This window comes from Electrona antarctica, assembly GCF_951216825.1.
Source record: "Electrona antarctica genome assembly, chromosome: 21".
Taxonomy (NCBI): domain Eukaryota; kingdom Metazoa; phylum Chordata; class Actinopteri; order Myctophiformes; family Myctophidae; genus Electrona; species Electrona antarctica.
Genome location: NC_136802.1, coordinates 24,651,919 through 24,724,007, shown reverse-complemented (window position 1 = coordinate 24,724,007; position 72,089 = coordinate 24,651,919). Strand labels below are relative to the sequence as shown.

The following is a 72,089-nucleotide window of genomic DNA, read 5'->3' as shown; positions in this document are numbered from 1 at the left end:
TGGATCAAATGGTCAAAGGTCAAGGTCACAATCACGGTCAAGGTAAGAACTGAGAAGGCATCGGTAGATTTTCATGAAACTTTCATGAAGTTTTTCGGTGAAGAGGTGACCACTGTTTTACTAACAAGTAACAACACCGCTTTACTAACCACCGTTTCGGTCGTTAGTAAAGCGGTGTGTGAGCGGTGACCACCGCAGCGTGACGTCATGTTGTAGTTTTAGTTTAGTTAGTAAAGCGGTGTTGTGTGACAGAACTATGAATAGGCCTTTAGTGTACGCTCTACAAAATCACAATGCTTGCATCTTTGTACATTTTTTAAAACATTTGCATGTAATATAATAATGGCATGTATAATGGCATGTATAATAGAATTCAGCTGCTCTGTTCTCCCAGAGTGCAGCAAACTCGGTGGCTAGGCTAGCTAGTTTCTTGGGACATTTGTGGTCGTAGTGACTACATCTGCCATTAAAGAAATATGCTTTTTCAGCGATTTTCTTAGTTTTAAAGGGTAAGTGTTGTATAATTGCAATATTACACTCGAGGGGGTGGTGTTCGGAACTCGCCCTGCGGGCTCGTTCCTGCAGCATCGCAGGCGTGCATTAATGACGTTAAACCACCCCCTCTCGTGTAATATTGCTTAAAGGGATAGTTCAGATTTTTTTAACTTAAGTTGTATGAAATACTTGCCATTAATATAGTGGTTGCAACTGTATTAATTGATTGCCCGAGTCCCGTGGTGGGAGTTCTGCTCTGGTTTTGGTCAATATTAAGTAGTTCCGGTCATTTTGTGGGGGGCACTGGGGCCACGCAGTAAAAGTAGATGAATCCACAAAACGTAATTTGTATTGTTGACCTATTTCTAAAATATTAGCGCGACTTTCGTTCAACTTTGACCCCTCTATCACATGGAACTATTTTTTGGGCGTAGTGATATGGACACAAAAAACATAGTTCTGTGTGATAGAGGGGTAAAAAAAGAACGAAAGTTGCACTAATATTTTAGAAATAGGTCAACAATACAAATTACGTTAGTTTTGTGGATTAATTAACTTTTACTGCGTGGCCCCCAGTGCCCCCCACAAAATGACCGGAACTACTTGATATTTCACCAAAACCAGAGCAGAACTCCCACCACGGGACTCGGGCAATCAATTAATAGAGTTGAAATGGGAAGTATTTCATACAACTTAAGTTCAAAAAATCTGAACTATCCCTTTAAGTATTTTGCCATCCCTGAAGATGAGGCAAGAAAGAGTCTTAAACGCACAGATAAATGTTGTGAAAGTGAAAGAGAGGGTGACATGAAGAGAGGCCGAGAAAGGGAGAAGGGAGAGAGAGAAGCGGTAAGTAACGCAGCATGAGTTACAGTATTTTCGATCGTCAACCATCTCTAGTGGCTGCAGAGCATCACTCTTCTCTTCTCTGCTGTGCTCCATACACCAATCAGAGCATCACTCTTCTCTTCTCTGCTGTGCTCCATACACCAATCAGAGCATCACTCTTCTCTTCTCTGCTGTGCTCCATACACCAATCAGAGCATCACTCTTCTCTTCTCTGCTGTGCTCCATACACCAATCAGAGCATCACTCTTCTCTTCTCTGCTGTGCTCCATACACCAATCTATCCATGCAGTCTCATCTCCTCCTTTGAGGAGCATCACTCTTCTCTTCTCTGCTGTGCTCCATACACCAATCTATCCATGCAGTCTCATCTCCTCCTTTGAGGAGCATCACTCTTCTCTTCTCTGCTGTGCTCCATACACCAATCTGTCCATGCAGTCTCATCTCCTCCTTTGTGAGAAGTTTTATGTTTCTTCTCTGGGAAGCCATTTCTACATCCTACTTGTCTTGTTACACCAGAGTTCCTCCTTTGTGTACGTCCTTCTGGGGCCACAGCCAAGTTGTGGATGAAGTACTAAGTAGGCAACTCTAAAAATGTTTACTTGAGTAAAAGTAACAATACCACATAAAATGCTCGTCTAATAGACCCCCAGGTGTGGTTCTAATATTCAAATATGTCTTCCCTGTGTATTTTTGGTTTCTTCCTGAAAATCAAAAGGCCAACAGCTGTGTGTGAGGCTTAAGTTCAGGTGGGTGGTGCTACGGTTAAAACCAGACAATGAACTGGTGGGTGTGGCCACATAAAAACACTTTCTGTACAGCTTTTTGAAAAATAAATAAAATATATATAGTACCTGATCATGTTTTAGGGAGGGGGGGGGGGATCACGGCACTCTATCATTAACCCATTTTGGGCGGGAACCCCTTTTGGTGTTAGCATTATGTTATGCTTTAGCTATTGAAAAATAGCAGATCTACAAGCTCATAGCGCGCCAAGGTGGCGCGCTATGAACTTGTAGGTCTGCTATTTTTGAAAAATCGAAGAACGACTGACATAGAAACATAGCTTTTTCAGAAAAGTGTCAGGATGTAGAAGACATTTTTAGAATCTGATCTCAGGTCAAAATGGGTTAAAGAATTGACATACTGTACTCAAGTAAAGTAAAAGTAACTCAAAATTGTGCAGTAAATGCACTTAGTTACTTTCCACCAATGGAAAGAAGCAAAGAAAACATGAGGCAGAAGACAAGCGCTCAGCGCTGCATCAGCACCAGGCCTCTCCTCTCCTGAGGATAACAGAACCACCGGCCAGCGGCTAATGGACGCTAGGCTACCAGAGACAAGGGCTGGAAAGAGAGACGTTGCACTTGGTCTGTCATTACAGGGAGAGACCACCATGGTTTTCAACATTATCTACTATTATGGATTCTATGCTTCATTTCATACCGATACAGTGAACAGAGAGACAGGAAGGGCAGGAGAGAGAGAGAGGGGGGGGGGGGTTGAGATGCAGTATAATGTGCCTGAGTCAAACCAGGGTCAGCTGCACTTATTGGCTTATTTATATGGTACGTGCTCTTACTCCGTGTTTGGTGTGACACAAATTCAGTCAGACAGTCCCGAATTACAAATACGAGCGGTTATCCAGAAACCCCCGAATCCCATCCTGTCCTGACATACTTTGAAGCAGTGGTTCTCAAACTTTTTAATGCCAAGGTCGGAGCCCCCCAGTGGAAACCCCCCAAGGAACCCTGAGAGTCCCTAGACCCCAATTTGAGAACCATTGCTCTAAACATTGGGCTGGTGCCAACTTCTTAAAGACATGGAAGGAGGTTGGGCCCGCAAACCATTCTTTTGGTAAATAATTACTTTATTGAACAAACGACAACGTCTCGATCTTGATAGATCTTCGTCAGGTCAGTATAACTTCTTAAAGACAAAAACCATCCCCTGCCATTGATGAAAAAAAACATTCTAATATTCTCTGAGACATGGTAGGTAGTTTGTCTTAGAACCCTGAACCTCCCCTTTAGCTATAAGCCAACATGATACATCAACTAATTACGGTGAGAAAATAAAAGCTGTCATGCTGGATACACAATGATGATGAATCCTTGCATCCATAAATAACCTGCACCTTTTTCAATAAAAATTGGCTTTGTGTCAGCACCATTTCCTGCAGTGTCATGCATCTCTCTACGCTCAACAGGTGCACCGCGCACACGCACGCACGCACACACTCCAGGGCGTAGGATGGTCAGCCTGCCAAGGTGCACAAGCACTGCCCTTGAGCACAGCCAATCAAAACATGAGTTTGAGTACAACCATCACGAGCCATCAAGAATTCAAACATTCAGAAGACCATCCTGTATAGAGCGTCGCAGTCCCGCCCCCTACCAGGGCCCAGGAAATGATTCTCCGTTCATTTTCCTCAGACATTTCAAAAGGTATTTATTTAAAGACGTTTCCGCCCCGGACAAAGCCAACTCTTGTCGTGACAAATCATGACAACAATTAAACACAATTTTTCGGGCTGAACAAATAATTAGAAAGAAGAAGAAAACGACAGGTTACAACTCTTTTTGTTGTTGTTTTGCTTCTTTGTAATTATTTGTTTGGTCCAAAATATTGTGTTTGTTGTCATGATTTGTCACGACAGGAGTTGGCTTTGTACGACGCTTATAAGGTCTTTAAATAAATACGTTTTGAAATGTCTATGGGAAAAATGCACTGGGAACTATTTCCTGGGCCTGGGGTCACCATGAAAGGGGGCGAGACTGCGACGCTCTATAGAAGCCCAAGGCTGTTGTGACTCTTGTCATGTCACAAGTTTGCATTTTGTTTTCGCAAACCATATAGATACGTGGAGCCATGACAAGGGCTGCAACTGTTGATTTTCTTCCTAGCGATTATTCTAACAATTACTTTTTAAATTAATCGAATAATCAGGAAGCATTGTTGTTTTCTACGAATCGCCCCCCCAAAATATTATATATATATAATATTTATATATTTATATATATTAGACCCTATTTCATCTGTTTGTTGTACAACGGTGTCATGCAAAAGTTGGAAAAATAGACAACGTACAAACACACAACACATCACACACACGTTGTGAGCTTAATAATAGATATGTTATTTTCTGAATTTTGGAAAATAGATTTGATTCAAATCCTTTTATTTTTTATAATCGATTAAATCAATCAGCCGTTGCACCCCTGGCCTCAACGTTTCTGAATAATGCAGACTGGACGACAACAAAAAACAAAGGTTTTGAGAACAAGGCAGGCATGCCACAGACACACACACAATAAGCCAGATAATGATACTTACACAACATATAATAAAAGAACATGACTCTCTATATCTCTCTCATAAAAACATAGGCTACTGAAAGAGTACGCATGCACGTATACTGTAGCACGTACACACACACGTGCACACGCACACGCGAACGCACACACACACACCCACTGTCCCTCCTCCTACACAACATAACGCATGCAGTTGCACACATACACACACGCAAGGGAAGAAACCTTGTATATCCATATTTCACCATAAAACTAACCCTATTTATTTTTTTCCATAAATGAATCTACTACATCATCGTATGTCAAACAAAAGTAGAGAAAATAGACGGGCTACAAGCGAGTCCATTTCCTGAAAAGTTACAATTTTGGACATGCAAGGTTTTCACCCAACAGCGACAAAATGCAGTGAAGCAGCAGAGCAGCCATATTACAGCGAATGTGATGACAGGTCTAAACTAATCACACCAACCACCACAGCAGAACAAGTGCTTGTGTCAAGAGGAGCAACACATGGAACCTCTGACCAGCGGGGGAAGACATTGTTAGCATGACCACTCCAGGGGTCTTCTTTCCCTAGAGCTTACAGAATAGCACTGGGCCGCATGCCCCCATGAGTCAAAGACACAAAAACTGCTTTACCGCTACGTCGGACAAATAAAAGTCCAGAATCAGATACAGTGTTGTTTTAGTTGTGAATTTATACAGGGCTGTATAGCAGTCAGGGCTCCAGCATGCGACCTATTAGGTCGCATATGCTACTTAATTTCTTAACGTGCGAGTTAAAATATAACGAGATTGCTTTCACTGCAACGTGCATTAGTGCGATAATAAAATATTACTTTCTTCTGGCTCATTCCGCCGAGTCTCGCCTCTCTCTCTCTCTCTCTCTCTCTCGCTCCCTCTCTGCCTGCCTGCCTGTCTGCATACGCGAGTCACGTACAACGCGCTTAACCTGATCCTGGCACTGAAAATCTCCAAAAGTTGATTATTACTTATTTATATACTAGAGCAGTGCTCGTTGGGCACTGGCCAGCCTACTTGGAACGATGCAAGTTGGAAATGCATGCCCCACCCATATGTCTGTGTCCTTTTTATGCCCATATATGGAGTTATTTGTCAGGCATGCCCAAATATATGTCAGAACAAACCAGCTCCATATATGGAGATCTAGGGGTGATCAGGTGTGATCAATTGGCTAATTTAGGCCCTGTCCAGGGGCTTTTGTGCTGGTTCTGGACAACCGGCTATCCGACGGACTCGACACCGGGCCCCCAAATAATTGTCACAAAACCATGACAAAATGTAATTTTTAAAATCTTGAAAAATACATTTTCATTGTCGTACAGACAAATGGGAACTTAAAGGAGCCTATAGTATGTTTACTAAATCATGAATTGTTGATCATTCATTATTTTTGCCGCTAGGGGACGTTATTTGCTAGGTCTGTATATACGGGCCCCAACGTATAGAGCGTCTCAGTCCCGCCCCCTACGCGGACCAAGAAATAATTTCCCGTTCATAGACTTTTCAAAAAGTATTTATTTAAAGATGGTTACGCCGCGGACAAAGCCAACTCGGATCGTGACAAATCATAACAATAAACACAATGTTTTGTGCAGATCAAATAATTAGAAAGAAGAAAAAAGGCAGGGTACAACACTTTTGTTTTGTTTTTCTTCTTACTAATTATTTGATCGGCCCAAAACATTGTGTTTGTTGTCATGATTTATCACAATTCGAGTTGGCTTTGTAGGAGGCTTAAAAGGTCTTTAAATAAATACTTTTTGAAATGTCTATGGGGAAAATGAATGGGGAATTATTTCCTGGGCCCTCATCACTCTGAAACCTCAATTCAAAGCAGGATTTTCAAACCTCCATAAGTCAGAATTTTGGAGAGCTGTCCTTGGTGGATCTTCTGCCATTCAAAGTTCGGATGTAATTTGTGACTTTGTACTGCATCGCTCCCGACATGTAAACGTTTCTGACGACAGCTAAACAGTGTGTGCTTGTGCTAATGATAGCAAAGTGTGTGTGTTGAGTGTGTGTGTGGCGTGGGTGGGGGCGGGAAAACTCCTTCTCTTAAAGTGGATGCTGATGGTGGCACTGGGAACTGGGATTAAACAGCTAGCCGCAATAAAAAATCTGGGAATTATGAACAGCTACTCTACACCACAGAGACGCCCTGTGTCACAACAATTTTGCTATGGTTTGCTTAAAGCAAACAAAAAAATGTGCACAGAAGTGCCTCTTCAGACTCCACCATGGCCCGTAGCACTTGCCCTAGCCTAGCCCCTTAGATAGCACATTATGTAGACTTAGATAGTATTTTAAACAGACTTATAGCTTGTTATGTAGACAGCTCTAGAATTGCACTTTATGTAGTCATAGCACTTTATAGTACACATGTATAATATATTATATAGTATAGTATGTATAGTTTACATAGATACTCCACTGTTACGTTCTTAGTTTACGCATGATTCATGATAACTACTTTTTATACATGTGATGTATGCCATGCTTTTTGTTATTGCTTAATGTAAATCGCTCTGGATTAAGAGCGTCTGCTAAATGCCTAAATTGTAAATTGTAAATTGTAATGTATTTTTCTCCTGCGAGGGAGGTACAGAAGTTAGAACACACTGTTATTTGTGTATTCTCGGGTAAAAGGTTGTAGTAGTTTCTGCATGGCTGGGCAGTAACAGTCCAAACACAGAGTAAATGGTGCGTGCGTGCGTGCGTGCGTGCGTGCGTACGTGCGTGCGTGTGCCTGCGTGCGCAACTGTACATAATGAGGGCCAAATGTCCCAAAAAGTAAAGCAGAATTTGAGAAATAGACAATATCCTCATAAAATAAGTGATTGTTTTTATGGTTAAAAAGAAAAGTTGGTTCCCAACTTGCGTGGTCCCGACCCCGGGTAGCCCAAAAGGACACCGGTCCGGTCTAGTAGTAATACAAACGTGTGCACACTGCAGATTCTCTCTGGCCCACTTCTCTTACAATCCCCCTTCCTCTCTCTGCCCATTCTCTTACTATATCCCTCCTTTCTCCTCCTCTCTCATCCAGTATCTCTCCTCCTAATGCAGCAATGGAGATGAATCCACACAGGCATGTGTGAACAAGTTATCACTTAAAGAGACAGAGGGAGAGAGTAACCAACAGTGTTTGTTTGTTTATTGGAGGGGGGGGGGGGGGGGGGGGGGGTAATGGACAGAGTCAGCATTGGCATAAACAGGGATCTACTCAGTGTTTGTCCCTGCCTGGGGCAAATCACGGTGCTGCATATGCATACACGCACGCACAGTCGCACAAACACATACACACACACATGGGAACGCACAATTGCCCACATGCAGTATTACAGTTAGGCCTAACAACTTCACATTGTCACATCTCCTTTTTACCCAAACATCTGAGCAGAAAAAACTAATCACACCCGTGTGAAGTGAGGGGCGTTAATATATTAAAGTCTAACTCATGTTGATTACGTGATGTAATGCAAACATTAAATGTCATTAACAATAAAGAGACAATATGACGTAATGAGAAACAATATGACGTAATGAGGGACAATATGACATACATTTTCCCTTCATTGTCAATGGTGTTTTTAAACTAAAAACAAACATTAAACCTGTATATAGGAGAGGCTAGCGCCCCTCAAAAACAGTGGATAATATTAAAAATCACACTCGTGTGAAGTGAGTGGCGCTCTTATCATCATACATCATCACATTCCGAACAATCATTTTCGCCGTCCTCACTTTTCTGTCCTCACTTTTTATCCTCAATTTTTAAGCCCTCAGCCAATCATATCATCGCTGATTTGCTATGGAGTACACACAGATGCACAAAACTGGCATAGGAAGGGCTATATCTCCCCTCAAAAAAGGGCCTGAATTATGGGGGCTTCGTTCTTGCAAAATGAACATAACTAATTTCCTCTCCCATCATGAGGAATAGTTCCATAGTGTGTAGCTCAGTGGTTCTCAAACTGGGGTCCGGGGACCCCCAGAGATCTTTGAGGAGTTACTGGTCTGTTCTGTAACTCTTACAATGTACAAATCGAACCTGGGCTCCCAGAGATAGAAAATTGTATCAAATAGGGGTCTTTGGCCTCAAACATATCAAACACCCGTTTAATTTAAACATTTATAGCTAAATAACAATACAACACAAGGATAACACACACACACACACACACACACACACACACACACGTCAATTACGTCTGAACTCGAGTGTCCAATGCTTGAAATTAAAAAGTTGTAGGATATAACCACACTGAGCTGTATAGTAGGCGGCCTATGGTGTTTTGATAATGATTTGCGTTCCACTCACGTCCAAACTCCCTGCTGCTGTTAGCCTAATTAGTAGACATTGGTGACATCTGTGTTCTTTTAAAAATATTGTCTGCTTTGAAAAAAGTCTGTAAATCAAATATAATGAAAACCAGCAAAAAAGCAAAATGTCTTACCTTTAGGCTTGTCATCTTCTTCCTTCCTTGGCTAATAAGTTCTCCATTAGGCCTACTTCATGAAAGAGGAGCTTGACTTCCACAACAAGCTTAACAAGGGGACGCTCGCGTGATGTCTTTGATGTTTTTGTATCCTTTCAAGAACTGCGTCAAGCCGGTGGTGACATGTCTCCACTTTTTTTTTAATTCGCGGCGAGTGCTCCCCACTTTTCGCTGCGGCGAGATAGTAAACTGGCGAGTTCTCCGGATACCGTTTCCATCACCTCCACCTGCGTGCGTGCGTGCGTGTGTGTGCGTGCGTGCGAGAGAGAATGAGGCCAGGCTGTAATAGCCCTCGGCTAGCTGTCAATGAGAAAATGGGGCTGAATGGGGACAGACATGCCATGTGTTCACGTGTATGGTTCAACCCCCCCCCCACATACACACACACACACACACACGGAAATACACACAGACACCCTTCCCGAGGGCTGAGGACGGTTAACGTGGCGGCGTGGCTCGTGGTACATGGTCCCCATGGTAGTTTAGGTTACAATTATTGGTAGGGGATGGTGGTGTGGAGAGCAGACCATGGCTTCCTAGCTTCCCTGGTAGACACAGAAATAACACGTTTGTGTCTGCCTGAAAAGTTTGGGAACCTTAGTATAAACACTATTGTCTAGCTGTCAGTGAGTTACCGCTAATGCGGTTGATTGATTGATTGATTGATTAATTGATTGATTGATTGATTGTATTTATCAACAGTTTGCAGAATTATAGTACATTTCAAACTCAATACAAAAACTGTTAACTGTGGACAACACCATAAAGCATTACACTTGTTTACAATAGGGTCCACCATTTTCAATTCATCAGAACATTTAGAGACGTACAAATACACTATAGGCTATAACCAAAAACAGAAAATCATCATAAAAGGAAGTAAACTGGGAAAAAACATAAACAGTGAGGGGAAGAGGGGTGGGGGGATTCAGATTTTACGGGGCCAGTTTCGAATTGCAGCCTTCCATATGTTCCTTCAAACGGTTTTGAAGGAGTCAAGGGATTCACATATCTTAGCGACTGTTGGTAGGGCGTTCCACTTTTTTTATATATATAATTTTTTATCCCACGATTTTGTAACCCATTTTTCACCCCTGTGTCAATTATCTAATGTGATCGTGGAAGGAACACGTTATTCCACGTTATTCCAACTAGTTCCTTTCCCCTCCATCAGGCGCCCCGGCTGGCCAGAGGGAGGCAGTTTAGAGACCAGGATTACTGCATGTTTTTTGTGAGGGTACCTACCCTAGGGGACACGGAGAGAACATGCAAACTCCACACAGAAAGGCCCTTTGGCCAACCCCGCCTCGGGTATGGGCACTGATGACGTGGAGGAGGAAACACGCCGCCAGCACCCACAGCGTCCCGAGCGGGAATCGAACCTAGGACCCAGGAACATTCCACATTTTGGTGGCATAGGAGTGAAATTAATTTAGTCCCTTGTTTGTGCTGAATCTGGGTTGCACATGGTTTGTTGAACTCCCTCTGGTGTTGTGGGTGTGGACTTCGTTAAGGAAGTATTTAGACAGTTACATGGGTATCTTGGTGGTGTATCGAATCTTGTGGACCAGACCCATTGCAAGATGCTGTACGCTGTCGTCAACCCAAAGCCATTCCAGGCTGTCAAAATGGGCAGGGGTGAGGTGGGTTTGGGGAGTGAGGCCAAGTAGTAGCCTGACCAGTTTATTTTGGGAAGTTGGAGAGCCTCACTGGGGCCTTGATTCAGCCCTGCAAGGCATTTAATCACCCCAGTGGCCCTATTCTGCATGGCCATGTATAACAGGCAAACATTTGGTGAAAATACCATATCTACAAGCTCACAGCGAGTTGTAACACGCTGTGAGCTTGTAGATAGGCTATTTTTATATATAATATAATATATAGGGAACAAAGAAGGGGGCCAAATACACAAACCTCTGGTCAATGAAGAATAATAGAGTTTAAGTGGTTAATGCCTTGACCGGTCCCTTTCCATTGTGTTAAGTGCCTCACCTAGTGTTCATTCCATTGCCTTGAGCTCATCATAGTACTGTAGACACTAATCTGGGAACCCATTTTGTTGTTTTTGCTGTTTTGTTTTAGTTTTTTACCTCTGAAGGCAAGCTTAATTTGTTTCAATGACTGAATAACAGGAAATAAGGTTCGCTTTTGCCACCTGTATTTGCATCCTGCTCAAGGGCCAGCCCCGTATGAGAGCTCCTATTCAACTAAACAACAATCCAGCTGACAGATTTTCATTGCAAATTGAAAATGTGTCCTGAGAGTATAGTATCACAATAGACCTACATTTCAGCATCAGTTCATTCAGTAACTGGGTTATTAGATCCTCTCTAATGCACAACTGTAATGATGTCAAATCTTGGTTGTTTATCAAATCAAGTAGTAACCCCAAATCTATGAATTCAATGAGTAGACTATTGTCAGGGCTGCCCACAGAAATAACTCCACAAGCTATACTGTAATAATAAAAAATGGTGCTCTCTTTTAGTTGTTGATGGGGTGTTTGCCAAGTACATTTGCACATACCTGAAATGAGCTCTGCATTATCCATCTCTCTCTCTCTGTCGCACGCACGCACGCACGCACGCACGCACGCACGCACGCACGCACGCACGCACGCACACACACACATACACACACACACACGCACACCAGGTCAACAAAAACATCCACATTTCTTGGTAGATATATTCTTTTAATTTGCCTTCATCTTCATCGCATCTTCCGTGTTTTCCTGGATGCAAACTTTGCGTTTTTTTCTTAATTTTCTTCTTTATTTCTGAAACAAAGTCAAAATGTCAGCATAAATCTGATTATAGTGTGAATAAGGCATCACCTAAATAAAAGTTTGATCACTTTTTCATATATTTCGTATATTTTTCGTATATATATATAAGTGAAAGGATGCTAGATAGAATGTAGGCGGTGCGGGGTGTGTGTGTGTGTGTGTGTGTGTGTGTGTGTGTGTGTGTGTGTGTGTCGGTCGGGCCGGTTCGATGCCTCTCGGTGCCCAATGCGAGATTAGTAGAGGTCGCCCCCGCACATTTTATTTCTTTTTATTTTATTTTATTATTTTGAGGGCTACACAACGCCCCTAGTGACCTGGCGCCCTAGGCGGGGAACTGTTTCGGCTGCCCCTTGGGCCCCTGTGTGTGTGTGTGTGTGTGTGTGTGTGTGTGTGTGTGTGTGTGTGTGTGTGTGTGTGTGTGTGTGTGTGTGTGAGAGAGAGAGAGAGAGAGGGAGAGGGAGAGAGAGAGAGAGAGAGAGAGAGAGAGAGAGAGAGAGAGAGAGACCTGTCTCCCTAGAGAAGACTATGCACCCAATGCACACACAAATGAAGTGGAAACTGAGCTACATTTCCTAATGGTATTTCCATTGTACCAAGACATCAGAGACACATACTTCCCACAGATTACAATCACCCAAGGAGAGTGTGAAAACATGACTAAAATGACAAAAATATCTTCTGCATGGGAGAAGTAACCTACAACAATGTGCAAACACAGCAGCAAGATTTGTGAGCTGCTGTGATAGGAGAAGAATATAAAATGGAACACGACCACCGTAAAGACTAGTAGACTACTATGTGTGTATCCCTGCACTATCTGCGTTCTGCATAGAGTGACCTCGGTACATAGAAGTTGATTAATTGGATATTCTGACTTGACTGAAATGTACATAAATTTTTTCCACTTTTGCTTTGGCAATGTAAACGTATGTTTTCTTATGCCAATACAACCAATTGAATTGAATTGAATTGAGAGAGAAAGAGGGAGAGATGGTTAGAGATGGAGTGCCGTGAATGTTTTCCACCCTAAACAAGTAAGACGCGCAAACGCGGGAAGCGAACGCAGCTCGTAAATTGCAATAACAACAATTAGAATAAATTACGTACTTTTTAAGGTTTTTTTTTATTAAATGTTTTTTCAAGTTATTTTTTTTAGTGTGTGTATGTGTGCGTGCGTGCGTGTTTATTTTTTTAGGTTTTTTTTTTAAAAAGTTTTTTCTTTAAGTTTTTTTTTAAGTTAAGTTTTTTTTAAGTTAAGTTTTTTGTGTGTGCGTTTTTCCTTTTTAAGTTTTTTTTTAAGTTAAGTTTTTTTTTAAGTTAAGTTTTTTGTGTGTGCGTTTTTCCTTTTTAAGTTTTTTTTTAAGTTAAGTTTTTTTTAAGTTAATTTTTTTTTTAAGTTAAGTTTTTCCTTTGTAAGTTTTTTTTTTAAGTTACGTTTTTTTTTACGTTAAGTTTTTTTTTAAGTTAAGTTTTTCCTTTGTAAGTTTTTTTTTTAAGTTACGTTTTTTTTTAAGTTAAGTTTTTTTTTTAGTTAAGTTTTTTGTGTGTGCGTTTTTCCTTTTTAATTTTTTTTTTTAAGTTAAGTTTTTTTTTAAGTAAAGTTTTTTTTAAAGTTAAGTTTTTTGTGTGTGTGTGTGCGTGCGTGCGTGCGTGCGTGTGTGTGTGTGTGTGTGTGTGTGCGTGCGTGCATGTGTGTGTGTGTTTTTGTGTGTGATACAGCTGCGCCCTCTGGTGGTGGGCGGGTGGTGTTACAGCGTGACACACAGACACACACACACACACACACACACACACACACACACAGACGTGATCTGCTGGGTCTCATAGTAAATGCTCACTGCGTTCGCAAACATGATCATCAGGTATTATTATTATATAAGGAGGAAGCTAAAATGTAGTTTTTATGTGAACATGCCCGTACCTGTTCATAAAGTATGCCCATGGGGCCTGGGCCATAGCTGAGCGGTCCAGGCACCTAGGCCGGTAATCCAGCCTGATGGCGTGCTGCGGGTTCGAGTCCCGAGCCCGTCTGCCTTTCTCTCTCCCCCTTTCCTGTCACATTACTGTACCCTATCAAATAAAGGCAAAAAAGCCATATAAAGTAGGCCTGGTTTGCCTGGTGGGTGGTGATCCTCTATCCTTATAAAAGGATAGAGGGAGGACCAGAGCGACAGCCCCGCCCCCCCGCTATTCATTTCAATGGAAGAAACCCTAAATACAAAGGGAAGACATCATTGCACATAACAACCATGCCTAGGGGTCTAATGAAGTACTATCACCTCATAAACACATGAAAAACTGGAAAAAATACAAAAATCACGGCACTCCATCTTCATTAACCATCACTTCTTACTCCTTTTAACAATACAATTATCTTTTATTATTATTATTATTATTATTATTAACATATACAAATGAATTGCAACTAAACTGAAATTCAAATTAAATTAAAAATAAAAACGAATGAAAAATGCAAAATTATAAGAACCTTAAGAGAAGCTTGCAGATTCACAAGAATCCTGCAGGGCTGCACATGCAGCATTGAAGGCTATGCTGACCTTGAGAGCCTCATCACCAACCAGTGACAGCTGGCAGACTACTGTAGGGACTTCCTGTCCAAGACAGATGCACTAATGCACAAAGTGCACGCAGTCCATGTCTTTTTCTTGTCTTTTCTTCTTTTTTTAAAACTGCAACTGGGACAAGGATATGTCGGCTCTCTGCGTGCCATGCTGCCATGGATGGTAGCGTACGACAACAATGGTATTGGGAGGTGGCTGCCTGACTTCTGGGCAACGCCATGACGTGTTGTGATGAATAGGTGGCCTTGATGTGGATGAGGTTGAGAACACTGCTTACAGCATGCATTCACAGCACATTCCATACCGTGCAACTACAGTACAATAGACATAGTTCATATAGGAATAATAATTTACGGAAATTGCCTTTTCACTCAAATAATGTACATTTCAATAACGGTATAATCAGTCAGTCTCAACAGGCCTACAGCACCCTTGTAATTTTCCACAGTAATATCTGGAGTGTTAATTTTAACTCTTACAGCATGTGACCAAATTTCCCACACATAATTAAATGAACACTCCAGTCTATATTTAGCCGTGTAAGTGAACGAGAAGCCATATAACCATTTTGATTGTTTTCCACTATATTGTCAAATGTCAATGTATAAGCAACCCTGCACAGCAGCAAATTAATTACACTTTACCTTCTGTTTGTTTTTGGATCGATGTATATAGAAGGCTACTGTGTATAGTTCAGCAACACTGTTGCCCTTCTGTGAGAGCTTACCCACTTTAAGCCCTATTTTGTAATTCATCGTATGATCACGGCATCTCATCACGTGGCGAGAGTAGCCAGTCTGCAAGCTCGCAACACGTTGCACTAGCTTGTACAGTAGATCTGCTATTTTCACTATACAAGTAAGACGCCTGAGGGCGAGAAGCGAGCACGCATCCGCCTGGGTGACAGCAGACTGCTGGGCGAGCGCTGGCACTTTGGCATGGCGGGTATGATCTTAATTTTCGCCGGGTGCCGAGTGCGCCTGCACTAATAACTTTGGGGCAGGCCCGTCTGGAGTTTGAATGGAGAGGTATCAGTCAAAAGGGAGACATCGAAGAGGAAGGATCAACATATGGAATGTCAGAACAGGTCAACTCCATATATGGAGATCTTAGGGTTTGAGCTTTGAGGTCAGATGTAGAGTTGCTGGCCAATATTGATGACATCAGGGATATCCATATATGGGCTTAATATTGATGACATCAGGGATCTCCATCCCTGATGATGTCACGTGAGGTCACGTGCTCCATCCCTGATGATGTCACGTGATGTCACGTGCCCGACACACAAACTGACAGGAAATGCGTGATTCCATAGTTAACTGCGACCTTATGTCGCAATCATTCCCAAAATAGATCTTGGCAAGCTGAAAGTGGAGTTCTCGAGCCTCATGTCCAAAACTGTTACTTTTAAGGATTCAAATTAAAAAGCAGCAAAAAATAGTTAGAATATGGAGATATGAGGTTTCTGGCCGACAGCAACGATATGCATCATCTGTAATGACGTTTTCCAATCTCCAGGAATCAGGTGCCATTAAACTACGGCTCATAGATTTTGTACTTCTCCCAACTCCAAATGACTCCAAATGACCTATAGATTTGAAAACTATACTGTTAAGTTGTCATGAGCTTAATATAACATTAAATGCCAATTAATGACTCATTCCCATCGTAATCCTAATAAACGTAGGAGGGGCCCGGACAGGAGACAACCCACAGAGCCTAGTCCTTCCATGGTAGACCCGAAACCCTGTTGACCTCAGGATACATCACTGAGGATACGTCCCAGGTGCATCCATGCGATGTATTTTTTTTTAGAGACACCATGTTGTGCATATGGCTCTCTTTTGAAACAGAACCGAACAGAACATCCATACACAATGTGGGGGCGGTGGTGGCAAACCCGGGCTCCCCCAGAGTTAGTGTCGAAGTGTCCTTGAGCAAGACTCTGAACCCCTAATTGCTCCTGATGTGCTGGTTGGTGCCTTGCATGGTTTCCGCAGCCATCAGTGTATGAATGTGTGTGTGAATGGGTGAATTTAATGCACAATCTATGTAAAGCGCCTTGGATAAAGGCGCTATATAAATGCACCATTTACCATTACAATGTGAAGGTGTACAATAGTAGATATTCAGTGCATGTCGTTGCTGTCGGGCAGAAACCTTGCATCTCCATAGTTCAACTTTAAAATAAATAAATGCCCTAGTTTGTTGTACAACGGTGTCACAATAGTGGAAATAGTGAGTCACAAGCTCATTATAGTTTCACTGGATTAGAAAAATGATTACATTTTAAAGGTATAGAGTAAGTGATACTTTTTGGTTAAAACTAAAAGTTATTTGTTAAAAGGTTAAATCACTATATTCTGATAGTAATCATTGCTATAGTGTTTGTTCAGTAACAGGTCTCCCTGTCTCTCCAGCTAGTTCGAAACAGAAAATACATTTTCAGGTCGGTGACAACTTTTCAGCCAAGCAGGAGACAGTAGCTATTTATGAGCTATAATTTTCATAGTGTCCCAGTTCTAATTTTGTCTGCTAATTTCTTTGTGTCCTCACAATTCCACTTGTTTAATCTGTATCCTGATCTTTCTATATCCTGAAAATTGCTATCCAAGTTTCAGTTTCTGAAAATGCATTTTCTGTTTAAAAAAAAGCTAGAGACATGGAGACAATATAGAGCTTTTTAACATACTTGAAAGAAAATCACTAACACCTTTAGTGGTTAAGTCTGTCTGTGGGTTTTATAAATATCTAACCAAGAGCGTGTGAATTAATAATAACTGACTGCATTGGAAGTTTTTTCTTTCTTTCCTTTTTTTTTACCCATTTCCTGAAAAGTAACAGTTTTGGACATGCAATGTTTCCATCTGACAGCAACCATGAATAATGCAGAATTGGAGCATCTGATCTGTGCTGCCAAGACACACACACACACACACACACACACACACACACACACACACACACACACACACACACACACACACACACACACACACACACACACACACACACACACACACACACACACACACACACACATGTGGAAAGTAACTAAGTACATTACAAGTACTGTACTACATTTTTTTAGGTTATTGTACTTTACTTGAGTATTTCTACTACTTTTACTTCTACTCCACTACATCTCAGAGGCAAATATTGTAACATAGGCTACATTAACCACTTTAGCCCTATACATTTCGGCCATTTGAAAATAGCAGATCTACAAGCTCACAATACTTCGCATTGCAGCGCGTTGTGTGCTTGTAGATTCTGCTATTTTAAAACATTTTATAATACTGCAATGTAGTTCTACATACATTGCAGTATTGATACTTTTACTTAAGTAACAAATATAAGTATACTTTTCTCCACCACTGTGGAATCACATTCTGACACTTGTGTGGAACCCTGCAGGAACAAAGCCTGTGTTGGAGCACCCTCTGTTGACATCAGACGGTATTGCGAGTCAAACCAACCTTGTCGAGAGGCCATTATAAAACCATAAACATGATTTACTGAGGGGAGAAAGCTATGGAATTTTTCCTTTTAATGATTCAATTTGCTAATATTTCATGTTAATCTAAAAAAATAAAACACTTTTGAACCATTAAAAATTATGTTATCACAATGATACAGAATACAGCTACAGGCCATTTGGATTTGAAATGTATAGTGATTTATTTCATGCTACTGCAGTACCCTTTGAGATGGATCAATATCAACTTAGCAAATAAAGATAAATACAGCAAAATCAATGATGAAATAATAATTATAATAATAATGCACTTATTTGAAAAAACGTACTGCAAGAACTCAAGTTAGAAAAGAGATATTAAAAGAACAGTATTCCATTACAGCAGAATGGCTGTAGGTCACACAACCTCAGCACTTATATAGGCTAGTCATTCTGTCGAGATAGTGTGACATTGATTGTTGAAACGACAGCTCGTGTCGTTTCAACCGGGCCAAATTGCCTGGGCAGGCAAACCAGAGTTACATTCATTGCATTTTGTTTGGTTGTGGTAATTAGAGAGATTAATGACATGTTCTTTAGGTAGTACAGTATAGGACCATCAGTAGTTTAAGCACAGACATGTAAGGCAGGGGTCTTCAACGTTATTCAGGTCAAGAACCCCTTAACTGAGACGGATGAAGTGGGGACCCCCACTACATTGTATGACATTGTGTTGCAGTCCTCATTGACCAGCTTCATCCATCAGTGTTGTGTGAATTCATGTTTTGTTTTTCTTTTCCCCCAGACATTTAACCACTTAAACCCTCAATACCAGCTAGTAAATTGACCTTTCACTATATGTACTTGGTTTGCTCCTTTTTTCCTTGGCTAAAGTTCTCCTCAGTATAAGGATGTTAGGGTTCAAGTGGTAAATATAAAACTCTGAGGACCCCCTAGGGGTCCCTGACCCCCTGATGAAGACCCCTGATGTAATAAAGATATCATTAGCAGTAGTCGTGGATACATTTTGACCGATCGTTGTGTGGACATGAAACGATAGCATAATGACGTATTGGTATTCAATGCAATCCCCTGGGCAGCATGTTCTTGATTCCCCCCCCACCTTTTCACAACATAAACAAATTATAACCATATATTGACTATAGTATAAATATGACAATACTGTAAATTCCATAGGATTTTCCATATATATATTTTTTTCTTCCTTTTTTTTGATTGCATACATGTCTAAAATTCAGTCAACGTGATATACAAGAGTAGATAATCTGCACTAAGGCCCCATTTACACTGGCAGCCAAATCCAGCATGAATCAGATCTGAGCCACATTCAGATTGGAATAGGATTTGTCATGTCATGTGACATGTTGGACCAAGCGGATGTCAATCTCGATGTGGCACAGATCTGAGTCAGGCTAGATTTGTGGGGCAAGATCTGATCTGATGTGTACATTTTGATTTCGGCCCAGACAAACAGATTGTTCCGGGTGTTTGGTTGATCTCCGCCTATAGGCCCGTTAAGGTACAAAGTGAACATGCACGTCCAAGACATTTGGAACTTCAATGACTTTGTCAAACTGTTGAAAAGGGGCAGTGGTCCGAAAATAATAGTCTCACCTTAAACAAATACAAAATAAAATAAATAATAATTAAACCCTATAATAGTCCTGTTGGGAAACCTCATATGTCCAAAACTGTTACTTTTCAGGATTCAAATTAGAAAATTAGCAAAAGCAGCAGATCTACAGGCTCAAAATGCCTCACAGTGGATCTGCTACTTGCTTTTGTGTGAAGTTGTAGTGTGATCAAGTAAGACTTTAATTTACCAAACAACACAAAAGGTTATGGAGAAGAATATGGAGATAGGCGGTCTAACAACAGCAACAATATACCGAGTTGTCCAGGGATACTACACCACATCTCTTCAGCGCAGTGTTGATCTTCACGGCATGTTTTGATTTTAGTTTTAGTCATAGTCTCTTGAATAGTTCTCATTTAGTTTTAGTCACATTTTAGTCACCTGGAATGTGTTTTAGTCGACTAAATATCATACGATTTTAGTCGACTAAATCAACTGTAGATTTAGTCGACTAAAATCGTATGATATTTAATTTAGTCGGCCTTGATGCCGTCATAATGACTGATTGTTGAAAATATTGAAAATAGCCGATCTACAAGCTCACAACACATCAGCATGCAAATGACTTGTCTTTTACTTATACTGGAACTCTTATCCACTAGTCCCTTCCTAACATTTTAGTCGTTTTTATTTGTTGACACAATTGTCAATATATTTAGTTTTAGTAATCATAGCTTAGTTTTCGTCAGTGAAGACATAGTATTAGTGGACGAAATCAACACTGCTACAAGCTCACAGAGCGTTGTGAGCTTATAGATTGGCTATTTTCGGCAAATGCTCGCCTGTTATTATGACATGCCCAGAAAAAGGACTAGGGTTCAAGTGGTTACAACATGCTGGAAAAAGGGACCAAGAAAAGTAAACGCACCGTCCTGTCTGATACTTGAACAGATACCTAAACTTAAAATGAGGATTCATATTCATAATTCTGTACCGATCTGCTTTGGTTTTCGAAAATTTGAACTTTGACCGAACACACACACACACACACACACACACACACACACACACACACACACACACACACACACACACACACACACACACACACACACACACACACACACACACACACACACACACACTTCTGAATTCAGTAGTAAGCACTCTAGCTTTTTAGAACCACAATCAAAGTGCCAGTATTGACCTACATCTACACCCACCCCATTGCACCACACTATATTGACTAAGCTGCAGTAATACATGTAGGGCTAATAAATTCTATGCAGTAAACGTGTGGCCAGCCTGTTAGCACCCATACAAACGGCTTCAGTCGGCGGTCACGGTGAATCCATCCGTTTCCACTATCAATGTTTCAGTCCAACAGAGGTGCAACATTGTTAGCCTGGCTAATAAGCCAGACCGAATCAGCCGTTGGCAAAAAAAAATTGCCTGCCGGCGGATTACGGTCTGGAGAGGCTCAATTGTACGCCCATTTCCTACACCAGAGAACTGGTGTGGCCAACCGGGACATGGTATGGGCAGGCTTTGGTACAGTGACTTTCAATGCTTGAGACCTTTGACTGACAGTAGCTCTGACCAATTGCGTCAAAGAGAAAATGTTTGAACCCGCCCCCCGGGAAACAAGATCCATACACAGCATCTCCAGACTCAAATACCACAGTGTGATTTGAGTCTGGCTTATTAGCCAGGCTACAACATTGTGACATTTAGAGTGATGCTACCAGCTGTTCTGGGGGGGGTCTTCTAATCAAGAACCTAAAGTGTGGACAAGCATCTGATATAATAGGGGTCCTCTTGTGGGTTCAAGTGGGACGACGAGAGAGAGAGAGGGGGGGAAAAAGAGAACATGGAACATGGAGACGAGAATCACGGATCGGAGGACAAGTAGAGAGAGAGTTCAGATATGTACGAGAGGTGGGATGAGAGAAAACAGATCAACAGAGCGAGAGAATCCAATACCACAGGACGCCCACCTTCTCCTTACTGAAAATCACTTCAAAGAGGCTATAGCCTGTCTCGCCATCAATCTGATGTGTACATTTTGATTTTCCATCCATCTCTCTCCATATGCCGTATATTATCCATCCACGTACCCATTCCTCTCTCCATATACACATCGATCCATCCTTCATACATCTCTCCACATATACCGTATATCCATCCATCTACCATATACTGTATATCAATCCATTCATCTATCACTATCCACCGTATGCTCCCCCCTCACAGTAGTATCACTCCATACAGACACCCTATGCCGCTCTCCTTCCATCCATCCCTCCATTCCCCCTGTGATTGCCTCACATCTGGCTAGACCAGATAGGGCGCAGCAACTGCCTGACATGCACCACAGGCATGATTCACTGGGCAGTCTGGATCCTGCACACTTAGCGTACACATGTACACAACCACGCACACACACACAGACGCTCATTAAAACGGACCAACCAAGCAGATGAGAGGGTGGACAATTATCGGAGCCAGTCAAGTCTCTCACAAATCGAATTTGAGTCACGCGAATGAGCCTTCCAACACAAACACACAGTTAAACAATTCGATTTTCCACATACTAGCCTGTGCACATAAAGTCGAGTACCAAATGGCATCACAAAGGCATCTTCGACAGTTGCTAAACGACGATGCTATTGAGCACCAGCCCCACCACTTGAGCCAATTAACCACTTAAGCCCTGTTAAAAAAAGCTGATCTACAAGCATCACGATATGTCACAAATCGATGCAACACGTGAACTTGTAGATCTATTTAGAAAAATCTAAATGTTTGAACATTTCGACCTTTAACGATATGTCCCAAATAGGGATACCAGGGTGAAGTGGTTAACTAGCCTATACCTCTCTGCTATTCAAACACACGCATTGTCTTCTTGACATCTCCTAAAAAGATGCTTCATTTCTCCACAAAGTCAACCAAAGAAAATCTGATCTTCAGGTTGTTTGTACAGCAGCTGAATATATTTCTGAATGGCTTTCGAGGGCTCACTATAATGTCAAGATCTCGCTAGATGCAAAGGACCGGACTTTTAGTTAAACTAAGGTACCCCCAAAAAATGGCAAACAAAATGTAAAAGATAAAAATAATAATAATAATTCACGAGAGCAGTTCCAAATCGTTCAGTAGTACTAGTATATATATATATATATATTTCTTTTTTAAAGACTGGCTTATATAAGTTCATTGCCACACCTTTTCAATCGGCTTCAAATTTTGAAGGGATAAAGAAGTTAAATCAATGATGCTGAGCACCTATCGGTTTGATGATCGAGAGAGATGGCGAATGGAACGTTAGGGTTGCGAAACCGATTCCAAATGCGGGGGGCTCTTTCTTTCAAAGCTCTTTGGTACATTCCGCCAACGCAACGAAATGCTGAAATGCAGGACCGATCAGGGGGCGGCGCCATCGAGATATGAAGGACGCCTAAACCCTTAGCAAAGATATGAAGTCATTTACATAGAAAAGAAACAACATTACAAATACCTGAGAAAGAGAATGAAAGAAAAGGAGTACAGTCAGGAGGAGGACAGGGCCAAAATATAAAAAAGGGAGGAATTCTGCATTCCAGGTGTTTTTCTTGAAACCGTTTATGTGTAAAGACTCTTAGGGATGAGTCTACACACCAACCCAGACTCCTTACCATGTCCTCTGAGGGCCTTGTTTCTAACATTTCTATGTTCTTGTTTTTGCAGTGCTAGCTGAAAAGTCTGGTTAAAAAACAACTTTGTCTTCACGGTCAACAGCTCAACGACTTGCATTTCTGAGGTACGACTATTGTTGGTTACTACGTCGCCATACGTGACTGTTGTTCGTTCCATTGGGGGACAGGCAGTAGGTCACCCTGTCATTAGGGATGTGTAGTTCTTTTGTTTTGGTTTTGAAGAGTCTGTGCAGCAACATAGCTCCGTAGAATTAACGTCGTTAGCGTTTAGCTTCTAGAAGGAAAGATCAAGGAAGAGTGTCAGTGCTTGGCCTGTAGTGTTCAGAGAACACGTATATGTTAAGTCTCTAAGCCTCCGGCTCTCTGTCGCCGTGTCTCAAGTACAGTGTGTTTTAGAAGGCATGTTAAGTATATAAAACAAACACACACACACACACACACACACGCACACACACACACACACGCACAAGCACACACACACAGAAACACACACTTCAAAGTTGCGGCACAATCAGTAGAACTTGTCGTCGATGCGGAAGTGAGGCCTGGTGACGTCGTCGGGATTGAGGAAGACGGAGATGGACTTCCCCGGGTTCTCTGTGACCAACTGCTGCAGCCGCTGGGCCAGCTTGTCCTCCGACGGCGAGATGATGCCGTTGGCCGGGTGGTGGTGGCCGGGCGAGCCACCGTGGCCGTTCATGCTGGCCGCCGCCGCCTCCTTCTTCAGCTGGCCGGCCTGCCGCGCCTGGTCCACGGCCGCGCGCAGGTGCTCGGCTGGATCCAAGCGCACGTGCCCCAGCTTCCGGGCGACCAGCAGCGCCTGGCTATCCGTCAGGTGCTCCAGCATGTTGCACTGGGGCAGGAAGTAGTTGGGGCAGCTCTTGCCCAGGATGCAGTGGGCCAGGTCGTCGAGCAGGCCCAGGAGCAGGCGGGCCGGCGTGTCGGCGTCGGGGCACGACAGGTAGGAGGAGGGCAGTCGGTCACAGGCCCAGAAGAGCAGCGTGCGCAGGTGGTAGGGGCTGAGGCCGGTCCGCGGGCGCGCCAGGACGCGGGACAGCACGGCCTTGGCTGCCTGAAAGGCCTGGGCCATGGGGTAGGGGATGCACTTCTTCAGCTGAACCTGAGGTGGACAGAGAGATGAACACTGTTGGATTACAGAGGAACAAGAGGAAGACAGGAGGAACAGAGAAAGGTGCAAAGGAAGGGGAAAATGGATTCTTGAATTCAATTAAGAAAATAAAACAAATACACCTGGGGGTGAAAACCCTGATCGCACGTCTCGTCTCATTCTCTGTATGGTGACTTTGACCTCGATCTTTAAAGGGTTAGTTCGGACTTTTGGACTTAACCCATTTTGACCTGAGATCAGATTCTAAAAATGTCTTCTATATCCTGTCAGTTTTCTGAAAATGGTAGGTACCCTCACAAAAAACATGCAGTAATCCTGGTCTCTAAACTACCGCCACATAGAATGCAGCACTCAGTGGCTGCAGCACATTATCAAAGCTAGGTGCGCTTCGGTCAGCTGTTTAGCTATGGGGTTTCAACGTGAACAGCGTTCATTTACTTGTAGACTTGAGTCTCGTTCCGGCTACTTTATACGTTTTGTGTAAGCTACAGTGTCAGCAGTAGCTCTCCACCACCTCTTTGGGCATATGGCTCCCACTCAGTACAATAACACCACCAGGTTACGTGCTCTCGTTGCAGCTGTTGCAACCAAACGGTTGCGAGGAGTTGAATCCCTTGGGTCAACTTGGGTCGACGTGCAACAGGACATAACACACCGCTGGGACGAATGCTAAAACCGTCTCGTCCCGGCTCAACCCTTTGGTGTGGTTTGGGCTTTAGTCAACAGAACACTTGGTGTGGCCTCACCTCGCTGCGTGAGAAGGCCAGTCTCCACTCCCTGTCGGGGCGTCCTCCCAGCGGCGAGCAGCACGGCAGCAGGTAGAAGCCAGAGATGGCCTCCTCCTCTGTGATCTTGCCGTCCCAGAAGTGGTTTGCAGTGAGCCAGCCCTGGGCCACGGCCGGCCAGCCCCTGAAGGACACCACAGGCAGCAGGTCGTACAGCACCCGGCTGGAGCCAGCCTGTAGGACAGACAGACAGACAGACAGACAGGGGACAACATGGGAAGACATCAGCACGTCCACAGTTATGGTTTTCGGCTCATTGGTTAGTTAATATAAATCTTTTAGATTTTTGGCAGGGCTGCCTTAGTTTGAATTGCAAAGATTACGATGCAGTTATTAGAGGAGCCTAAATAAAATGTATACTATCTTTTTTTAGTTGAAATGTGGGCCATCATAACAGTATAGTTATAGTATAGCCTTAGGCTGCTACGCCATTTTTTGTTCTCATTTAGAGTAGCCAATAATTTTTATCTCCTTTTATTCCCAGTACTTTCATTATGCCAATTCATCCTCTCCGCACATTTCTCTATTTCTACTACAATTAGCCAGTAGTACCCCTAGTCCCCACCGGTAGGACATGGTGCCCCCCAGATGCATCACGGCGGTTTCTGAACCCTAGACTCAAACCCTGTAATTGTGGACAGCTACTTTACCACACTGTACAGTGTACTGTACTGTACTGTACTGTACTGTACTGTACACTGTACAGTACTAGCTCAGTGGCCTTGTCGTTAAGAGTGTGTGGTCTGAGATTGGGAAGTCAGGGTTGGATTGCCCAGCTGCGTCATACCAAAGAATATAAAAAAGGGGCCCAATGCCTCCTTCAATGGCACTCGGCATCAAGGGTTGGATTGGGGTTTAGTCCCTGTGACATACTAGCGTCATGTCCAGGGGGTGTTAGTCCCTGTGACATACTAGCGTCATGTCCAGGGGGTGTTAGTCCCTGTGACATACTAGCGTCATGTCCAGGGGGTGTTAGTCCCTGTGACATACCAGCGTCATGTCCAGGGGGTGTTAGTCCCTGTGACATACCAGCGTCATGTCCAGGGGGTGTTAGTCCCTGTGACATACCAGCGTCATGTCCAGGGGGTGTTACTTTAGTCCCTGTGACATACTAGCGTCATGTCCAGGGGGTGTTACTTTAGTCCCTGTGACATACTAGCGTCATGTCCAGGGGGTGTTACTTTAGTCCCTGTGACATACTAGCGTCATGTCCAGGGGGTGTTACTTTAGTCCCTGTGACATACTAGCGTCATGTCCAGGGGGTGTTACTTTAGTCCCTGTGACATACTAGCGTCATGTCCAGGGGGTGTTACTGTTAGTCCCTGTGACATACCAGCGTCATGTCCAGGGGGTGTTACTGTTAGTCCCTGTGACATACTAGCGTCATGTCCAGGGGGTGTTGCTTGTACATCAAGCTGCCTCACGCTACAGAAACAGGAGATGAGCTCCTGCCCTATCGACCTCATGGCTCGGCAAAGCATACTTATTACTTTACCCCTGCACCCCCACCCGAGTGCCCTCTACACCAGTCAAAGTGGGGTCCAAGGGGTCCTTGAGGGAGTTCCAGGGGGTCCCCAGCTAAATGATAGTTTGGAACGAAATTGACCCTTATGGATCTGTAGCTTAAATTAACATAGATTTTACAATATGAATTGGGGTCTCAGAGATAGAAATGCCATTAAATGGGGGTCCGTAGACTAATGCATGTCAAACTGGGGGTCCTTGAAATTAAACATGTTGAGAATCACTGCTAGAGCCGTAAACATCTTCTCTTATGGGGGGTGCTTGGCATATCTCTTCAAATAGGGGTCCGTGGGCAAATACATTTGTGTCAATTTGGGGGTCCTTGACAAGGAAAAAGTGTGGGAACCACTGCTCTACACCGTTACATAACTAGAGGCCTGGTCTGAACCACTGCTCTACACCGTTACATAACTAGAGGCCTGGTCTGAACCACTGCTCTACACCGTTACATAACTAGAGGCCTGGTCTGAACCACTGCTCTACACCGTTACATAACTAGAGGCCTGGTCTGAACCACTGCTCTACACCGTTACATAACTAGAGGCCTGGTCTGAACCACTGCTCTACACCGTTACATAACTAGAGGCCTGGTCTGAACCACTGCTCTACACCGTTACATAACTAGAGGCCTGGTCTGAACCACTGCTCTACACCGTTACATAACTAGAGGCCTGGTCTGAACCACTGCTCTACACCGTTACATAACTAGAGGCCTGGTCTGAACCACTGCTCTACACCGTTACATAACTAGAGGCCTGGTCTGAACCACTGCTCTACACCGTTACATAACTAGAGGCCTGGTCTGAACCACTGCTCTACACCGTTACATAACTAGAGGCCTGGTCTGAACCACTGCTCTACACCGTTACATAACTAGAGGCCTGGTCTGAACCACTGCTCTACACCGTTACATAACTAGAGGCCTGGTCTGAACCACTGCTCTACACCGTTACATAACTAGAGGCCTGGTCTGAACCACTGCTCTACACCGTTACATAACTAGAGGCCTGGTCTGAACCACTGCTCTACACCGTTACATAACTAGAGGCCTGGTCTGAACCACTGCTCTACACCGTTACATAACTAGAGGCCTGGTCTGAACCACTGCTCTACACCGTTACATAACTAGAGGCCTGGTCTGAACCACTGCTCTACACCGTTACATAACTAGAGGCCTGGTTTCGGTGCATAAAGGTCCTTTCAAACTGGCAGCGATTAACGCAGACAACGTCACCTGGATCAACAACAGGTCTGCTCATGAGGGGCGCGACAACGCAAGCGTTAACCGAATCCAGGTCTGGTCAGTCGCGGGCGTGTGCCCGAAACGAGCACACGTGCGACAAAATACGCTTGCGTTGTCGCCCCCGCTCGACTTCTCCGCTCGTACAGGAAAAAGAAAACGCAGGTGTCTCATTGTAAATGAACTACTAGGCTGCCTTAATCGCGTCCCGTTTGAAAGGACCCTTATACCTGCAGGATGATGGTGGCCAGGGGTCCGTTCCTCTCCAGTCTCTCGGGGACGGGGATGCCTCTCTGGGGGCAGCGGCGCAGCTCGTCCACGGCCTCGCTCACCACGCCCCAGAACCAGTCGGCCACCAGGGACGGAGAGAAGTAGCAGCCGTCCAGAGACTGATGATGAGGAGAGCCCAGGGAGGACGGGCTGGAGCCTTTACCTGTGGTGGGACGGACGTGATGAAGCAGTGTTGAGTTTGACAGCAAGTTTAGACTTTTAGTTTTAGTCACATTTTAGTCACCTGGAATTATTTACTGTTGGTCTACTTTTAGTTGACTAAATGTCATACGATTTTAAACGACTAAATCGCCATTGATTTAGTCAACTAACATGTATTTTGGTGAGCCTTGATGCCGTCGTAATGACTGATTTTACACGTGTCACACGCGTTGTGAGCTTGTAGATTTTCAGCATGCAACCAAGTGTAAAATGCCTTGTATCTCTTACTTATACTGTATCTGTTGTCCACTAGTCCTTCCTAACATTTTAGTCTAGTTTTTATTTGTTGACTAAATTGTCAATATATTTACTCTTAGTTTTAGTCATCATAGCTTAGTTTTCATTTACCGTAGTTTCCATTTAGTTTCCGTCAGGTAGTCGACGAACATTTTCCGTCATAGTATTAGTCGACGAAATCAACACTGACGTGAAGACAAACCAATGTCACGTGTTGTTTCTCCTGACAAATACTGCACCAGCCACTGAAGCCCCATTTCATACTTATGCACCAACATGGCAACACCAGGGTTAATGTGGTTACATTTCATACTTATGCACCAACATGGCAACACCAGGGTTAATGTGGTTACGAAAGCTGATACAAATAGATACATAAATGTAGTAGCAGAACAGATTTGGCATTCCCAGATTCTGAAACAAAGGTGAGCAGGACTTTGCCATCTGGCGTCCTTGGGTCTGGAATAGCTTTGGCGTTTTAGCGTTAGTATGAACATCAATACACGTCAGAGTGGCTAAACAAATTACGTTTAATTAGAATTCATGGAATTATTTAGACCAATCAATGTGCATACAAAAGTCCACAGTGGACTTTAAGGGCAGCTGTAGCTTAGGGTAGAAATGTCGTCTCGCAAATCAGAAGGTCACCAGGTTGCCTCCTGGTCCGGTAATCGTGTCTGCGTGTCCCTGAGCTACGCACTTACAATAAGGCATTCACGTAACCCCTAATCGACCCCCCCCCCCCCCCCCCCCCCCTCTGAGCAGCACCTGAGCATCCACCAGCTGGGTGAAGCTGAAACTGAATGAACCACAGGATAAACCAAGTACCTACCTATGACTCTCCATGCCTTGCCGGCTTCTACAAGGCTGCCAGCATTACTAAAATAGTCCAAGGTTCGGTACGAAGCATTGTTGTGAAACCACTTGCACTACTTACTGTAAGTACTGTACATAAACTGTAGGAAACTAAATTGGAGATAAAGTAAGAATATAGTAAACAGAGTATATAAAAGAGAGCCATAACACTAAATGTTATTGCTTTATTTTAGGTGGGAAAAGTTACACGCTTGGAGAGAAGGCGAACGTTATTGTATGCAAAGTCACACTCAATAAAATGTTTCCAGTGCTTATTTCCAGGGGAAGTGTTCCTCCTGGGATGTAAAGGCAAAGGATTACAGGGGCGGGCTGGGGACAGAAATGTATCCACAACGCCATTCATCACATTACCCCGGTGAAGCCTAAAACAAACTCAATCTACCCTTGCTGTCGCTGCCCATTTCTTCATCATTTTTCTCCTGTACTCATCCTCCACTATCAAGCTTTCCATTCATGCTCCTCTCTCTCTTAATCTCTTTCATTGTTTGCCCAGTCCTTCATCTCTCTTTCCATTACATTTTCCAGTACATTTCTGATTTCTAACTGAACTCTGCCCTACTGTCCCATTTATTTAGCTGTTCTTTTGTATGAATACCAACATCTCTCTAAGCCCTCTTAGAAGGGGCTAATGAGGCCAGATTCAAGCAGCCAAATATGCCACTTTGCCACATTTCCCTGCTCTCAAGGTTATGCACGACGGCACTTTCATAAAGCCGTGCTTGAATATAGCCGATCTGTTAGTTCACAAAGCATCAGACACACCATTAGTGAGACACCCTCCCCAAACCCTAACCTCACAGGAAGCCACGGGTGGTTTTATCCGCAGCACTGATTAGTTTTAACCTGCCACGCATGTCGGGAGCCACGGGTGATTTTTTTTCTTTTTTTCAGATTTTTTTTTGGCTTTTCTGCCTTTATTGATAGTATCAAGTGAAGATAGACAGGAAAGAGGGAGAGAGAGAAGGGGAGAGACATGCAGCAAAGGTCGTCATGAACGGGACTCGAACACGTGACGCGCTGTCAGGCCAAAGCCTATATGTGGCATGCGCCTGGACCACTTGGCCAGTGGGCGCCCCGCCACGGGTGATTTTTAACCTGCAACACGGGTGATTTTTAACCTGCAGCACAGGTTTGTCTGACTAATGACTGTAGACTGTTTTGGTATGACCAACCAACGTATGCACCCCCTTTTGGGTTGGCTATTTTCGGCTCACAACACCTTCAACGATAAACGCTTGCTACGAATCAAAATGCGAAGAAGCAAACTAACTTGCTCCCGATTCCTAAGAAGAAGCTATGGACGACACCCACCCCTGGGCCTGTACACCCCTATACCTTCTATGTTCTCTCCACCCTTTGTACCCCTCTCCCCTCCTTTCCCTACCCATGTCTCCTCCTCCTCCCTCGTCCTCCTCTTCCTCGTCCTCCGGCGGCGTGCCGGCCTCCTCCTCGCAGCAGACGCCCCAGCGGGCCAGCGTGTGCGAGTCACACAGCCGCAGGCTGAGCCACGAGTGGCAGGGCGACGAGCGCCGCATGTCCAGCGTCACGGGCTGGTTGCGGTCGTGGAGCTTGAGCGCCGGCACCAGCAGCGTGAAGTCCAGGTCGTAGTCGGCGCCGCGCGCGTAGTCGCCCAGCTCCTCGGGGTTGAGGTCCAGCACGCCCTCGCGCGCCCCGCCCGACAGCAGCAGGTACTCGTTGGCCACTGGGAGCCGCTGGTCCACCTTCTGCACCAGACCTGTGGTGGAGAGGGAGCGAGAAGACAATCGGTCACGTCAAGTGTACGGCAAAACCAACCTCATGTGCTGGGATACAGAGGCACATGAGATACACTAGAGCAGTAGTTTTCAACCAGTGGTCCTTGAGGGGGTTCCAGGTGGTCCCCAGATAAATGATGGAGAGTTGGTACCCAAATGGACCCTTATAGATCTTTTAACATCTGCATTACTTAATTTACAAGAAGTCTACACAATTAGAGAATTGTGTAGACTAATTTTGATCAATGTTTGACTGTTATCTCTCCTACCTCAATACAACATGGAATTGTGGACCAAATCTTATCCAATGACAACAAAATATTTTGGGTCTGAGAGGCTAAATCTCATCAAATGGTGATCCGTGGCTCAAATGCCAAAGAAATAATGGACCTTGATATAAAAAGGGTTGAAAACCACTGCACTAGAGGGGTGGGCAACTTTGAACTATAGTTCTGCACTCACTCCAGAGGGCCACGTTGCATATTACTGTCGTATCAATAATAGCAGATCCACAAGCTCAATTTTTTGCTTGTAGATCTGCTATGTTTGCTATATTTGAATTGAAATACTGATTAATTTATTTTTTACCATTTTAGAATTGGAATCCTGAAAAGTAATGTGTATCGTTTCTTTAATTTCAAATGCATTTAGTTATAGGTTACTTATGATAACTTCATGAACTTAAATGCAAATTCATTGGACGTATAAAAGACAATTCACTAGAATGAAGTAATTAAAGCGGGTCATGTTTGCAATTGTAACAGCTGAAATATATAATATATCAATGTTGGGATATTAACCTGGGGGCCACATTAAGTGAAGGTGGGGGCCGCATGTGGCCCCCCCGGGTCGCCAGTTGCCCATGTAGATGCTGCTGCCACTACGTTTTTTCCAAGACAAGAGAGACAGAACGTGTGAGGCACACACAGAGAGATTAAGAGAGAGAACAGCCGTGCTCTGTGAGAAATGGGGGACTATGTGCTATAGATTGTTTTGGAAAGGCACTGCATATATTTATGAGCTCACAGCGGCAGTAATATTGACTGAAGAGCACGCCTGTGAAGTTAACTGCTCCCTCAGTGACCAGCGGCCAACTTCAACACCAGCTGCGCGCTTAAAACAAGTTCCCCCTGTAGCAACTTCCTCCTTGCCCCGCCAACACTGCTGGCTGAACGATATACAGTCACCGCATCACTGGCTTGACAGAAACTGAGGGCAAAGCTTGTGAGGGAATAAAACACACAGGCAGGAGAGAATATATATATATATACTGTATATATATATGGACGGCTGAGAAGAGTGAGACAGAGTCACTTGTCAAGAACGGTAACATTTCATCGATTCCCCTCCTCTCCCCTGGCCCCGCCAGGCAGGCAGCTTTCCAAACAGAGGCCCACAAAACTCTCTAAAAAACAGTTTATATGAGAAACGTCTCGGCTGCCAAATCCCTTTATGGGTACTTGACTGTGCTGTAAAGTTCCCGGGCTTTAGACCCTCAGGGAACGGCGCCCTTGGGGCCAAGTAAATTATGTTGTTCAGAAGAGCCAATGAGAGACGGCCTTGTGGCGGGAGAAGAGGGAGCTCTGGTCTCTTGACCAGAGCGGAGCGCTTGACTTAGTACACCAATATGCCCTCCCGTATGGAAGAGCTACAGTATGTGTACACCTCCCGTATGGAAGAGCTACAGTATGTGTACACCAATATGTCCTCCCGTATGGAAGAGCTACAGTATGTGTACACCAATATGCCTCCCGTATGGAAGAGCTACAGTATGTGTACACCAATATGCCCTCCCGTATGGAAGAGCTACAGTATGTGTACACCAATATGCCTCCCGTATGGAAGAGCTACAGTATGTGTACACCAATATGCCCTCCCGTATGGAAGAGCTACAGTATGTGTACACCAATATGCCCTCCCGTATGGAAGAGCTACAGTATGTGTACACCAATATGCCCTCCCGTATGGAAGAGCTACAGTATGTGTACACCAATATGCCCTCCCGTATGGAAGAGCTACAGTATGTGTACACCAATATGTCCTCCCGTATGGAAGAGCTACAGTATGTGTACACCAATATGCCTCCCGTATGGAAGAGCTACAGTATGTGTACACCAATATGCCCTCCCGTATGGAAGAGCTACAGTATGTGTACACCAATATGTCCTCCCGTATGGAAGAGCTACAGTATGTGTACACCAATATGCCCTCCCGTATGGAAGAGCTACAGTATGTGTACACCAATATGCCTCCCGTATGGAAGAGCTACAGTATGTGTACACCAATATGCCCTCCCGTATGGAAGAGCTACAGTATGTGTACACCAATATGTCCTCCCGTATGGAAGAGCTACAGTATGTGTACACCAATATGCCTCCCGTATGGAAGAGCTACAGTATGTGTACACCAATATGCCCTCCCTTATGGAAGAGCTACAGTATGTGTACACCAATATGCCCTCCCGTATGGAAGAGCTACAGTATGTGTACACCAATATGTCCTCCCGTATGGAAGAGCTACAGTATGTGTACAGTACACCAATATGTCCTCCCGTATGGAAGAGCTACAGTATGTGTACAGTACACCAATATGCCCTCCCGTATGGAAGAGCTACAGTATGGGTACACCAATATGCCCTCCCTTATGGAAGAGCTACAGTATGTGTACACCAATATGTCTCCCGTATGGAAGAGCTACAGTATGTGTACACCAATATGTCCTCCCGTATGGAAGAGCTACAGTATGTGTACAGTACACCAATATGTCCTCCCGTATGGAAGAGCTACAGTATGTGTACAGTACACCAATATGCCCTCCCGTATGGAAGAGCTACAGTATGGGTACACCAATATGCCCTCCCGTATGGAAGAGCTACAGTATGTGTACAGTACACCAATATGTCCTCCCGTATGGAAGAGCTACAGTATGTGTACAGTACACCAATATGTCCTCCCGTATGGAAGAGCTACAGTATGTGTACAGTACACCAATATGCCCTCCCGTATGGAAGAGCTACAGTATGTGTACAGTACACCAATATGCCCTCCCGTATGGAAGAGCTACAGTATGTGTACAGTACACCAATATGCCCTCCCGTATGGAAGAGCTACAGTATGTGTACTGTACACCAATATGCCCTCCCGTATGGAAGAGCTACAGTATGTGTACTGTACACCAATATGCCCTCCCGTATGGAAGAGCTACAGTATGTGTACAGTACACCAATATGCCCTCCCGTATGGAAGAGCTACAGTATGTGTACTGTACACCAATATGCCCTCCCGTATGGAAGAGCTACAGTATGTGTACAGTACACCAATATGCCCTCCCGTTCCATACGGGAGGGCATATTGGTGTACTAAGTCAAGCGCTCCGCTAGAGCTACAGTATGTGTGTATTTGCTTCGTCCTAACCCATTTTAGACCCGAGGACACATCTGCGTCACCTTATAGCTTTTAACCACCTTAAAAATTATTTTAAACTTTAGCTGTTGAAAAATAGCACTACAAGCTTGTGATCTGCTGTTTTTGAAACCAGGGGGCCGGGCCGAATACGGCGAGCCGCCCCACGTCCGAAACGGTTGAGAAATGACAGAGTTACCGTGTGGGGGTCCCTCTACTGTACCCTCTGTACTGTACTGTACTGTACTGTACTGTACTGTACTGTACTGTACTGTACTGTACTGTACTGTACTGTACTGTACTGTACTGTACTGTACTGGCACACCCGGAATCATCATATATACAGTTAATATGTGCGTGTGTGTTTGTGTGTGTGTTAGGTTGCGCACACATGGTGAAAAACAGCCATGCTGTTTTTGTGCTCATACCCACCCAGCCACCCAGCCAGCCACCCAGCCACACACACAGCTCTGTAAGGGAGTGGTTGCACCACTCAAAAGTTTGACACGTTTTTCAGAAGACATTTTGTAGAATCTGTTCTCAGGTCCTAATGGGCAGAGTGTGGCTGCAGAGACGGCACAGGGGACACGCGGTCCACCAGCTCTGTGGCCAGCGGCCAGAAAGCTCCTAACGGGATTTCTCTCATCCAATTAAGAGGGCACAACCCTGCGCGCAATACGTGCTGTTTTAATGTCAGTGAGTTATGTACAGTGTTCATGTCTCCGAGTCTCCATAAGAGTGAGACAACACAAGAGAGAGAGAGACAGAGAGACAGAGAGACAGAGAGAGAGAGAGAGAGAGAGAGAGAGAGAGAGAGAGAGAGAGAGACAGAGAGACAGACAGAGAGAGAGAGAGAGAGAGAGAGAGAGAGAATGTTTTTCTGGGATGGTGTGTGTCTGAAAGAGAGATAAGAAACGATTTTGACCACATTCTGTCGGAGAGAAAAACAAAGGCTGATGCTTCATAGACTAATAAGCCATAAATTCCATCCGTAAACGGCCTTGTTTGAAAGCGAGCGAGGGTGCAGAAAAAACTAGGCCACTCACAGCAGGGAGAGTTTGGGGATAGATTTAGTGCATGTGTGTTTCGTGTGCATTCCTAACCTTATGTAAAAGATGAGTCACAATGAAGGAATAACACACGGATCTGTGAGCTTAGTTGTGAGATTGAAATGAGATATTACCATTTACCATTTTGACACCGATGTTTACAAAGGTGCATCAGACAAATAAATGTATTAGCAGTCAAGTAGAATTATTTTTGATTGAATTATACGTTTTCTAATTATTTGGTTAAGGGACAACGTAATGGACAGAATAATCGCTGAGAAAATAATTGATAGTGCACCACTTTTTGTGTCTCCAAATGCCTGCTTCTCTCCACAATGTGATGGGTTTAAACACTTTGCTGCTGGCAGCTTGGCACCTGCTGCACTAAAAGCAATGGGAAGCCATGCTCCCTCGGTCCCCCATAATTACTCCCTGTGCCTGTTCTGTTCGCCTGAGCTCAGCTCCTGTGACAAAATGTGACCAATCAATTACTAGGATTTGGAAATCTGGCAGACTTTGAGTTGGAAGAAAGAGGGAGGAAGCGCTGAGAGGGAAGAGAGAGAGAGAGAGAGGTGGAGTGATAGAGAGAGAGAGAGAGAGAGATGGAGAGAGAGAGAGAGAGAGAGATGGTTAGAGAGAGAGAGAGAGAGAGAGAGAGAGATGGTTAGAGAGAGATGGTTAGAGAGAGATGGTTAGAGAGAGAGAGAGAGAGAGAGAGAGAGAGAGAGAGAGAGAGAGGGGTTCAGCAGGGGTAAGGCTAGAGCTAGACATCCTAGCCCCCGACACCTGGGCTCCCATTCTCAGACTTTTTCATGTCAAGGACTCCCAAATTGATGTGTATTTTACTATTTTCTATTTTGGCCGCGAGCCCCCATCTGAGAAGGTTTTGGTCCAGGGACACCCAGAACTTTGTTTGTTTGTTCAAAATCTTCCAAACATTTTCAATATTTTTCTAAAAACATTTTTGAATAGCCAAGATAAAAATGGATAAAGTGGTTAAAAGCTATGTTAAGCTATGTTAATCACTTTTGCTGGAGACCCATTCCTCCCAAAAGACAGCTATAGGTGCCCCACTCCCAGACCCCACTTTGACAACTGCTCCCCAAAGACCACTATGGGTGCCCCACTTGACCCTTCACTTCCTTGCAAACACCTATTTTTTTTACTGGCGACAATCAGCAACAAGCTACACAGCAACACACCCTTAGAATACTGAAAAATCACCAACGTTTTGGACAAAAGTAAACAGACCACGGATGAAGGCACGCGATAATTACCTTTGGAGCATACGCCGAAGTATTTGCGCCTTAGTTTGAACCATGAAAATCCCCCTGAAAATAGTCCCATAGCTTGTTAATATGGTCGAACCGAGAAATAATTCACCGTGGTGATGCGGAAGAACAACAAGCAGTATATAGGGGCTCGCTGAGCCAAGTCAAAACCACCGTTCGCTTGCATTGAACTCCTTTTCCCAGAAGCCCTTGCAGCCCATGCAGTGCACTGGTCGATTTACGGTTACGTCATCATAAGGCGACAGCCTCGTCACCAGGTCCTCGACAAATCCGCTATTTCTTTTTCATTATTAAAAAACGGCGAATTAAACACAAATAGCGGTTTTAGCGTATTACGAAGGGGGAGACAATGGAATAAATAGCGTGGAACACGGGTTATGCAGTCAAACTGTTAACACAATCTGTGCCAGGAATGTCAGGTTACGTTTTAAGCAACATACCCTACCTGTGCCAAGACGAAAAGCAACTGCATTGCGTTTCTGTTTAACAGGTGGGGCAGAATGGGTTAAACAATCCCGGCAGCCTCAGTATATTATATGTCATCTTTTAATATAAAGCCCTCAAAGTGTTAAAGAAAAAGAAAAGGGCTTCTTGGCATTGGCGAGTTTAACAAATGCCAAGTATTTTAGCCTGGCATCTCTGGTGTGTTCCAGGGGCCGTGTCTAGGTCTTGGCCCTCTCAATCGTTCAGAGTTTTGTAAGAATTAACAATGTCCCTCTGCTTGTTTGAGGGTACTTCAAAGAACATAATAATCTACTTTAGAATCCTGACTGGTGCTATCACCAGTCACCCAATACTTAGCCCCCCCCCCCCCCCCCCCCCCCACACACACACACACACACACACACACACACACCCCATAACATGCACACGCGAAGCATCCATGTGTTAAGCATGCACACCGAACATGCATGTGCGTTAGCGCAGCAGCAGCACAGACCTAAATGTGTTGTACGAGTGTACACACCCCCACACACACACACACTATAGTTGGCATAGGAACATAGGAACAGGGCTGGTTTCACAGACATGGATTATAATTCTAATCCCATAAGGAAATCACTTTTGAGATTTGTAATGCTTTCCATTGGAGAGAAATACGAGTATTTTGATTAGGTCCGATTCGATACCATGTCTGTAGGTCTGACGTATTCAGTTATACCGTTTCCAGATGGAGGTCAAAGTATGAATGAATGAGAACTTGCACTTAGAACTAGAACTACACAGGCTGTGAAAGGTTTCCGTTTATGGAAGGAAGGTTCTGGGTTGTGTCCTACGGTACGTACATAGTCGAAAAGAGCCTGTATATTTCCACTCTGAACACAGGTGTGTTAAAAATGAAAAGAGCCTGTACATTTCCACTCTGAACACAGGTGTTAAAAATGAAAAGAGCCTGTACATTTCCACTCTGAACACAGGTGTGTTAAAAATGAAAAGAGCCTGTACATTTCCACTCTGAACACAGGTGTGTTCAAAATGAAAAGAGCCTGTACATTTCCACTCTGAACACAGGTGTGTTAAAAATGAAAAGAGCCTGTACATTTCCACTCTGAACACAGGTGTGTTAAAAATGAAAAGAGCCTGTACATTTCCACTCTGAACACAGGTGTGTTAAAAGTACACATATGAGACATGGCAAATGATGGCATGCTGTCGCCGCTGCTCCTCTGGCAACACACGTCTGTAGACCCGAGGCAGATTCTACAAATGTCTTCTAAATACTAACAGCTTTCTGAAAAACCTTAAATTAAGTTTCTATGGTAGAGCTTTTCATGTCAAGGACCCCCAAAATTATATGTATTTGGCCCACTGACCCCACCCATCTAAAAATATGTTGTTCCAGGGACCACCAGAAACAAAGATATGAGTCAAAAGTGTTTGCTTTAAAATAATCTCTCTCCCTCACCCTGGGTATACGATATACACATGCCTGTTTTGCAGTCAAATTTCATATTTTACTCACGGTTTCACTCCGTCAGATTGCACTCTTGAGACATGGATGCGTACAGCGCTGAGACTAGGCTGCACGCAATTATGTTTTGTTTGTAATAAAGAAACAAGGAAAAACAACATTTGGAACGATTGCCGAGGGAGATGAAATAAAAGCAAGGGAGTGTGTTTCCAAAGGCGTTTACACGCTCTATACAATTAAACAATTTGAATCTGGTGTCCCTGTTTTGGATGTCATTATCGGTGGAAATGGCCAAAAATGGTAAAAAAAATTACAACCTCACGATATGTCGCATTGCGACACTTTGTGAGCTCGTAGATGGGCTATTTGAGTCTTTCGAGACAACAGCATAGGGCTCAAGAGTTTAACATCAGTCCACAGACCAGTGGTTCTTAAAGTGGGGTCCAGGGACGCTCAGTGGTCCTTGGGGGGGGTTCCAACCAAATGGACCCTAACATTTCTGTAACTCTGAGTGTACACAAATGGACCCTTAAGGCATTTGATTCCATTTTAAACATTCTCAGAGTTATGGGGGTCCTTGAAATTAAACAGTTTGAGAACCACTGCCAATATTTATGATCTTGGTCTTTAGCCTCTAGTCTATGGCATAGATAGTACAGTTGTGATTCACACACACAAAACCAAACGTTACTCAGTCGTATACTGCCACCTAGGGTTTCTCTGCCGACTAGGAATGGGAGACTATAGCTGCTAAGGACAGTGTGACAGCACAGAGGGTGACTTTGCAGGGAATGCAAGGACATTTCACAGCCACAAAAACTCATTTAACCCATTTTGACCTGAGATCAGATTCTAAAAATGTCTTCTACATCCTGACAGTTTTCTGAAAAAGCTATGTTTCTATGTCAGTCGAAAAATAGCAGACCTACAAGCTCATAGCGCACCACTCGGTGGCGCGCTATGAGCTTGTAGATCTGCTATTTTTCAATAGCTAAAGCATAACATAATGCTAACACCAAAAGGGGTTCCCGCCCAAAACGGGTTAAATGGGGAAGAGCCAAAACCCGATGTGACGTGATCCCTTGTTAATCATCGCTGGAGCTTCTGGTAGCTTTTGACAGTTGTTCCTGCTCGGAAGATTCTGTCCCCGCGTGAAGTGTTGCAGGGCGGCGAATGTACCAAGCGTCCGCCACTGAGGCAGCGCTTACATACAGCAGCACAGGTCAGTGCTGTCCGCGCTAATGGGCTCGGTAGAGATAAGAGTAACAAGAAGACGTCAGGATGCTACTGCAGTGAAACCGCTAACTGCCTGTCACTGACTGCACTCAACAACCTCAAGTGTAACGTACGTGTAAAGAACACACATGTCATGCACTCACGTACACACACACACCAGAACATGCACACGCGAAGCCTCCATGTGTTATTAAGCATGCACAACGAACATGCATGTGCAGCTGCAGCACAGACCTAAAGGTGCTGTGTGCGCACACACACACACACACACACACACACACACACACACACACACACACACACACACACACACACACACACACACACACACACACACACACACACACACACACACACACACACACACACACACACACACACACACACACACACACACACACACACAGCATGAGGCTTCAATGTGACACAGCCGTCACGGCGCCCATATAAGCAGGAACAGGAGCAGTGGGGGAAGAGAGGTCCCTTTTCATCACAGCAGGAGGAGGAGGAGGGGGAGATGTGAATATTCAGCCACACGCCTCTAGTTTGATAGTGTCTAAATATAGTGTCGTAAATCTCTGGAAAATGGGATTCCACCAAATAAGGTGAGGCGTTGCGTGGGTTTGGAACGGCAGGGGGTAGAGCAGGCTCACGGGTGATGATGGGAACGCAACGCTCTGGTGAAAAGACGTTGGGGCTGCTTAACAACCCAAATGTAGGGCAAGCTGCTGTATAGCTACTCTAACAGCATGGAGTCCCATTAGGGCTGGGGAATTACCCACAAATAATATCCAAACCGGGCTCATGTACTGTAGGTTAATTGCATAATCTTTCTTATATCAAACAAATCAACTAAATCAATTAGTCTGATTAACCACTTAAACCTGTAGTAAACTTTGTTTTTGGTAGGCCACAATGGTGACGTACCAAAATAGTGAAAATAGCCAATCTGCAAGCTTACTTCAGCTGGTTTAGGATAATGCTAAAAAGATTTATAAAAATCCACTTTTCTCTGCCTTCTGGTGGTTTCGGGTGAAAACAAGCCACATTCTCCTGCCCATAATTATCGCGGTGGCACAGTATTTTTTTCCCCCACTCTACAAGATCGTTATAATAATATTCTATGAATTTTTAAAGGTTACTGAAAACACCTGGAATAGATGGCAAGGGCAGCTGGAGACAATGTTTTAAGTCAATGACTTAAAGAAAATAAAGATAATCGTCCATTAAACGTAATCGAGACCACGGTTAAATAATTGTGATTGTGATATTGATTTGAAGTCATATTGCCCAGCCCTGCATGGGCTCAGTTTTGCACTCACTGTGACACATGAATCTGGGTTACAACTGTCATTGTTATTGCTGTCACGTTGGTGGCAGGGTACAGAAGGATTGGGCTGACTTTAGTCTCATATCATATCATATAATTCAATCAACAATATTAATCACTGTTAGAGCTGGAGGAAGAGACGTGGGAACTCTCTTTGAAGCGTATTCATACTACCTCTTTATGTCTTAGACATTGCCTAATTCAATTCAAAATAGTACATCGTTTGCATTTCTCGAGAGAAAAACTATCTAAAATTTATCCTGACATTGACTCTACTTGTATAAGATGTCATCTGGAGCCAGCCTCTGTTGGACATATGTTTTGGGGATGCACTTCCTTGAACCCGTTTTGGAATAGTATTTTTGATGCTTTCTCAACCATTTGTCATATACCAATTGCGCCCAACCCGATAACTGCTATATTTGGAGTTCCCAACGACGATGCACCAATTACCTCTCCCCAAGCCAATTTCATAGCTTTTTCTTCACTCATAGCGAGGAGACTTATTCTCCGCAATTGGAAATCTGATAAACCTCCAACATTCACAAGTTGGGTCAAGGATGTTCTATCCTTTATACCATTGGAGAAGCTCAGATACAACAGGTACAAATCTCGCCAGAAATTTGTAAAGGCTTGGTCCCCTTTCATTGAATTCACCCTTTCACTATCTTTTGATGCTGTATCCTAGCTGTTATAAGTGTTTTCCTACATGTCATTTTTCTGTTTCCCATTTTTGCTTGTCATGTTTTATACTGATAATTGGATGTGTGGTAACCTATTTTCCTTATTGTACTACTGTCTGGTTAGAGCCTGGTTGGTTCACTGTGTAGCCCCTTAATCTAGTAAAAGGCCATTTTTATTGTCTCCACCAGGCCGAAGGCATGGGGAGAGAGTATGTTTTGTAGCCTGGTTAATAAACCAGACCGAATCAGCCGTTGGCAAAAAAAAGTTGCCTACCAGCGGATTACGGTCTGGCGAGGCTCAGTAGCACGCCTCTTTCCTACAGCAGAGAACAGGTCGGACCAATCGGGACACGGTATGCAATATAGGCGGGCTTTGGTACAGTGACGTTCAATGCTTGAGACCTTTGACTGACAGTAGCTCTGACCAATTGCGTCGAAGAGAAAATGTTTGACGGGAAATGAAATCCAAGTGGAGCCAGCCCAGACTGATATACCGCGACAGTGTTGTGTGATATTAGTCTGGCTTATTAGCCAGGCTATATGTTTTGCACTCCGTCCGTGTGTGTGTCCGTCCGTCCTTCCTTCCGTCCGTCTGTGTACAGCTAATCTCCGGCACCGTTAACCCGGCCGATGCCAAACTTTGCACACACACTCCCTGGATGCCAACGATGAACCTCTGCCCCACATTTTCCAGAACGGCCTGTTATAGCGCCACCATGAGGCAGCTTTTCACATGTTTTACCTAAAACTGCACCGATCTGCGTGAAACGTTGCATGCACACTCCCTAGAGGCCAAGGACAAACCTTTGACCTGCATTTTCCGCATCTGCCTTTTATAGCGCCACCAGGAGGCCGACTTTTGTAAAACACATTTTTTGATATTACTCCTCCAGATTCTGTCCAAAAATCTCACAAATCGTTACACAGTATCTCTATGGTCATGTGCTCAAGTCGGATCTGTCTGATATTTCATATTCCATCCTAATTGCCTATAATTGGCTTTCACAGTTTGCCCCGTTTTGAACAATAGCCTCAAATCATGAACGCAGCATGCAATTTACGTGAAATCTTTCACACATTTTCTTACTAGGCTGAGGAATATATCCCACCCTTTTCACATTGGCCTGTTATAGCGCCACCAACAGGTTGATTTTTGCAAAACACATTTTTGGAACAAAATGCCTCAAATCATCCAATTGCCATCAAAGGCGTATGAAGAAATGGCAATCGGTACACATGATCTCTGTAGTCATGTGATCAAGACGAGTCTGTTGGATTTCTCAGATTGTACACTGATTGGCTAAGATTGCCTTCCAAATTTTTCAGGAGTGGCCCGTTTGTACAAAATGCTGCACATGTCCTGCTCATCCAGAATTCTATCCTCAGAGATGCTATGAGTGATCTGGCTCTGCATTTCCTCAACAAAATGAAAAAAATTGTTGCAAAAACAAATAAAAAAAAACAACTCCTAAACATTTTGCCAAACATCACACACACTCCTATCCTCCTGGTGGAGACCTGTGCCCGGAAGGGCACTTTTTCTAGTTGTATTTATTTTATTATTTATTATTTTATTCATTTATTATTTATATCCTTTATTACACCCTTTTTTATTATTATCGTGGTTTATGGTTCTATTATTGTTGCTTTTGTTGTTGTCTTATTTTGTGATGGAACCGGGGAGGGTGGGGTATATGTGGGGTTGTTTGTCTACCAAAATTTAAAATCTTATAAATAAAGTTATAAAAAACAACAACAATATTAATCACTTAACCCCGCTTAAAATGTAAACGTTAACCCTAATGGAGATGCAGCACAACAGCAGCAAATCTACATTTGTTCTTTTCACTATTTTGTTAAGGTTTTTGGAATTTCACGCCTATAATTATATGCCCAAAACAGTGATGCCATGCTAGGTTGAAAGAGGCAAGACCATTCATACCAGTGGTCTGACCTGTTTAGTCCATCGACTTAAAGTGGGGACCAGGTGGGGACCAGGGACCCTCAGTGCTCCTTGGGGGGTTCACAAAGCATACTGTGATTTGTTAAGATGTTTAAGGAAGTCACTGGATTCCATTCATTTCATCTAGGTACGCTAGTATCAGAGACTGAATGGCAGTCACCACGGCTAGACTGAACGTTTCTTGACTTGAAATAGAGTGTTCAGTAACAGGAGTCTCCTGCATGTCTCTCCTGCTTTTTATTAAACAAAAAAATGCATTTTCAGGTCAGGATACCAATTGTATCCAATCAGGATAGAGAACTCATACAGAGTACAGATTAAAGAAGTGAAATTGGAAGTGATGACACAATGATCAGACGAAATTGGAACTGGAACAAAATGAAGCCGATAAATGCATACTCTCTCCTACATAAAATGTATTTTCTGTTTATTAAAGAGCTGGAGGACCTGCATATACAAATAAATCACAATAAAAGCAACCAACCAACCGCCACTGCAATTTACAACACAACTGATCTGAACATTCTAGCAGAAACTTGACGAATTAATTCCAAATGTCAATGACTTAACTGTGCAATGAGACTTACCCAACACTGACTCAATCATCAAGGTATATATTTTAAATTACGTTGGAGAAAATGCAAGATATGAATATAAAGCTGTTAATGGGACAATTAGAGAGTCTAAGTATGGCCAAAGCTGTGAATAGATAATGAGGTAAAAGTATTAGTCAGCAACTCAGCATCAATGAAAAGGCCATTATTTTCCAATGTATCCCACAACAATAAGGGAAAACAATATACCTCTTCTCCTCTCTGTTCTTTCTCCTTTAACCTTATTCAGAGGTCTAATGTCACTATACCGGTAGTGCAATTAGGAAGTTAAGTTGAAACAATATGGAACAGATCGATGTTTGGTGGTCAGGAATATCTTAGCCCAGCCCTAAATTCCATACGATTGAATTTAATCCAGCTCAGGAGGATCCATATCTCATGTCCCTCTGGGCAAGATGTCTGACATAAGTAACTCTTTTACTAAGTAAAAATGTAGAAACTGTCCGGCAATCAAAGTTTAGTATACATGTACCTAGTTACTTTCCACCACTGGTGACATGCAGGAAAATAACATTAAAATAAATACAGTCTTGAGCTGAAAGCTGCGATTCCATCAGTTCTCTTTATAATCAGCATGTTTCACAGCATCCTCTGGGCTCCAGATAATACCAGGATTGGCCCCACACAACCCCCGTGCTGAGAGGTGAGATCCTCTAACTTCTTGCCGAATATGAGCCTGCATCTAGACGGGAGATTAAAATTCAAAACAGGGGCAGGATGGATGTGCTCCTATTTAATCCCATCCACTGGATTTCACAGATCAATGAGACGGAGGCGTATGAGAGCGCGAAGAAATAGAGATAGAGTGAAAGATGGACGCTCTATTACAAAACTGTTATATGATTTAAAATGTTTTAATATTACCATTGTTTCAAACTTTTAGCTCGATTACGATTAACCTGTTAAACCCCATTAACTTCGATGGTCGGGGACCCCCAGGGCTCAATACTGTACTTGGCCCCTCGCTTTTCTCGAGAGCATTTGGGAGTGGCAGTGGCTCAGGCGTAGGGTAGTTCTATGACAAGGCCAGTACTGTATACATACTAATCTATTGAAATTGACAGTTGAACGCTTGCATTAGGGAAATCATTAACCAAATAAAGCGACAGGAGATAAATTAAGTTGATGAGGTCGTTTGCGATACAGTGAGTGAACTTTGAAACCCTATTGCATCTTTACAGCTTGTAGATCTGTTACTCAAAGTACTGTACTTAAAGGATATTTCAGTTTCAAATAAACATACAAAATAAAGAAAATGCGTGAGGGAGCCGTGTTTTTTCTTCTACTTTATTCATTTTTATATAGGTACTTTTACTTTCCAATTTTAATACTTTTACTTCTACTCCACTACATCTCAAGGAAAATATTGTACTTTTCACTCCACCATAATTATTTTAAAATGTAGTTACTAGTTACTTTGTAGATTTGTATTATTACAAAACATACAGTATTAACATTAACCCCTTCAGCCCTATTTAAACTTCTGCTATTTGAAAATCACCAATCTACAAGCTCACAACGCGCCGCGATGCGTTGTGAACCTGTAGATGGGCTATTTTCAATAGATTTTAATGCATTTCGTACATAATGATACCTTGTGAAATAGGGACACTGCATATTTGAGTACTTTTGGTACTAAGTATATTTTGATGCCAATACTTTTGTACTTTTACGCAAATACATTGAGCTGAACAAACTTTTACTTGTATTTCTACATACATATTCAAACTCCACCACTGACGACACCGAAGCTGCCAGGAGGAAACACGGACATTAAGTTGAGTTGAACAGAACAAAGTGAATGTCTCGGCTTCATTCACTCACCTGAACCTCTGCGAGTCACTGGCTTTTTATTGAATTGTTATCAGCGCCAAGAACCGGCTGTATGCACTGACATTGTTCTCTTATTAGAGCTACACGTCAACACAATGTCAAAAAGAATCCTTTGGCAGGCCTTCGCTGAATAATGCATTTACAATAGGGAGTAGGGACACTCGGCTTTCAAACAGTCTGCTTTGTTTGCACCACTGAAAATGCGATGCATTTCGAGACTCCGTATCAAACAAATGTAAAAAAGGAAACATCAATCACGTTGCGTCTTGTAATGTAGCTATTACAGTGGTCAATTAAAACTCTCAATGTTTAAATTGATCACATTACTTATTTAGAAAGGAACAGAAAACATCAGTGACAGTCTTTGTTGTGATAAAGAGCAGGCTTCTGGTTGAGTTACAGTAATGGTGTTAATGTTCCTTACAGTAATTGTGTTAATGTTCCTGAACAATTCAATTCACTTTCATTATTAAATAGCCTGTGTGCATGTCTGCGTGCAACCTCGCACGTGCATAAGCCATGCCTGACTTTCTTTATGCATATTGATCAACGGTTTATGAGCTCCTTTTACAGTATGTTTGGATATTATTGCTACCCTTGAGACCTTTTGTCTCTGTTGAGTGGAAACCTCACAAATGTCCAACAAAACGGTTATTCTTCTGGATTCATTTTCAAAAATGTCAAAAGTAGCAGATCGACAAGCTCAAAACGTTGTGGATCTGCTACTTCTCCTACTTTGGTGTGTGACGCTGTAGCGTGATCAAGCAGGCCGTTTTACCAAAAACAAAGCACACAAAGTTAGAATAATGGACATAAGAGGTTTCTGCCCGACAGCCAATGATTTGTGTTTCTAATGAACAGTGTGACATATCGAGTCAAAGGACAACCTCAGGTGCAACACCAGTTACACAGAACGCTAAAGCAGGGTAGGAATGAGAGGCAGAAGAGAGCGTATATGCATTAAAGAAGGGGAAAAAAAGACAACAGGGAGAAGAGAGGGCAGCAGCCACACCAATTCCTCATGCTGCTCCTCGCTTTGTGTTATCAAATGCAGCCCCCGGTGGGTGCACACAGAATAACAATGGCTGTGATGGGCCCCCGGGGAGAGTCCACCAGACTCACGCAGGCATCTGGATCCAAAGTGGAGGAGATAGGAGCATTTAACACAGCATTAGTCAGCCAGTGTGGGCGCGGGGGGCCCGCTCGGGCCCCCCAGCCTGCATCGTAAACAGAAGCCCCAAAGGGGGAGTGCATTGAAGCAGCGCTCGCTGTCACAGCAATGGAGTCTGAAAGAGTTCAGGCCGCCATGAAGCTGTGTTACCAAGCGAGATTGAAAGTTGTTGATGAGCTGAAGACATCTCGCAGCTAGGAAAACAGTTACGCTGTCAACAGCTCGCTATAGAATCGCAGTCAATTTGCCAATACAGTCAAGCCAGCAGATATGTGGGTGTCAAGTCAAGTCAGCGAGCGTGTCGCTAGACATTCACGCTTGGCTCAGCAAGTGCCGCCGGTAAAACAAGATAAAACAGAGGAGGGACAGTGAAGTTGCCAGTGTACCAATCTGAACTTATGCTGGCCCCGGCTTCATTCTGACTGGGGTGTTATTTTGAAGAAGGTCAGCCAAATGGGAAGGCGCGACCTCGGCAGGCAGGCAGGCAGAACACCAAAGCGCCAAGGATGCATAAACACCCAGGGAGCCATAACAATAACACACATGCACCCACAGACACGCATAAAAGAGACGATGCGGCTCTTGTTTGCTGCCGTTATTCATTTCGATTTTTGTTTTTCTTCCCGACTCATCTCAAGGTGAACTTTTGACTCGTAACCCGACACTCAGCCTCCCCAGAGATCGGCCCCCAGCATCCGCATTACTATCCAAAGTTGATGTAATGTAAGGAGAAGGGTTGGACAGGGGGCTTGCTGAAGTAGAACTGATGCACTCGTGGAGATGTGGAAGACGCACGCAGGCTTTCCAGAGTGGAGGTTGAACCTTGGGGGACCAGCGCAACAAATCTGTATTCCATTTTGGCACGGCCATACTTTTGAAACCAGTATCTGAGGAACTGGGCTGCGTGCCTGGCATTTCACAATGTTATAAAAAGCGTCCTTTTGTATACCTGACGCTTTCACAGAGATGTCACAAGTAGTAAAGTACTAGTGCTGGCATACTGAATATGTGGGCTTGGCACATCATTTCAATAAGTGTATTTTGTCTGTCTCCAGATACGTCTGCCTTCCTCATGCGTTGCTTCTACAAGTCTATACTGTACAGCAGGTTATACGCTTCCCCCGACCACACTTCCCTGCAGGCAAAGCCATACACTGTTTACTCACAGAGCCCACCGTGTAAATAACAGTTGCTTCTTGGAGCGGTATAGCTGGGGGAAGGTGCTGCACTCTGCCAGTGTGTGTGTGTGTGAGTGTGCTTTTAATCTCTTTACCTCTCCCATCTCTGACAGAGTGCAAAGCCCAGTGGGGATGCTAGTGCAGCCCAAACTTTATAAAAGCCTCTGCAAGTAATGGAACAAACTATGGTGCGTACACGTAAGCAGTGGCGTCACACCCACACCTATATTCAAGAAGCTGTGATTTGCTCGTTCCCAGTGGCGCCGTGCGTCCTTGAACAGTGCGCCACTGCGTACACAGCCACCATGGCGTACTCCGCTCTGCACACTGTAAGCCTCCAATCACACACAAGGCGTCTCTCCCTATACGCTCTGTTAGAGCTATACACAGACAGAAGTTGTTGGGTTTTTTTTGGAGGGTGGGGTTCGGTTGTTTGTTTCAGAGATTTTTTGTTTTTCATTTTGCAACAGAGGCTGAGATGTCCCAGTGGGAGATTACTGGAACAAGGGGACACAAAAATACAGATCCCCTCTGTGATTGCTTCAGCAAGCAGCGGCAGCCCCGGGGAAGAAAAACAACCGGAAAAACGTCCCTTTGTCTTGAACCAGGTTTGCAAACAAGCAGTAAAAACATGATGGGACCTCACACTGGGAGAGCTAATATCTGAATCCAGTTTAGACTAGATATGAATATAGCTGAAGGAGCTACACGATAGAGGGCAGCACGGGTCCATCCAGAACCAAATACCAGAGAGCCGAACCGAGAACCGAGGCGATTCGGGCCCGAAATACTGACTTGTCCCTCGGGCAGGGTCGGATCCATTCCAAATTGCCGTGGGTCTGGGTCGGATCGTCTGAAATGCAGTTACCCGAAATTACCCGTGAGGATCCGAGCTTTATATATTAAACCCTTCAACTTTAAAAATAGGTTTCAAAAATAGACATGCGTACGTTGTAATTATTACATTCTAAAGTGACAAGTCCATATTATCTGTTGAACCGAGTCAACGAGGGCTGGGTCTCGTCATGCACCTCGACATGAGCGAGAGCGCTCTCTCTCACCCCAATCCCGCGTGCGTGCGCACACGCACGCACGCACACACGCACACACACACACACACACACACACACACACACACACACACATGCAATCATGGCAACCCCCTTGAGCGAGGTCTGTACTTGGCCCATTCCTTTTTTCCCCTCTACACCAAATGTCTTCACTAAAAATTGCAGAACTACTAGCTAAGCCCATTTTTCATAAAATGTTCACCATTTCCAGAATAGGGTTCACTGTATGTGGTTAATGTTATGCTATTTTAGCTGCCAGAAAAGATGAGGAGTGTGAGAAGAGAGGAAAGAGATGCTCAGAGATCCACAGGGGCAGGCTGGTAGCTAATCCAATATTTGACTAGATTAGCAACAAAAAAGCCGCCTCTTATGATATTTTTGCAGCAAACAATAGCCTGAGCGCAAACTACACGGGTGGTGTGTGTGTGGGCTGTGGGGGGGTGTTAACCCATTCTTAACGGGAACCCCTTTTGGCTTTTGGGATATTAATCATTATGTTATACTTTAGCTATTGGAAAATAGCAGATCTACAAGCTCATAGCGCGGCACCGAGTGCCACGCTACGAGCTTGTAGATCTGCTATTTTTTGGAAAATCGTGAAAATGTGGTGCAAATCTTTGAATATATATTCTTTCAGAGCGAACTTTTTTTACTCAAATCTTTGCTTCTGGGAGGGTCCCTGGAACAACATATATTTTCAGATGGGGGTCTGCGGCCAATTACATATAATTTATTCATTTTTGTGGTCCTTCACATTAAATAGTTTGAGCACCGCTGACTTAGAAACATAGGTTTTTCAGAAAACTGTTTTAGAAGCCATTTGTTTTTAGAATCGGCCTCAGGTCTAAATTAGCCTGGGTAAACCCCTCCCCCTCGCCAGATTTGCATTCTGCCGGGGAGTGGGTTTACCCAGGCTAGGTCTAAATGGGTTAATGGGGCTGTACCGCAGCTATTGTCTCGGAGATAATATGTTGAAATGGAGAGGGGACTCTACTTCAGATCAACTGAGGCTTTCTGGCTGGCACAGACGAAAGGAGGAGAGGGCCCACCGTTGGGAGAGCAGCAGGCCAAGGAAAGGAAATGCTGATGGGAGAGCGAAGAACACAGCGGGGAGAGGAAGGGGGAGATGACAGAACCAAAGTAAAAGAGATAAACGAGAGGGCAGCTGAAAAGAAAAGGCCCCTGGAATTCATTAGGACGGTGGCCAAATTGTTGCCAGTGGTGTTGGTACAGACAGACAGAGATATGAGGAGAGCACCATTGACAGGGGAAGCTTTCCCCCGTCAATGCCAGCTTGGAAGGGGAGACAGTGCCACCTATTGGACAAACACACACACTTCATTTAGAACTGCCTGCTGAAATGACCATTAAAGTAAATCATCTTAATTGCTTTGGATTGTGAGTTTCATATTTTTTTGCTCTAGCTCATTTGATTCATTACGGCCAAATGGAAATTTGCAATGTGATTGTAAACTATTACAGTACATCAAGTCTGCACTACAGCAGTGCACCAAACTAATAGGATAATGTCCACTTTCACTTTCAAGCTGGTGTCTCTATTTTTGCCATGTTAGTTATTGTAGTGGAAGGTTTTCCAAAAATGACCAAACATTTCATAATTATCATAACTTTCAAAAGTAGATCTGCGTGTTTAATATACTGATTGATCACATGATACTGTCCAGCATACCTGCTTCTATGTTGAACGGAACAAATATTTTCCATTGAAATATATAGAAGATCTATAAGCTCGCAGTGAGCTTGTAGATCTGCTATTTTCACAATAAGAAGGCAATGTTTTATTATTTTGATTTGATTTATTCATCCAGGGAGGCAGTAACCAGTTTCTCTCACACACAAATGCATGCACGCTGCACGCACACACGCGCACATGTAACGCGTGCTATCTATCCTGTGTATCTCAACAAACACACTCCTGTTTCTGTGACGTCTGGGCTTGGTGCCATCCTGAAATTGCACACACACCGCAGTTTGTTACATTACTTGCAGAGGCTATTGGTTGTTTTCTTCGTTCTTTTTTTAACCCATTCAGGCCTGACGTCGAAATTTAAAAAAAAAATGTTTTCTACATCATGACAATTTTCGGAAAGATTTGAGGCACATTTTAACGATTTTTCAAAAATAGCAGACCTACAAGCTCGTAGCGCGCCACCGAGTGGCGCGCTACGAGCTTGTAGATCTGCTATTTTTCAATAGCTAAATTATAACATAATGTTTAAAACACCAAAAGGGGTTCCCGCCCCAAAATGGGTTTATGGTTAATGTGGTTAAACGCTAACGTGACATGGATGCGTTCCAGGTCTCAATGGGTTAATAACAACCCTATGCTGGAAGGAAGCACGTGCAACCAATGTCTTGTTTTTGCTCCAAAAGCTACTGAATAGGGAATGTACATTTGTGCTTGTGTGGAGAGAAATGCAGTTGCCTGAGGCCAAGTTCACAGTAGCAGTGACAAAACAAATGCTAAAAGTAATGTTCAATGGAGCATGCCAGCAACATGAAGCTTCAACCTAAAACCTGACTGTCGATGCTTGACGCGCTACCAAAAGAGATGAGCTGGCTTCAACATTTTGCAGCACTCTGATGACGCAGGGAAGCGCCAATCAGTCATATGTTTAATTGTTTCACAATTTCCACTTCCCGTCTCTCTCATCCCACAATTCCTGCTCTGTTCCGTAAACGGGAAGTACAACTAATCATAGCTGTTAGCTAGTTCCCTGTGCTATTCATTAACCCAAACAGATTAGGTTAGGGAGTGTGGCTTGAGCAACAGAGGCAGTCAGCAGCAATGTAGCTGGCAATGCTTGGAAGTTGTCCACCTTAGGCTTGTGGTTTATACTACATGTGAGGTTCTACAGACTTACGTACTTTGAATCTATGTAAATTGGTCACTATTATATCTCTCTCGCATACAGTCATCAAGCCGGCAGTGTACATCACACATTTTTTGATACTCATACCTAGCATGTTGAAAATGAAGTCCTTGGCAGTGTGGACCTCTAGAGCAGTCTGGTCTCCAAACTCGCCCTGCTCCAGGACAACCAGCTCCGACACATGGGCTGACAGCTGCTCCAGGGTGGCCCCCGAACGGAAGTCCACCTCCGACGGCTTCTTGGCCACGGCTGGGGAACGTGGTGCCACTGCACTCATCAGGGACTCCATCGCTCACGACGACCCTGCATGGAGAGAACAGAGCAGACGTAAACACATGTACAGTAGACACTTACACGACATGTTCAAAGCCTTATGTTTGGCACTGTGTCAGTATCATGATCGCAGCACCGTTGGCTTTACGGCAACTACAAGAGCACGCAGAAATATCAACGACTATAATACATTTTATATTACTACCTCGAATGGATCAAACATAGAAAGGGTTAATGAATACAAGTATCTTGGAATATGGCTTGATGACAAATTTAAATACCATATAGATAATCTTGTCTGTAAACTAAGGCTTTTTTTTTTTTTACCAGAACAGAGCTAGTTTCCCAACTACATGTAGGAAAAGGGTTATTGAAGCAGTCTTTCTTTCTGTGTTGGACTATGGAGATGTCATCTATGGAAAAGCTGCTCCTTCCGTCAAGCCCTTGGATGCAGCTTATCATTCTGCTCTGCGATTTATATCTGGTGAACCTTACAGAACTCATCTCTGCATCCAATATGACAGAGTGGGCTGGCCTTCCTTGGCCGATAGGCGAAATAAATACTGGTATCTGTTTATTTTTAAAGCAATTGATGGGACTTTATCGTTGTATATTAAAGCTCTGCTGGATTGGAACCCTGTAACGTATAGGACACACTCCAGTTACATGGCTCACACTAAAGGTCCCAAATGCAAACAGTTGTGGAAAACAGCCTTTTGTTTTAGTGCCCCAACCACGTGGAATGACCTACAGCTTAAATTAAATATCTGTTCTCCCATAACATACGGTCAATTTAAATCTTTGATTGCAGACTTACCCCCAAGTGCCTGCAACTGTTTTTAAACATATATTACATCACGCGATGAGGAAATGTTGCTGTTCTGTTTTTGTTTATTGCTTTGAACATTGTATCTTGTATCTCGACGACACTGCAAATGAGGGTAATTCGAGAACAAATAAAGGTTTGAATGAAAATCAATGACTTGTCTTGAGCCCTATTTTACACTTTGTCGCCCATCTACAATCTTGCATGACGCAGTGTGGCTTGTATGCAGTATGGCTTGTGAAATAAAATAAAAATGTCACTTATAAGACATGCCCCAAACAAGGAGAAAGACGTTAAAGTCTAGACTGCAGCTTTATCCCACTTCATTTGGACTCTCATGGGTGTACGACTCGTTGCATATAATTTGATCTGCTCTTCCTCAGGCCATGTTTGCAGCGTTGCCGTTACGTAATACTTGCTTTGTGTAGTTATTTGTGCTTCCAGAGGCTTTGTGGGGTCCCTTAGGAGGCACGGAATGACATTTAATGGCAATATATCCTGGATAATGTAATTCAGTTTTACAGATGAACAGCATGAAGACATTATGGCAACTATTCTCAAAAGCTTCCCCGAACAGTCTGTACATCAGAAGTGCTGGAAACTGGAAAGCCTCCGAAAATAAAGTGGATGTATGTCCCGGACAGTCTCCCACTTCCTCCACCCCACCTGGCCACCTATGTTTCACCTTTGCAGCAGCGTAAATAAGTTCTACTGTAAATCAAATTGCTCTATGATGTTCAGGAACAGAAAATACAGACAGGTGACAGCTTCCTTTGCAGAACTCTTATGTAGGCGTAAAGATAGCTCCTTTCGGAACCCTACGTTAAAGTTTCTGACATTTTGATGACTTTATGTAGGGTTCCTTCTCACCGGCCTCAAGCGACATGGGATGCCATCTGATTTCCCCTGACTTAGCCCTGTGCTGCGGTGTGGGTGTCACGCTGACATATTCCAAACGAAGCATATGAACGCTATAGGAGACAACGAACCATCTGACCCCCCCCGCGAACGGCTCAGAAGCCGTTAAGTATTTTTAATGTTTGTACGACCGTTTTGCCAGCTCTGAAATTCTCTCTTGTTGACATCCCATTGTACCGCCTCTCGGCATCTCGGTTGGCTAGCAGCGCCTCCCTACGCGCCTCGTAGGCGCAGCTAGCCAACCGAGATGTCAACAAGGAGGGACCGAAGAGAGAATTTCAGAGCTGGCAAAACGGTCGTACAAACATTAAAAATACTTAACGGCTTCTGAGCCGTTCGCGGGGGGGGTCAGATGGTTCGTTGTCTCCTATAGCGTTCATATGCTTCGTTTGGAATATGTCAGCGTGACACCCACACCGCAGCACAGGGCTAAGTCAGGGGAAATCAGATGGCATCCCATGTCGCTTGAGGCCGGTGAGACCGGACCCTACGTGGTAGGTCCAAAGGAGCTCAACCCGGGGGGTCCGGAGACGGGCTAGCGTAAAGATTATGGGTGAGATGTCAACAGTAAGCACTGCATAGCTAGATATACACATGGAAAGACAATGCGAGTAACAACTGAGAATTTGACAAAGTTTTCACCCTGAACATCACCAAGGGATGGGCCATTTGGGTCAATATGATGATGTCACATTTCATCATGTCAGTCACAGTGTCACACCCTCCAAACATTCCTGACACCTGTCCAACCATGCTCACCAAATGTAAATAAAGCTGGTGGAACAAAAACAACAACGTGGATTCTTATTCCCCATTCAATCTGGGTCAATTTAAGCCAGCTTTGCTAGCAACGCCACAGTAGAAGCTAAGCTAATAGGCAGGCTAATTAGCCAACTGTTATCTGATGTTACGCCTGTCATAGTTTGCACTAAGCTAACACACATTCGCTTCAAGTGTCACTGATAAGCTGGGTTGCATGTGCAGGCCGTTCAGCGTTGCACCTCACCCACAGACACTTGTGATTAGCTTTATGTTAGCTACCCAGCCACATCAAATTAGCCTGCTGGCTAACTTGACAGGTGGGAGAAGTGCAGTGGCACAGTCAGGCATACACATGCATAAACGCACGCACTCACACTACGGCTCAGCTCAGCGCGGCTCAGCTCAGTTTAGCCCTGAGAAATAGCGGCTGGATCACCACGATGAAAACACTAGCTATCATGCTACACCCGGCGGCTCCAGCAGTGTGCTAAAACGGAACGGAACACACACACCCCGTCCGTGCTCACGCCGATCCGAACAGCGCTTTCTCCGTTATCTGCTGGGTCTGTTGTTATTGTGATCTCTGTGATGAAATCCGATTTCCTCAGCTGTCATTTCCAACAACAGGTCCCTGGCGCCACCTTCCCCCTGGCAACAGTCACCGGCCCACAAATCATATGGTCCTATCAGAGAGGATCCTGGGATTAGTAGTACTGTGTGTGGGAGGTAGTGGTACCGTTCCAAAACTACAAAAGCAGATTATTGTGTGTGACAGTTCCAAAAAGCGTTATATCAATTTATCCTGATCCCTGGTTATTCCTTTAGCATTATTTTGTAATCTATCCATATAGTTAACTTTTTTGCAAACTGTTCTGCCTGGGTGACAGCAGAATGAGTACTTTACTTTTGGTACTTTTTGATATATATTTTTACTTTTAAAGTATTCAATCAATCAATATCAGCATACATTTGTATTGAGTTGTGCTTTCATGTGAAATGTACCATTCTGCAAACTGTTAATAAATACTTCAATCAATAAATCAATCAATGTATTTATTTCCTAATGCAATGTTGTGACACATCCGTTTACTCATTATTCCCTTTTAATATTCCCTTTTATTCCCTGATTTGGTTTATTTCATAACATAACTTACTTTGGCAATGTAAAGTATGTTTTCTCATGCCAATAAAGACCCTTTTAATTGAAGTGTGCGTGTGTGTGTGTGTGCGTGTGTGTGTGTGTGTGTGTGTGTGTGTGTGTGTGTGTGTGTGTGTGTGTGTGTGTGTGTGTGTGTGTGTGTGTGTGTGTGTGTGTGTGTGATCTCTATCTATTCGTGGCATAATTGAACTAAATCATATATAACATTAATAATGTTCTCAGATAGGGTTCCCTGAGATAAAATGTTAATGGAGGTCTGTGGCCCAAGGTTGAGAATCAATCACTGCATAGTCCATCCATATGTCATTGAAAATGACAGGAAGAGGTGTTACTTACATCTCTCCCAAGGTTATTTTCAATGTAGAGTCTGATAGATCATTTATATTATGTTTTATAATGACACAATTTGACAATAAAAAAATATATGCTAACCAACCTTGGCATCTCTATCTTGGGAAACATATCTATTAGTTTGTTTGATTGTTTGTTTGTTTGTTTCAAAAACAGTAGATCTATATAGCTCATCATTCATAGCATTGTGAAACCTTAAATGGTTAAGAAAGATACCCCCCCCCCCCCCACACACACACACATACACACACACACACACACCACACACACACACACACACACCACACACACACACACACACACACACACACACACACACACACACACACACACACACACACACACACACACACACACACACACACACACACACACACACACACACACACACACACACAGGGCGACTGTGGCTCAAGAGGTAGAGCAGGTCGTCCAATGATCCATGGGTCGGCGGTTCGAATCCCGGCTCCTCCTGGCTACATCGAAGTGTCCTTGGGCAAGACACTGAACCCCAAATTGCTCCCGATGTGCTGGTTGGTACCTTGCATGGCTTCCGCCGCAATGTGTGTGTGAATGGGTGAATGTAATGCACAATCTATGTAAAGCGCCTTGGATAAAGGCGCTATATAAATGCACCATTTACCATTTACCATTTACACACACACACACACACACAACTTAAGTCTGTTTTTGTACAAATGGAACACTGATTACTCCTACTTGATGCCACTGCAGGAGTTCATTTACATGCATCTTTGCTTTGACTTCTGTTCTCTGGATATAGAGAACTAGGCTATCAGCTCTCCCACTTGAGTCTATTTATGGATCATTGACACCCCATGGATTGCAATCACATAAATTGCAAGGAAGAGCCTTCTGTATACTGTCACTCAGATCATGAGTCATCTGCCTATTTCACAGGCTGCCAGTGGAATATAGATCAAGATAATAGTGCACCAAACAGCATTTTAATGAGCAAGTTGAGAAAGTGACACTCCCTGTATGCCAAATGAGAGAGGAGGCCAACCCTGGCTTTCAGAAGACAGTCACTACAGAGTAGACACCACAGAAAATGAGCATTTCTGTCTTCTACACTTGCTGATAGCGTTTAAACTATTCTCCTCTTCCGGTGACTCAATTTTACTTTTCTTTTCATCATTTTTTTTGGGGGGGGGGGGGGGGATTTGGAGTTTAAAAGAGACAATCAATAAAGCTCCACAATACGCCCACCAATTACTCTCCCATTTCCTCTGAGTGCCATTATCACCTTTCTCTCCAACTGGTATCACCTTGAAAGGCCTCTGCCAGTGAACCGTCAGACAGGCTGACAGTGCAGCTAATTTACCAGGGGTGTGTGTGTGGTGGTGATATTTTAGGTCAGGGGGAGGCTCCAGAATCTAAAGATTAGTCATGACTCCAGCAGCACTGAACCACAGCATGTCTCTGTCAGCACAAGTCAGTGAAGCAAAGTGATCGAGAGAAGAAAAAATAAAACAGTAACGGATATAGAGGTTGAGACAAGGGATCGGTGAAATGGTACGTAGGTAGACTTGTATTGATCCCATGGGGGAGTTCCGTTCCAGCTACCTACTCAGCAACGACTTCCCCAAGTCCCCAAAAGGAAGTAGGACTGAAGCAAGGAAGGAAGGAAGGAAGGGGGACAAAAGGAAGACAGAAACATAGGACTGACCCCCATGAAATGACCAGTAAATGAGTCCATGGTAAATGTATTGTTCCTGTCACCCAGGCTGCCAACCTGTCACTGCACAACCTCTCAAAATAGAAGACTATAATAAATGGATGGCTGCATGTGCACAGAACATTTCACACGAGATTGCATAGAAAACCAGAGATCATACTGTTGGGATAAAGTAGACCTTTAAGCAGTAACCATTAATCATGAGAGTGTGCACCCTAGCTGCATGTGCTCAAGCAAGGTCACAGAGCGACAGAAAGTTTTCTATATAGTGTCTGAGAAAGTAGAGACACGTCAGAATTCTCCATGACAGAACAAGCCTTCTGTCCTGCTTCCAGGGGCCCCGACCGACGAGCTGATATGGAGCGAATATGATTCGCGAAATAACAGGTCGTATATATGTTACTCATATTCAAGTGCTGTTCTTATTCATCTTAGGGGAATGCCCCCGTGTATCAATAAATATACGCCAGTCTAGGGCTAATCGGTAACACTGAGTTCTGCCCTTCATTGCCCGGTGGAATGATTTAGAAGATCAAAGCTTTGGGTAGTGGGTAATCTCTGTGTGTGTATTTGCCCCCGGACCTCAGGATAAACAGAGCACCCACACATCGTGTAGCATCAATACTACAGAGTTATATCTTTTTTCTTTTTTACATGATCAATTCCATACACGGGAAGCATGGACATTGTGTTAGATACATAAAAAAAACAAGATTTGATTAACGGTTACAAGGTTCAAGGTTGTGTGTGTGTGTGTGTGTGTGTGTGTGTGTGTGTGTGTGTGTGTGTGTGTGTGTGTGTGTGTGTGTGTGTGTGTGTGTAATTAGCAGTTACAACCGAAAAGGCATGTGAGTCAAATGAGAAAGGGAATAGTGACAATATAGTACAGGTGTGTAGAAACGGAGGAATAGTCCAAAAGTAACTAAACACGCTATAAATATGTATGCTATAAATATGTATGCTACTTGCATGCTACTTGCAAAAACCATCATCAGAGTAATGAAATGCATAAAGTGATGCATAACTGTATATCTCATCCGCTGATGTGGCCACTAATAGTGTTTACAGCAACACAGTAGCAACGTCCTCCCCCTCAGCACTGCTGATGTATGACCACCATCACCGTCCATGGTGCAGACTGAAGTGAAATGATTGGATACAGAGCTACTCCTTGACCATGGCTGCTGTGAAAAGAGACCATTTCTTGCAGCCGCCAGCCGGTAGTTTGTGCAGGGCCTTGGTGTCCATTGAAGTAAGGGAATAATCTATCTAAGAGCGTGTGACCATCATTTGAGCTGCTTGAAAAAGGTCAGTGCTATAGGATAGAAAGCTGTGGGAGCGATCTGAACGGCCATTACAGCCATTCCACCTCACTGTGTGAGCTGCCATAGCCTGATTGATGCCTCAGAGAGAAGATTTGGTGCTGCTGTGGTGTGAGCCGCAGGCAGTAAGCACTTTGATATATTACGTTCTTGTGTGTACTCTTTGATATCACTCACCAGTGTGTCTGAATGTATGTTTTGTCGTGAGGATGGAAGGAGGCCCCAGCTTTAAATGTGTCAGTTGGCGAGTTCTGCACAGTCGGTCTGCTAGCCAAGCTTCTCCACCCATGGATGCCACACCCTGCATGGCCATGACCGATGGCTGTCACCAAGGCCACAGATCAGCCTTTGACCAAAACCACAGTGAAACCAAGAAATCAATCGGACAGCAGGGCAATTTGCTCCACCAAAGCAAATGACGTAATTAAGTAAATGGGAGTGTGGCCATGTACTTTTGATTACTGTAAATAATACAATCTGAAGTGGAGGAATGGAGGAGGGGAAAAGCTTGTGAAGTGGAGATAAAGTCCCTGGAGGTACAATTAACAATATCCACCATCGGTTATCTGCTTCTCTTCCCTCACTGACACCCACAACAGCACAGAGGCAAAGCTGGGAAGCCCACAGCCAGCCAAGCTGTCCAGTAGGCTTATTTAACATGCTGTCCTGCTATATTGCTTGTGGATTACAGCCTACAGCAACACTGAGAGAGTGCTGTAAAGTGGACGTTAAGGGGAAAAACGAGGATACCTCACAAGAAAAGGAAGAATATATAGACTACAGTTCATGAGAGAGGATCATGAATAACGTTCACAGAAATACCTAGGAGGCTGCAGAATAGGAAAAGATACAAACAGTATAGAATCTTTCTCTTTTTCTATTATCCCTCTCACATGCTCGTATGTGAGCATCACATTGATCAGACATTTTTAACAAGGAGATGGTGTGCTCCCTCATATAATGAGAAACTAAAGGCAACCAGTTCGGTGCACCGCAAACGTTAGCTATCAGATGAGAGAAACACTGACACTAAAAGTCTTGTGGTGTGAAACAAGTCAAGTGTTTTTGGGTGTGAATCAGATGATACACTCCCCCATATGGCGACGCCACTAAAATATGCATATACTGCTCAGAGAGAAGAACTTTGAGTCAGGAGACTTCCAAACTTTTAGTCATCAGCCGCTGCGAGTGAATTTCACCCCAGTCCATATTAAGACGTGCAAATGACTTTCCTGAAGCTTCTTCGTTAATTGTGATTACTTGGCCCTGGGTTTGCAGAATGCTGCTTAATAGCTACTCTGTCCTAATGAGGGTTTCATGAGTTGTGATGAAGTTCATTGGAAACGTGTTCAGTCAACGGCATCTTCTCTTTTCTGCAGGGACTTGGTTTAAAGTGTCGACCCCGCCGAATTGACCCGAGATTTATAAAGCTATTTTCAAAAGGTCCCTGTTCGGGGGCCTACAGTCACGATGGGGAATTAGTGCTTCAACAGATTTCACTTTCAATTTGAACGTGGATAGGTTGGCAGCCTTGGCGAAAGGGAGGCCACTAGTAATACATTTCTTTATGTGCCACCACTTAAAAACTCAAACGCTGGAGGACAGGGAGAAACGGAGCCAGCTGAAAGAGAGGGACCTTCACTGGGATTTCATATACAGTAGTGGGGAGAATTACATGGGGCCGTCTACATACCATGGCATTTACCATGCAAGGGCTGTGAGTCTTTCAGATAATCATATGCACCAACCTGGTAAAAGGATATTCACTTTCCATTTTCAACGTGGGCTCTGGTAAATTTCCATGATCCAACATGACAATCATACTGAATCAGAATGTCATTTCATCACTTATACTTTGATGTTGAGGTCTGGCAACACTCATTCTGACAGGCACTAACAATGTGATGGGCCGTGCATCCCCTGGAGATGTCATTATACTATAGAACACCAACACGTCTTTCTCCACACAATCCCAATCATAGTGAAGTTGTAGATGGTTCAAAAAGGCTGTGACTGAATACCTCATGGCACTTCAGTTAATCAATTTGATGCTTTTGGCATAGCTCTCACATGGAGTGGGCGAGTAAACATTCTGATCTCACAAACGAACCCCAAAGCACAAGAGAATAACTACAAAATGACGTCTTTCAAAACGTTGGATGGGCCTCGTTCTCTCAGCTGTTCTTGCACCTCTGGGATATTCAGTTACTGTGATTGGTCTGAAGTTGGGCAGGACAGACGTTCAAGGTGGGTATATCTAATTCAGCCCAAAGCTTAATTCTGTCAGCATGAAAGCGGCAGTAGGTTTGAAGAGATGTTGGCTGCAGTACTACTCTCACGAGCCAACCTCCAGGAAGTGCAAACACACCTGTAATCCCTCTCTAGTAGTGACCTGACCATGCATAAACACCTGTCTTATGAAATTGCCAAACCTCCGTACCTCCATTACAAATTAGGGTTAACTCATGGCCAACCTAGCAGTCACACAGTGAGGCAGCATCGTATGGTAACTTTTCTTTTTGTTTTGTTTTTATTGATTAAGCATTACACTTGTTTACAAGAGGGTCCACCTTGTTCAATTCATCAAAACATTTAGAGACGTACAAATAAACACTTCTATATAGTCAAAGAACAGAACAGGAATTCATCATAAGGGAGGTAAAAAGGTTTATTCATTTGGTTTGCAATTTCATTAGTTAATCTTGTTTAGTGTTATATGGGTTTTAGGTTGTAGTTATTCGTTGCGTTTAAATTGTAGTCTCTGTAGCGGTCAGTATAGTGGTCTGACCTCCCACTATTATGTTCCCTGTATTTGTCATTCTGGTTAGATCAGATCAGTGCTGTTCAGTTCAGTTTTTGTTCAGTTGTTTAAGTTGATGTCATTTGTTTTTGGGAAAAAAACAAACAAACAGACAAATGTCACAAATAAATAAATAACATTATTTTAAACTAACACCCAAGTCTCCCTGTATCTCCTTCCAACCAACTCGGACTCTGACACACCAAAGTGTGTTCAGATCCTGTTGGACAAATCAGGTTAATCGCATTCTGAAGATGTAATGGGGTGGTGTCCGATATTGCATATATTGACCATACAACACTTCTTCAGCATCCTAAAACTTTGAAAAGTATTGTCTACTGTTTATATAGTACCATCTGTCTATCAACTCACTGTATCTGTCTGTACATCTATCTATCTATTCCTACTCTATCTCTTTATCTTTCCCCATGGCCATTTGAAACAATCATGTTTTAACTACATTTAAAACATGAATAAATTCCACATATAGTCATACATAAGTAATGTAAGATATCTATCCCTATCTATCCGTATCGCTATATTATCCCTCTCAAACCTGTGTGCTCAGCAGTGCAATGGAAAAGGACAGCTGCCGGGGAGGGGAATACTGGACTCCTGCCGGGAGTCCGGACACATTTGATGTGTCATTTACAGCAGTGGTTTTCAACCTTTTTTACATCAAGGCCAATCATGTATTTGTCATTTGAGCCACGGATCACCATTTGATGAGATTTATCCTCTCGGTTCCAAAACTAAAGAATATTTTGTTATCGTTGAATACGATTTTGGCCACAATTCCATGCTGTATTGATGTGGTAGAGATAACAGGCAAACGTTGATCAAAATAAAAAAAATTACATTCTCTAATTGTGTAGTCTTTTTATAAAAAAAGTAACGAGAAGAATAATGTAACGGGTCCATTTGGTTTCATTTTACACTCTCAAGAGTTAAAGAAATAAGGATCCATTTGGTTACCAACTCTCCATCATTTAGCTGGGGACCACCTGGAACCCACCCATGGACCACTGGTTGAAAACCACTGATTTATAGTACCAAATATATAGGGCCATTAATCTTTGAGTATTTATGTATTTATTTACCTATTGTTTATGTCAAAATCACAAAATCACATTGGTCATTCATTTAAAATGTACAGACACAAAATGAGTCAGAAAAACAGGCTGTAATGGAGACAAGAAAGGGATAGTCCGTCTCCAGCCTTATCTTATGATGACACCCGTAACCAAGGGCGGGACAGAGTTATGGGCAATACTGAACATAGCAGATCTACATGATCCCACAATGCGTGTTGTGAGCTTCTAGACTGGCTACATGTTCGTGCACGACACCACTGCACACCAGCATGCAACGAGAAGTATAAATCAGTCTTTTTAGATGTGTGACATGGTAACACACCCAGGTCATCCATCCATTCTCACAGACAGCCCCTCCAGTTCTCCAGTGTTGACGTTTGACAGTTTGTGTCATAAAAGTGTCCCTGTAGAGAGGATGCGAGATGCCAGTGTTCAAATAAGCATGGCCAGCCAGCCAAAGATCAGGGCCCCGCCCCCGATGGGAGCAATCTTGCGCAGGCCGGGGTCCCCAGTCAAGGCCTGGTGGTACAGAGAGCCACAGAACATCCCCATGCCAGCCACCAGGAGGGTGCCAGCCTGCAATGAGAGGAGAGAGCGGATTCGTCTGAGCATCCTTCTCAACTACACAAACTGACTGACTTAAAGAACATTCCTTGTAGCAGCAATGCAAAGGGAGGCGTTTGATTCCCAATCCCTTTACCCTAATCTTTTTTTATTTTTTTATAATATTTATTTTATTTGGAAAAAGCAGTACAATAACAGCATTTCTATGCATACATAGGACACAAGTGCAGTTCCCAGGATTTTTTTTTCACCCCTCTTCCCTCCCTCCCCCCTCCAAGTGACTCCATCTCCAGTGTCTCTGTAATGTCCTTGCTTTCTTCAGGACCACATATGGCATCAAGTCAACACTTAACAGGGGCAAAGGGCAATATCGCTTCAGAGTGTACATTTCAGAAGGAGAAAAAGACCTTTACCCTAATCTTAATGATACCTGCCAAACTCTTACTTTATGAAATTAAATCAAATTGTGGACATGAATTTTGTCCCCAAATAGATATGCTTCCTCAATCAACTGGTTTCATGTCCAAAATGTGGGGACAGGAACACACACCCACCTCATAAGTGACAGAGGGACACTTATCATTAATTATTTCAATTGAAATACTGAATCAAATTAAGACTTGTAAACTCACCACAAGAGGTTTGCCACAATGAGAGGCCCCCAGTAAAGCAAGGCTGTGGTAGAAATGGTACTTGTTGGCAGTTTCAAACAGCTATGGGGAGAGAAAGAGATATAATAAGACTGTGTGTGTGTGTGTGTGTGTGTGTGTGTGTGTGTGTGTGTGTGTGTGTGTGTGTGTGACAGAGTAACCCATCACAGAACTTTCAATTTGACATTTTTCTTCTCAATTATCTTAATTTAAGAAAAACAAATGGACCCATATTCTGGAGGGAGAAGAAAAAGGCTTAATCAGGCCATTTCTATACACAGGAAGTAATCTAGAAGGAAGCATAATGTATGAGGGAAGTGGGTTATCATCATAGACCCATTAAGCCATTTTCATCAATCAGGCAGACTTCCTTAATAGCACGAGGAAAAGATCCATCATGTCCTGTGTGTACTCATACCTGCCTTTAAGTGACGTTTTTGGCCGGTTCATATCATTAATCAAATGATCTGAATCATGGAACTTTTTTGAGAATATTAGCAGAACTGAGAAAATTGGGTCTATAGCTAGAAGGAGAAGTACACTGTTTCCAGCAGAAGCATGGGAGATGCACGGCTCTGGTCAACAACATGTCACTCACACTGAAACATTACTTAGTAGCTACACTACTAAGCTTGTTGATCGGCTATTTGTGCTATTCAGTGTGTATAGTCCATCAAGTTATTTTTATTATAGTAATAGTCACTTTGAAGGGAACTGTCTGGGATGTGAGGGTAATCGTTTGTGACCCAAATAGTTGTTGTACCTATTATATAATGGTTCAGAATACATACCACTCTCTGGTAATCATCTGGGTCGCTGTGTTTGAAACCTAAAATAATCAGAGATATCCATGGAATATTAATGAATAGGTACAATGAATGTGGCTGCCAGTGCTGACACAACTACAACTACTATGAGGTGCAAGGTGGGAAATACAGTAGTAGCATGGTAATTTACAGAATACACACCAAATACAACTTTGTAAAATATGAATTGTATGTGTAAAGGGGGGGGGGGGGGGGTTGGGGGGCATACATAGACAAGTCTTGATTATAATTGGCTATACTGGCCATGTATAGAGCCATAGTTGCTGATGCCCCCCCCCCCCCCCCCCCCCCCCCCCAGCTGGTTCAGTGCATTAGCGGGAACTCGCTAATGCAAATGCACTGGACCAGGGGTATACCGATGCCCTACAAACTACATAATTGAATGAATTCAGCCAGTGTTTTAATGGAGCGAATCGTTTCAAGTAGCGCCCACCCAATAATTAATTGGATCAGCTCTTCTGAATTTAGTAAACTATCTCCACGTCCATACTCCATATTATAATCACATCGGATCGGTTATAGCTATATACTACTATACTATACTCTCTCACAGGCGACGACGGGATGACAGCACCACTGATTCAATGCAATAACTTCACTGAGCAATAGGATACTAATCCAAGGTGTTAGACACGCAAGTTGACAGGCGTGATAATCATTATCATCCACTACAACGCACCTGTCTGTCTCCCATGTACATTTGTGCTTATTATTATGTTTAATGCTGCGCTGTTGTCAATGTACGTCACCCCGTCACTGTGGTCACACGTTTTCTGGCGGAAGTCATATTCAAGAGCTGACCAAAAACGAGATACATACTATAGAAAATCAGCTATATTCTGAGGTTTAGATACAGTGTAGCGGCCAGCAGAGCGGTAGGATATGGCATGAATGAACAGGACAGCCCCGTTGCGCGTGTAAAACTAGGCTGTTATTTAACAGCGTCCGCGCTATTAAGCAAACAAGCGTGCACGCTGTGTCGTGCAGGGCATTATTATAAAGCCGTCATGTCCTACCGTGAGCCCCATATGCCCCGGCTCCGACCGCACTCGCCCCTGACAGAGCTGCTAACCTCTGGACAACACGAGCCATTGCTGTGAGAGTGTGACTGTGGCGTGACTTTCTGGCACGATAGAGAGCAGGAGGAAACTCGGAAACTAGGTTCATGCCGGGTTCGTGCACGTCATTAAGTACATCCGCTGCCGGTGTTGAGACTTGAGCCAAAATGGCGTCCGCAGCACCACAGTTTCAGCCCACGGTGCAGATCTCGTAAGTAACGGTTACATCTGGGCACTGATATAGCCTAGCGCCCTAGCCTATTTATGTTATGTATGACCAAAGAGCTTACACACGGCAACTTTTGCATCTCTGTGCCTTTGTCTCAGGACAGGACAACACCACGAAATAGCTTGTTCACAGTGATTTTGTTTATCACAACCAATATAAAATGCAATAACTCTTGGTTTTATATTAATAATACTATTATGAGCCATTACACTAAACCTTGGCATAACGGAAAGGTCGCTCTTTGTACATGGCAAGCTGCTGGACTCATTTCTAACAATGTTTGGAAAATAAAATAAATAGACCTATACTCGTTTTCCTTTACCTTAGCTTTGTTTAAAATCCCACATCTGAAATGCATTATTCATGCCAAAGGCTGAATGGTACGTTCCACTACTGCAATGTGGATGCTTTTGCATGAATAATTAATTCTCCCCTATTTCCACAGAGAAGAAGAGAGAGAAGAGCTCCTCAACTTGAGAAGGTTAGGCTATTTCTCTGATTCTCTTGCCATCATGCTCTGCACCAGCAGTCTGTCTGACTGACGAGTGGTCAGAAGGTTCGTTACAGAGCTCGCACCAGTTTGTGTGTGTGTGTGTGTGTGTGTGTGTGTGTGTGTGTGTGTGTGTGCGCGCGTGCGTGCGTGCGTGCGTGCGTGTGTGTCTGCCTGGCCTGACCTGGCTGCCATTCAAAACAATCTGGGGATTCTCAGGTGAATGTCGCTGGTTGCATAACGCAAGCTAATGGGTGTGTGTTGTGTATTCTCATGCAAGCAGGACTGCAAGTCACTGACTGCATATGCATGGAGTTGATGGTTGAGTAGTTGAAGTTTACACTGTCCAGCAGAAAATAGTGGGACAAGGACAACTCACCAAAAGGGGGTGCTATTTTGCTATCTCAATTGCCCAGTTAGATTTGGCCAGAAAAAGAGACAGAGGGGAGGGTGTGTGTGTTGTAGTACTCTACTTAAAGTTCTCCAATTAAGTTAACATATTGAAATTACACAGGGTCACACTGCATTACCGAGAGTCGTAAAGCACAGTTTCTGCCAAATCCTGTCCTTGGGTGACATTGACACAACATTAACGAAACGTGGGCAATTAACACAATTGTATAACGATGTAACTAATTAAAAATAAGCCTTGTGGCTCACAAGACCTCACTGTCATCTGTGAAGTGAAAATTGAAACCACAGCCTGATGCATGCATGTGCCATGTGCCTGTATCTGTCGTGTGTGTGTATGTGTGTGGGTGACGTGTGTGACGTGTGTGTGTGTGTGTGTGTGTGTGTGTGTGTGTGTGTGTGTGTGTGTGTGTGTGTTAATCCAATGACTGATATCTGTAGGTACTGTAGATGTTTCAAGGTAAACACAACCCCCCTTCCCTTCCTCTCTGCCTTTATGCACTTACCCGTGTGTGTCCATACGCATGGGCTGCTACGGCTGCATGTGTTCTTGACATGCATTCATCCGAGTCTCTCCACACGCGTGCGTGCATGCGTGCGTGCGTGCATATTTGCGTGCGTGCGTGCGTTCGTGGATCACATCTGTCTCTCAGTTCTCTATCTTGTAGTGATTGAGCTCCCATCCAAGGAAACGTTTCACATGACAAGCGCACATCATTGTTTATTTAAAACCCAACACAGTGTGTACTGTGTAGCACTGACTGGTGAACGAAACAAAAACAAAAACACAGTGGTTGTCTTGCAACATTATACATTTACACGACAGCTTTGGCATTGTACCTTCCACTCAGTTATTTACAAATCATTCTGTCAAGAGTTTGACAAAGGCATGGCGTGTGTCTGTGTCTCAATGAAAAACAAACATCTAGAACAGGATTCCTGCATGGTCCCTTCCAAGAAGACAGGGAGAAGGGACGTGTTCTATGCCATAGCATGCGCCATAGACGCAGCTGAGAGTTTGATGGAATATGCAAGTCAATGAGAGCCAGCTGGATAAGATTATGACAAACAATACCTGTAAATTATTTGAATGGTTGTGACCTACAGTACACATCTCACAAGATTCAAGAGGATTTCATTAATCATTCGTACTGGTACAAACAGCGAAATGTTACGAAATGTTCTGCAAGACTGGTAACAGCAACATATGGTATATTTACTTACAACTATTTCCCTTTCTGGGGCTTAGGCCGTCTGCAAGAGTTCTCCAAGCATCTCGGTCCTGAGCCAACACCTATAGCTGTCCCCAAGTGAGGCCCATTTCTTGGCATCTGCCTCCAGGTCTCTGCTCCAGGTGTTTCTTGGCTGACCTCTCTTTCTTTTCCCTTGGGGGTTCCACGTGAGGGACTGTCTTGTGGTGTATGAGGCTGGTTTACGGAGCGTATGGCCTATCCATCTCCAATGCCGTTTGATGATCTCTTCCTTCCCTAGACCAGATTGCCACACAAAATAATAAAGATAAAAGAAAAGAAAATTGGCAACAGGCAAAAAACACTTCAGCAGATAAAGTTGGCAGGACTATGTAAAATGCTCCCGGTAAAAATTGTTCTCTGTATTTGAATCATAACTATTGGCAGCAGTGTGGGTTTTTTTTTAAAAGATTTGTTTTGGGGCTTTTTTATGCCTTTATTGATAGGGAACAGTAGACAGACAGGAAAGGGGGAGAGAGGTTTGGCAGCCTATAGGTGCCCAGATGGTTGAGCTAACCATCCGAGCCGGCAGCAGTGTTTTTATAATGTTCTTATTTTGTTCATGTAATGTGAATTTGTGACGAAAGCACTGACTGTATTGATAAGAAATCCCATACACTGACTAGACTAGGTCCATGCTGCATTGATGCCTGTATAATACAGCCGGTATACAGTGAGTGGCTTGCCAGTCTCCAGGTTTTCTTTAGAATTGGTTTGACACTGATTTAATGCAGTTAAATAGTATACTATTTTTTAAATGTGTATGGCACATTTCTCATAATAATCAGTTCAGTTTACTGGCAGTTATGTTTGTGTTCGTTGAGATTGCACTTCTGTCTGACATTTCATGTTCTGTGTTTCTGATTGTTGTCTGGATTTATTTATCCCTGTGTGAGTTGGCAGATTACCTGCTCTCTGAACCTGGACCTGCCCCTTAGATTAGGCCTACAGACTGTCCTCTCTGTATCCCAAAGCCTGCTCACCCATTTGACCATGATTATAGCCTCACATGCCTGTTCTGGGCATGTCATAATAGGCGAACATTCTGCAAAAAATTGCAAACATTTGGTGAAAATAGGCGAGTATTCTGCAGATATTTGGGGAAAATGGCACTTATAAATTCATAACTCGTCGTGAGGCATTATAAGAGCTTGTAGATCATCTATTTTCAGTGACATACAACAAAGTATATACTGTAGGCTTTATGTGGTTAATAAACTGAATGCTTGCTTTCACTCTCTCTGCCTCAGTGTGCCTGCACTTGAGTCCAGTTCCGCCTGACAGAATCAATTATTTTTTACGCTGTGGCTGTAGGCCAAGCCTTCTATAACATGGATTGTCTGTATGCACATACCGTACTGTATATCTGTCCCCATAAAAGTAGACCAATCACAGCTCATGCCACTAGTGAGTGCATCATTTTTGACATGATTCATGTCAAAAGCCTGAAGTGCCTCAAAAATGCACTCCCACAACATTATTTACGATTCTGAGCCTATAGGGTTGCAACTCGGACGGGGCTGAGTCGGCTCAATTGAACTTCGCAAGGTTCGCCACGGCAACTCACTGGCTTTAGCTCGCTTGGTGGTGGCTCTCGTTGCTCAAGTTCACTTGAGACGGCGCCCCTCCGTCGCTGTCAAAACGGTAGCAGTCAACAACGCACAGATGTTATGCAGCTACAGTTGGGTGCCACCGATATTGTCCCTTATCATTTGACCCATTTAGGCCTGACCTCAAAATTTTAAAAAATCCTTCTAAATCCTCCAGTTTTCTGAAATAAATATTTTCACGATTTTTCAAAAATAGCAGACCTACAAGCTCATAGTGAGCTTGTAGATCTGCTATTTTTCAATAGCTAAATTATAACATAATGTTTAAAACACCAAAAGGGGTTCCCGCCCAAAATGGGTTAACTGTCCTTTTGCGCAGATCACGCAAACCTCAGCAAAAAGAAAAGGACAATATCGATGGCCTCCAACTGTATGAAATCTCGGTAGGTCAGTAGACGGCTACTACGACCATTCAATGGTCTGATTAAACGTGATAATGTCTTAATTACTTTTTGCTACTACTCCTACAGATTTTGTTATTTCATGAGTCAAGTGATCAAGATGTATCCGTCAGATTTAGTGTGCTCCGAGGACCATACCTTTAAATTGAGTTTTTCCAACACTGTTCTTGTGAAGCACTTATGTTGTCATTGTTGAAATATAATTATAGTTGTAGTATAAAGAGGCCCCCACGGGCCACTAACAAGGTCAGAGAGAGAAGCCCAGGACCTACAAACGTCCAAAGTTGGATATTAATCGGGACCCGCCACATCAAAACTAAGACTATGGATAGGTGATGACTGTGGACTTCCACGAGAGGACATTGAACATAGAACAAAACTACTTCACAAGAATGTTTGTGACAGAAAAATATGTTTTATTAGATTACCAAA

At 43.5% G+C, this 72,089-nt stretch overlaps 2 protein-coding genes across 3 annotated transcripts; both read right to left on the bottom strand.

The window, feature by feature from the left end:
* Positions 1-18,204: 18,204 nt before the first annotated feature.
* tmem102 (transmembrane protein 102) lies at positions 18,205-56,392 on the bottom strand. 2 transcript variants are annotated; one of them, XM_079491420.1, is made up of 6 exons: positions 56,253-56,392; positions 53,051-53,266; positions 30,968-31,318; positions 28,209-28,411; positions 25,176-25,388; positions 18,205-24,420 (listed from the first exon to the last, which is right to left on the bottom strand). In XM_079491420.1, the coding sequence occupies exons 2-6, from the start codon at positions 53,250-53,252 to the stop codon at positions 23,812-23,814; spliced, it is 1,578 nt and encodes a 525-aa protein (XP_079347546.1). In that variant the 5' UTR covers positions 53,253-53,266; positions 56,253-56,392; the 3' UTR covers positions 18,205-23,811. The 2 variants fall into 2 exon arrangements, with proteins under 2 accessions (XP_079347546.1, XP_079347547.1); XM_079491421.1 differs by lacking the exon at positions 56,253-56,392 and adding an exon at positions 56,117-56,247.
* A 6,531-nt stretch (positions 56,393-62,923) lies between these two features.
* On the bottom strand, positions 62,924-67,410 carry tmem256 (transmembrane protein 256). The gene is made up of 4 exons (XM_079491428.1): positions 67,225-67,410; positions 66,173-66,210; positions 65,364-65,444; positions 62,924-64,743 (listed from the first exon to the last, which is right to left on the bottom strand). The coding sequence occupies exons 1-4, from the start codon at positions 67,373-67,375 to the stop codon at positions 64,600-64,602; spliced, it is 414 nt and encodes a 137-aa protein (XP_079347554.1). The 5' UTR covers positions 67,376-67,410; the 3' UTR covers positions 62,924-64,599.
* Positions 67,411-72,089: the final 4,679 nt, after the last annotated feature.

Excerpts from the sequence above, each read along its gene's own strand:
- tmem102 (XM_079491420.1), bottom strand. The coding sequence starts at position 53,252 with ATGGAGTCCCTGATGAGTGCAGTGGCACCACGTTCCCCAGCCGTGGCC. Across the intron at positions 28,412-30,967 it reads GGGAGGAGGAGGAGACATGG|GTAAAGGCTCCAGCCCGTCC; the intron begins GTAGGGAAAGGA and ends GTCCCACCACAG. Across the intron at positions 25,389-28,208 it reads TGGCCACCATCATCCTGCAG|GCTGGCTCCAGCCGGGTGCT; the intron begins GTATAAGGGTCC and ends TCTGTCCTACAG.
- tmem256 (XM_079491428.1), bottom strand. The coding sequence starts at position 67,375 with ATGAACCTAGTTTCCGAGTTTCCTCCTGCTCTCTATCGTGCCAGAAAG. Across the intron at positions 66,211-67,224 it reads CGGGGCATATGGGGCTCACG|GTTTCAAACACAGCGACCCA; the intron begins GTAGGACATGAC and ends TGATTATTTTAG. Across the intron at positions 65,445-66,172 it reads CAGATGATTACCAGAGAGTG|CTGTTTGAAACTGCCAACAA; the intron begins GTATGTATTCTG and ends CTCTCCCCATAG.